We start from the raw sequence: 72,089 nt of genomic DNA, 5'->3' as shown, positions 1-72,089 counted from the left end.
AGCAGGGAACTGCCTGCCTTTCAGGTGTCCTGTTGACCAGACTGTCAAAGTCACAGTCAGCAGGTAGTCCTGGAACATCTGTATGTGTGATTCAAACCACGAAGCAGATTAATGGAAATCCCAAATGAGGCAAAGCAAAGGCAAACATCCATGAATTTATATTCCAGTTCAGCTTTAAAAACTAAAAAAATAGTAATGAAATGAAATAGCAAGTTGATTCTTCATGGTTATAAGAAGAAAACACAAATTTGCTGAAACCTTCTGGCAATTGTTTATCCTCTGCAGAGGTAAGGAGACTTAACGAGATAACTAGTGACCTTAAAATCGTTTTATTGAAATTCTTTGTCCACCAGCTGCTGGTCCACTTTGAAAGCCTCCAAAAAAAGTGATCAATATCTTAATCTCCATCGATGTTGACTGTTATCTTCGGAACTCATTCTCGGATATTGCTTAGTGGACGTCATGAATCAGTGCTTAATGCACTACATAACTGAAATAGAAAGTGCATCATACATACTGTATAAGTTCAATCGAGTGCACCTGTAATGTTGAAAATAATTCCTCATTGCAGGAGAGCACTCAACTACGGCAAAGTAGGATTTGTTAACGTTGAACCAAGGAATCAGTAGTTGGTTACAACGGACCATTTGGCTCATTTTACTGTTCAGCTTCATTTTCTCTTCGAAATAAATTTGGTTTAAATCTGTCTGATCACTCATGATTCTTGCCCGTTCTATACAGCATTGATTACTTTGGTAGAGTAAAAGTTCTGTCATGTGTGGAAATAAAAACAGAAGTGATCAGTAGGCGTGTTTCCATCGCCTTAGAAAAGCTGTATGAAACGGGAAAATTCTGTAAAACGTCCTCGATTGCAAAAACAAAAATGCTTGCTTATGCTTGCTTGAAGTGGGTTTTTTTTTGTTGCCTTTGGCGAAAGAGCCGATGGGCTAAAAGGAATTTAATACATTCTGACATACTGAACATTTAACTCACATGACTGATCAGCTGTTTCCGCTGTTGGCATCGTCTCGGATATGTAGTTATATTTGCTTTGTCTCCTGACAGCATGAAACATGGCCAATACTAGCTGACATGAAAACACAATCAAAAACTTTCTTTAATTACTTTCACTTAAAATTCGCTTGACAATAGAAACTGAAAATCAGAAGCTATATCTCACTCCTTGGATCTGTAATAGCCTTTTTATTGATTAACGCTTGTGTGTGTGTCCGAGCCCTCACGTTCAATCATTTCACCCTCATACCTCTAATTTGATATCCACAAAGCAAATGTAAAAGCAGCGACTCTCAGAGGTCTCCGCTATGGATTATGAACTATTGGATTCTCACCTCATACCACGGGAAATCAGCGCACCTTGGAAACCAACAAGAAGTGACAGAAGACATGCAGACAAATTTGATGTCTAATGGTGAGCATTACAACCTTTGGGTTTTATGGTTTAGGCTTCTTCTTCCTCGAGCTGTTTCATTGTTTTGCAGCAGAACATTAACTTCATAATCAAACACACACATTTAAATAGTAAGCAAGACTGTGTTGAATCTATATTAACTTAAAGCATTGTTGAAGTAGGTATAGAAATCACACCATGTGAGCAAGGATTTATTCTCCTCCACTGTTAAGGGGGTGCTTGACAAATACTTGTTGGTGCAAAACAAATAGTTCGATTTTCATAACTTTATAGGTGCTTTATAAGGAAGTTCTCTTTTTTTTTTGTTCAATAAAATCAGATATGTCACACAGCACATTCAATATAAATTAGGTTTTTTAATTAATTTTCAGCAAAAATAGCTACAAGCCTAATACAAGTGACCACAAGGCACTCGCTGCCGGTATTAATAGATTTGATGCAAAATATTCTCAGGCGTGTATTTTGCATTTTTGTACATATCGTCACATGTAACGTGTAAAGTGTGTCAATAAAACAATACCCATATCAGCAACAAACACATCACGCTATGCTCAGAGCAAGGTAAATAGATAGATAGATAGATAGATAGATAGATAGATAGATAGATAGATAGATAGATAGATAGTAACTTTATTGATCCCATGAGGGGAAATTATTTCGTTACAAGCAGCATTAGGTTACAGAGCAGCAATAGGTCACAGGTATAAAAATCTTAATATTATATATAAAAAAAAGAAAAATACACATGTCATAACAAATACAACTTTCCACGTCTGATAATTGATAATGCATGCTAAAGTACTTCACTGTCTTGTTTGAAACGTGTGCATTGACATATATCAATATATCTGTGACGAACAGGGACGTGTCGCCCAGCTGTTTCTTACAATAGCAACTCGTTAGCACTGTTGTAGCCAGTTGACCACAAGCAGACTCCAACGTGATGTCAGCGTGTGTGTGTGTGTGTGTGTGTGTGTGTGTGTGTGTGTGTGTGTGTGTGTGCCAGGATGAAAGGATTACTCAGTGTGTATTTGCGCGAGTGTGCAAGACGATCGCACACTCGATGAGTTTTCCTCATTTGGAAAGTGTGCGTGTTGTTGTCGGGTGGATGCGGTTGTCTGTTGCCTGGGCAACATGCGTACTACTCACCCATAAGCCCCTTTACAGAATATGCATGTGCTGACAACAGCAGCCAGCACAGAGAGCACACATGACTTTACTCACACTTTCTGGGATTCTGCTGGATTAAATGTTTCCTCGAAAATTCGGGTGACGTGTGTGTGTGTGTGTGTGTGTGTGTGTGTGTGTGTGTGTGTGTGTGTGTGCGGTGTGTGTTTATTTTTAGATTATCAAATGTTCGCACAACGATGAGGAAGAGTTAAATCAGTGTCAGAGGAAGCTACGTCGTCAGGCGGAGCTTCTAGCTTGAGCATCAGTCTTTAGGCAACACATCAACATTCAAGTTCTACTCGACTTTAATTAATTTGGGTGATTCTTTCTTGACAGTGCACTTGGAAAGACATTTGATCAGTCATGGTCAAAAGATACGCTCTTCTCTCAGACTATTTCTGTCTTCATTTCATTCAAAGTTAGCAGCAAATTATGGAAATAAGTGTGTGAAAGACTACAAGATACATATCCTATTGAGTTAATGAACTGCATATTTCGGGGTGTAAAAGGTAACTGGCCTTTGTCCTCTGTTTTCAAATCAATCGATCAAATCTTAGAGAGATTTCAGAACTGGACATTATTAACCATTAAAAGGAAAAACTTTAATTTTGAGTATTCTGTGCCAACTATTCAAATCTGGTCATACATGTCACAGCCTGACTCTGGGAAACACAATAGACAATATGTTGAACTCAAAATCTGCAGTTCAAATCCAGTTGGGGGTGGGGACCTTTTACAGTTCATGCCCTCTTCTCTTATCTCAGTCTTTTCTGAAATATTTCACAATGCTGCTTATCCCAACAGAGTGTACAACTGAAAGTGAGTTTTTTAAAAGCAAGAATCCAGTAAAAGTATAAATGCGCAACCGTATCTGCAAGAGCAGTTTATCAGGTCATCAGGTGCTACAGGGGTTATAACGCACCAATGGCGCCTTTACATTCAAAATTGCTAAAGAAATTGCATTGAGGTTCATGAAGAGGCAGGGTAATGCTTAATGACAACGTTAAAGTTAAAGGTGGGCGTTTTCAATTTAATTTGTAATGTCACAATTTTTTTGCCTCAGAGGGCTTTACAATCTGTAGATAAAGATAGTAGGATAGCAACTGCATGCCTTTATTTCAATCTGGAGAGTCTGGAGTATCCCTTTACACAGTCCTCCCAGCCAGGGCTCTGTGTGGTGAACGGGACACATCAATTATAGATAGGCAGTAATGCACCCTTTGCCTGAGTGCGCTCCCGAGTGGCACCATTAAAGATGAAAATATTCTAGGCTGCGCTCACTGCAGCATCAATTAATTACCGTGGCTTTCCCCATGAATTCTGGATACCCCGCTTCAAAGTTTCACTTTTTTTTTTTTTTAACTAGTATGTTTTTAGGAGGGTTATGAGGAGCGCTGTGAAGAACGCTGCCCAGAATGTGATAGTAGGAGAGCTGAGCTGGATGACTCATCCAATTATTGATTCCTCTGCCGACTTCACACTGAGTGAAGGAGAGATCTGAGGAGAGGGTGAACACCTGCTTGGCTTGCAGCTAATCGGCTCAGTGATCATTCCATTCATGTCCTCCATTCTTATCTCCTTCCTCATGTCTGCTTAAAATGTCTCTCCTTTCCTTCAACCTAGATTTTGTTGCCTTCACACCTTTGCGCCTGTCTTGTAACCAGACGCTGGATTCACACCATACTATTAAAGGGATAGTTCCGATTTTTTACAAACCTAAGGTGATACGAATGGTTTCATATATAAGTACGAATGTGAGTTTTCAGTTTCAAGTCTACCTCCTGGCAGAAAGATTGATCAACCTCTTTAACTGACCTCAATGACAACTCATCAACTCATCGCAGAACTTTATTCTAAATTTCATAATAGTGGATAATCCAAATATTCCAAATACACCATTTTGTGCAGTACTAGTGATGTTGGAATCATGATGTTGATGGTATGTGTACTTGTGTACTACAAAATGTAAAGTATGTTGTTTGTTATTCTGCTCCTGTTAAGCACTTTGTGACTAATGTCTGTGAAAAGTGCTTTTTAAATAAACCTTTCTTACTTACTTAAACCTTGCCAAAAAAAGTGATTCTGATTCAGTATACTTTCTTGACATGGCAGGTTATTTACAAAAACTCAATCTGTGATTGTCACTGTCTTCTCTGTGGAGTTGCCCAAGGCCCTGCTTGTTTTTGTACACTTGGAAACATCTTTAAAGAACTGAAACTTCCAATTTTATGCTGATGACGCCCACATTTATATTGACTTAAATGTTCTCAAACGTGATCATTGTTTAATTACAGTTAGATTTAGGCGTTATGAGCCATATTGGGCCATCTAGAGCAGTGAAAACTGGGAGGGTCAATATATTTTTATGAATTCCAATTTTTTTCATACTTTCACACAGAAAGTGAATATTACGTGGCAATGAAGCCACATTATTTTTTCCGGAAAAACACTATTTTTCTGAGCTTTTACACCACAGATAAAGGGCATCAACCAATCACGTTGTGCAAAACTGAAATATTCAAAACGTACACCAAAGTGTAAAACAGGGAGGCCTTGTAGTGCATACCAAAATGGCAAAGTTTTTTACTCCTTTCAACCTTGACAAAGGCAGCACATGCCAAACCCAATCTTTTTGTGGATACGTTTCACAATAAAAGCTCTAGACACATACACTGTGTAACCGTTCAGAGCAGTTTGCTGAAAGGAAACTGAATAAAATAGCTTACAGTAGCTTAGGCTATACAACAGTTTATCTCAGACAGACTGCCTGTCGCTGCTCTGGTTCATTAGGATCCAGGTAGTTGGTCCTCTGCCTTCGCGACTCTATTCAAATCTTTAATTACATTTTTTAACTCTATTTCATTTAATTGCAAATTCACATAGCTGTCAATATGAATAGATTTGATACAACATATTTGAAGTGCTAGTATTTTGTTATTTGTGTTGTTTATTCATCAGGCCCCCGCTGAATGAAGGCTTTAAGACTGAGTTTAAATAATAAAAAGCCAAAACTGGGAGTCAAAAGAGGCTAAATGCTCTACGCAGCTGAGAAGAGCTGTTTGTGATCACTCTGCACTCCTCTCTTTTTTTTTAATTGTATTTTCCTTCAGAAGCTTTAAAGGAAATAAAAGGAGAAATCTGGATTTATTTCAGCATACTGTAAGTGTAAAAACTGTTTTCTGTCTCACATTCTCTGTTCCATCTTTACAGATCAGTAACAATGGGGCGAGAAAGTGTTTTGTTATTTTGCTCATCAGCTCTACTCCCTCTCCTGCACCTGCTGAGGCACACAATGCTCCTTTCCTCTCCCCCTTCTTTTGGTTTTTCTTCCCGTCATCATCATGTTGTTCTCCCACTGTCATAAATTACTCTGTTAGACATTTTCCCTGTTTCCTCTGTCACGACTCTCATTATATGTCTCCACCTCACCCTTTCATTTTCACTCTCTACCCATTTATCTACAGTTCCTCTGTTTCTTTTTTCACCCTATTTTCCATTCTGGTAAATAGCATTTTCACCCACAGCTTTGATTATGCATTCTCCAAATGAATAACAATTCATAACAATTTGCTTTTTAAATGGACATGACATATTGTGACTCTTTCTGGACGGTACAGACTATGGATGATTTGCTGATGGTGATCTATAATCTGTATCTATTATTTGCATGATATGGCCTCAGGTAGCCTGGAAACACACACACACACACACACACGCACACACACACACACACACACACACACACACACACACACACACATACACGCACACACACACACACACACACACACACACACACACACACACACACACACACACACACACACATAATGGCTTAAAGTCACAGCCTTGCCTCTACTGTATTCAGTGTTGCTGTGCAGAAGCTCATTTTGCCCTTTAGCTGATTGCTATCTGCTCATTTGGTTCATTTAACATGTAATAAAAGGCTTTCTCAGATGAACAGCTTGAAAATACACACTCACTCTCACACACACACACACACACACACACACACACACTGGATAGCGATTGGACAAAAACCAGAGGAGCTCAGTCTTTGCCAGAAGTCAATACTAAGCAGTTTGCTATGACAACCATTCCCAATCCAGGCCCTGGCAACAGTCCCACATGGGCCCTGGTGGCCTTTAGATGTGTTTCTCGTACACAGATGTACATATGACAAAGTTTTATGACCTTTTATCTATCTATGCTCAGTTGTGACAGACATCTCGATACCTCTGGATATTACCTGAGAATAATTCCTTTGCATTTCCCCCAGGAACCTGCGAGGACACCTACCCTTCCACCAGATGAGGCCCAGATTGGAAGTGGATACCAGCAGGGAGACATTTTAATGAATTAATACGCACTGGCCCAATTAGCCTCTGCACTGCAGTAATTATCACACGCGCACACATCTATGCAATGGAAATAGGGACATCCCATTACGCAGTTCTGACAAACCCAAAGGATTGTGGGACTTATTTTTAAGCTGGAGGAGGTCAAATGTTTCCAATTTGTTCTCTCTGCACATTAATTAGCTGGAACTCGCTTGCATGAAGAATGTGATGTGACAGATGAGTGGTCTGATATCAAACCTCCAGGGATGTGGGGGAGGGGACGGCACATTGTTAGAAAGCAAAACACAGTTTGCTTGGAACATGTGATTGTCGTAATCAGCTTATGTTCATGCATCAGGGTGTCAATTATGTTTTTTTTATTTCTTTAAATTGTGCTTTGTTTTCATTATTTGAATAAGCTTGAGGGGTTGGAGTGCAGAGGTGAAGTAGGAGCGCTTCATGCACTATCTAACGTGACTTTTCTGTGGGACTTGAAAAGTAATCCAAACAAATTACCAGGAACTTCTTGGTGCAAACTTATGACACAGGACACACGGTCAATTGTTGCTTATAGTTAGCAAATTCATTGTGTTATAGGCAAAATAATTAGACAATAACATATGTTTACCTGTTAACCATTCTGCAAGGCAAGAGCCTGGATAATGTTAATGTCTGGCATTCGGTCTCTTAAGCCACTTGTTTGTCTTGACATCAACAGACTCAAAATAAAAAGTCCTACAGCGGCGATTGTGGAATACTGGAGGTTTGGCTCTTTCTTTTTTGCGTTATTTCCAAGCAACGTGTGGCGTCACGATGGGTTGTCCCCATCAGGCATTGACTTCCGGCTCTTAAAAGTCGAGCCAGTGCAGAACTGCTTTAACTTAAACCTGCATTCTTTCTAATGGCCATCAGGGGGCGACTCCTCCGGTTGCAATAAGAAGTCTGATTGTATAGAAGTCTATGAGAAAATGACCCTACTTCTCACTTGATTTATTACCTCACTAAACATTACACTCTGAAGTTTATGGTCTCAATCAGTTTCGAGTCTTCTTCAATACAGCATGATATTCATTTAGTAAATTATGTACCAATTTAGTGTAAAATAGACAATACAGATTACATACAGTCTACGGTCCCCATCCATCCCTTTTAATACCCTTTGGAGCCCTCATGAACTCATACCCTCAAGCACTACAGCTACGCACACAGGTGACGTCAATTGAGTTCGTAAGGCTTCAGTGTGTCGGCCTTCTGGTGGAGATTGGCACTGGGCCCGTGAGAGCAGAGAGAGTCACAGAGAAAGTAAACAAAGGGAATGTGCTGCACACATACAGTGCGTACGGGAGGAGGTGGGGATGGAGTGATGGAAGGGAACGGTCTGTGTGAGTCAAAGCAAACATGAGATGACGGAGTCAGGGAGGCAACGACTAGACTGGCTGACTGGCCCTTTGGCATCTCACACGCTTTAATTAAAATAGATTGGAGATGGAGAGAAAGAGAGCGGGGGGGGGGTGGGTGGGTGGGGGGGGGTGGAGCACGGGACTGTTACCGTGGAAACCAAATTTGGGTAGGTTGAGTCATCTTAAAGGGGGAGAAGGATGTACAGTATTTTCTATATACCCTTACTGTTTTACACCACAGAAGTGTAGCTCTTTTTACACTGTCTGATATTGAGACATCTGCTGTGTTTAACTTATTTTGCATGAAATATTCATGAAAGTAAATTTGTTTAATATATATATTTTTTAGTTATACTCAGCATAGAGTTATGTCATGTGAAGATAAGATTGTGTAAAATTTAAGCTTTTCCACTTAATTATACAGACTATATCTGGCAAAAGCATATGAGCTCAATCACTGAGAGGATTATAGGCAGACACGTGTGTGTGTGTGTGTGTGTGTGTGTGTGAGAGTTTGTGTTTTACCTGTCTTGTGGGAACATAAATCTGTTAACACATTCACATCGTGGGGACTGACCTACCTTATGGGGACAAAATGCAGGTCCCCATATCGTGAACCATTTCATTTTTAGGGTGAAGACTTATTGGTTGAAAGTTAGGTTACAAGTTATTTGGTAGCGCTTATGGTTGGGGTCTCCAGGTAATACATGTATTGTCCCCAGCATTGATGAATACGCACCTGTGTATGTGTGTGTGTGTGTGCACATACTCTTACATCTATCTTTGTGGGGACCGCTGAGTGTTCAGAGTGAGGACATTTTGGGCTGTTTTCAAAGGCCTGTTTGAGGGTTCAAACTTGGTTGTAAGGTTCAGTTTAGAATGAGGTTTCGGTTAGGGTAAGTGCTGGCAGTTAGACAGCTAGTTGTGATGGTTAGGGTGAGGTGCTAGGGAATGCATCAGTGAGTGTCCTCGCAAATAAAGAAGGATGTGTGAATGTGTGAGTGCGCGTGTTTACATGCTCACCTACATGAATGTTTCATGTTATTCCGTTCACATATCTGTGGACCCGTGTGTGCGTTTGCGACTGATTGCAGACAATGAGGTGAAGGTCTGTCGATATTGTAACCTGGCAGCTGATACACACCGCTGAGCTTTGGAGGGAGGCTGGGAGCAGTTCATCACTCACACAGAATGGGGGTGATTACTTTGCTACTGTATTCTGGGTCCTGGATCTAAATATAGAAGTTGCGCTGGGGAAGGAGAGGATGGTGATGAAGGCATGTGGTCGTCATTGATTTGTCAGCAGGGGCCAGACAGCGTATTCACATTCACGCAGACAACGCTGTGCTTTACAGTTACACAAGCTGCATACATTAACTCAGCGTTGAACTAGTACAACACACACAGTCACTCAGACGCTCCAGTTAGGTTGAAGTTTGACTTGAACTTTATCCTGCTGCAAGCAAATATGGATTTCATTGTTAGGTCGTTTTCACACCTAAACCGTTTGGTCTGTTTTTATCAAACCTTGGAGGCCTAACCAAACCACTTGATGGGTCTCGGTCCGCTGAAGACGACTCTGGTGTGGTTTGTTTGTGGCGTTAAAGCAAACAAACTAACTACAGGATTTTATTAAAGCAGATTAATTAGAGCAGACTACTAAGAAATCCATTGGATGAAGTCTGTCACTCCTGCCCCTAGAAGAATGAAAGTAAATGCTGGTGGTGAACCTGCACACACTGCCAGCACATCATTTCTAACCTATATTTGAACCTATATTATACAAATTAGAACTAAAAACATTACCTGTGAAGAGATGCACTGCAGTGCTCAGGGCCTTGATAGTAAATGTATGATGATAAAAATAAATGACGCTAGGCAAAGTACTTAATCGAGGTGTTGGTTTATACTGTAAAATCAACTTTGCAAAAGCAACTTAGTATTACGGTATTTCCTTTTATTCCATTCCATTTTAGTCTTAAATAGTGCCGCAGGGATTATGTATTTTTAAAGGTCAACTAAGTAGTTAGCATCACACTGATTCCCTCAACACAAAGCCAGTGGGATTTTTTGGGGGATTTGGATTGTTGTTGCTGAAAATAAGCTCTGTGGCAAAAACAAGTTCATGATACTTTCACGTTTTGTTCAGAAAGACAATATAAATAATCTGGCCATTAGTAATATTAGCATTATAAAAAAAACTAAAATGAAGTGCAAAAATTCTGACCTATTTTGGGATTTTATGATTCATTTCTGCACCACTGTAGGGATATCTCAGTTGGTAATTCCAGGCAAGACTACTCAGAAATGTAGTGATACTTTACATGTTGTAGGATCACAGGGTTGTCATTGTGCTATTGATTGGTTGAAGAAGGCCAAGCAGGTGTCTACCTTTATTTTATATAATCTGAGCCTAAGGGCCGAAGGGAACTCCTTCCTAATACTGCAGAATTAAGTGTACACATGGTCTACTATATCTCAAAGGTTAAACTGTCTATACAATATAATTCACTGCAAACAAGAGTGTTTTGAAGAGTGTGTAACAAACACAGATTTGAAGTACCGACAAAGTACGGTGACATTCTGCTCACTGTGCTCAGATGAAATTGACACCGACTTTTCTTTTCAATAGCTGACAGAACCGCTCCTTCAAACAAGCCATGACGATCGCACAGCAAAACAAACCCTGGTACGCAGTTGAGAGCAGTGCCTCTCTCCGTTTGAAGGGCCATCGAGAGGATCGTTCCTACAGGCAGTGGGATGATGTAAGGTTTCCACCCTGACTTACACCCTGCGTAACTTTATTGGAAGCTTAAATTCCCTCAGAGCATTTTGCTAAAAGGAAACTCAATCCAATAAATAAAAAATGTACTCTAGTAGCTGTTACCTTTTTTGTCCTTCTTGACAATTTACTTACTCACATGAGTACATGTAGCTGAATACATGTAACTTGTTGCTGCCTATCTCTGCTCATAATGTTGTGTTCAGGTGCTAATTAAAGCCCACTCCCACCTTCAACAACTAACCCCTGTTTAACCTGGTCGAGACAATCATCATCATGGGCTAGAAAATTGTTTTGGCTCTCTCTTCCATCTTATATTGACATCATTATGAACTAACATTACACAGTTAATGGGGCCATAATTCACTTACAACACATGAGTAGGTAGGCGTAATATATCAGCGATACTGTGCAGATTCGGTGAGTGTGTACAATTTTTCACTCACACTAAAATAAAGATCGTGCTTACAGGACGACATTAACATATAAATCTACAAATCTTTTTTTATTGTTTTTTTTTACTGAGGCGTATGCACTCCAAAAATTGTTGCATGAGGCAGTCTGTCAGATTTAGTTTTCCTCCTCATGCACACGGGGTTGTAGTAAGAGAGAGATTATTTAAAGGGTTCGGAGGGTTGAACGTAAATGTTAGCATGCCTGACTAACCAAACGCGATAATTATGCCCAGCATATCTATCATGTACCATGTTAGTGGGATGAGGTTACGCTCAAAACAAAGTTTTTAATAAATCACCATTCTGAAAAGTGGTAAAATACCACAAAAAAACCCATCATATTTTAAATTCACAAAGCAGAATTTCCATTAAACTAAATAAGTATAAATTAAGTGTGATATCTTACTTTGTTACAGAATATGAAATACATATTTAATTATTTGTATGTAGGCCTAATGCTTGGAAATAAGAAAGAAAGCATTTAATAGAAATGCCAGGAATATCTCTAAAGTAAATATTTGTTTGATGTACTATAGTATGTACCATAGTGCACCAAAGCAATAAACATGCCAGCAGAGTTAATATCAAAATCAAGACAAATTGAGAGTTTTTATCACTTTGAATGAAACTGGCCCACCCACTCCTCCACTTTAATTTTCTAATGTGAGTCAAAGTTCAGTTAACAAATGCCTCGTCATCTCCTCTCACTAATACAAAATCCGCCCCCCCCCACCCCCCACCCCCCACCCCACCCCCCTCTTCTGGCTACCTCAGCATTGAGATAGGACTGATTCTACGAGCCTGTGCATTGAACTCATCACACATTGAACACGCTGCTGATCGATGTGCTCATGGGCTCTGAGTGCATGCTAGTGATTATTTCAATGTGTGTTCAACCACCCAGGTGGAATGTGCAGCAGGCCAGATTATGGATCCAGGCCAAACACTTCCTGTCAGAGAAGGTGTTCCACAGTAAAGGCTCATGCCACACAACACAGTCTCATGGCAGCGCAGGCCAATTAGTATTGTGGAAGTATTGTGTGTCGGTCTGAGGAACGTTCTTAGGATCAACAAATGACGGCACGTGTGAGCCTCCCTCGAGATGCACCATCACAAGAAGAATACACGAGTTGTATGAAAAGGAGAGGACTACAAAAGAGACGGCGTTACAATGTGCACCAACTGTTGCTCTCACTGGAGACTACTGGACATCGCTGGGTAATCGTAATCACCTTGGAGTTACGGTGCATTATATTGATGAACAGTGGGAGCTGCATTCACATGCTCTGACTAATGAAAACAGAAGACAGACATTTTGATGAAACGTGCGCAAACATTTTATTCATGTTGCACAGCAGTGGAACATTTCAAATAAAGTCAGCACACTGAGCACAAAGAGTGCAAGAAATATAACTGCTACTGTGTAAAGGGAATACTACTGTTAAAAAGAACCTTATTTGTTTAAAGTGTTTGCAAACCAAAAGTTATTGCACTTTTGTTCACTTGTAGCTGTTCTAAAACTGAGTGAAACTTCTATTTTTTTAAATTTGCATAGTACGTCATGTAAGAAAATGCATTCATTTACAAATGCCTGAAAAACAATGGAGTGTCAGTAGGGAGCTGCAGAATGAAAATGAAAACACAGACAGACCATTTCCAGCTCGACAAACACATGCTGCACAGAGACCCCGCTGACCTCAATAACGTAGGGAGTGACTGTGTTTGCGCGTGTGTGTTTACAGCATAGCCGTGCATCTGCTCATTTGCTGTGTGTGTGTGTGTGTGTGTGTGTGTGTGTGTGTGTGTGTGTGTGTGTGTGTGTTGCCATGAGTGTGACAGGCCATCAGTAATGGTTGGATCCCTGTACTGCCAGGTGGCCCTTTGGGAAGAAGAAAAGACGCAATGTGGCAGTGATGGAAGGAGGTGTGCTCGGGATTGTGTGTGAATGCATGTAAATGAATGGCCGTGCATAGCTGGTGGGTTATACTGGTTTGTTGATGTTGGAGTGACAGCTGGCTGATTCATCTGCTTGGTTGGGATAAAAATGTCGCCCAGCTGTACTGACCAGAGGAAGCATACCACCATCAGAGCTTTAGTAATCCACCCTCTCTGCTCTCTTTTTCTCCTCAACTCTTTTTATCTTTGATTCCATCATTATAGCTGTAAACCACCCCTCCTTTCTGGAAATGTGCATTATGTAAATCTTTGTACCCTTCTATGTCCTTCTTCTTATCTGTGTTGTGTTGATATCCAGCTGCTCTGTGACTCATGCCACTAACTGTGTGCTTACGTCTGTCTGTGCGATGTTTTGTTCATTTATCTTTGTGTGGAGAAAAGGTCTTCACAGTAATAGCCTGATGAGAAAAACACTCTACAATACTACTGTATCTTAATACTATACTGTTAAATTAAAGAACATCTTTAGAATGCAACAACATTTAATGTCAACTTATACACAAGTGGAACGCATCAGCAACGTGAGCCCTCAAACAATTATGAATAAACTCCACAGCGGCTGCAGCCATAAACACATGTGTTAAAGCAAAGGAAACCACACCACAACTACGCTATGTTGCTATAGTGGTTGTTCTATAGAGCGAGTTCAGTGAGTTTCTTGTTGTGCTCACCTGTGATGATGTGATTTCCTTACGTTCTCCCTTCTGTGTGAATCATGTGTGCGTCTGAGTGGCCCGTCCTCTCCCATCATTTCATCTGATGAAGAGGAGGTCGTGGGGCTCAGGCTCCGGCTCTTTGGCGACACCTGGAAGTTGCTTCACATCCTCCCGGATCCGTCTTATTCATCACATTCGTCATATCATTTGGTTTTATGGGTTGCCTGTATTGTGATTGTATTATGTTGGTTCCTCTTGTGTCTGTCTGTCCTGGTAGAAGGATGCCTCCTCAGTTTCTCTTCCTGATGTTTCTTCCATGTGTAAACCGTTAAAGGGTTGCTTTTTTCTCAACGTTTTTTACCGTATCCAAAGTGAGGGTCTGAAAGATGTTATGTCAATCAAACCAAACTCAGCCTCTCTGTCCCAGTACAACCAGTCCACCCAGCCTCTCTGTCCCAGTACAACCAGTCCACTCAGCCTCTCTGTCCTAGTACAACCAGTCCACCCAGCCTCTCTGTCCCAGTACAACCAGTCCACTCAGCCTCTCTGTCCCAGTACAACCAGTCCACTCAGTCTCTCTGTCCCAGTACAACCAGTCCACTCAGCCTCTCTGTCCCAGTACAACCAGTCCACCCAGCCTCTCTGTCCCAGTACAACCAGTCCACTCAGCCTCTCTGTCCCAGTACAACCAGTCCACTCAGTCTCTCTGTCCCAGTACAACCAGTCCACTCAGCCTCTCTGTCCCAGTACAACCAGTCCACCCAGCCTCTCTGTCCCAGTACAACCAGTCCACTCAGCCTCTCTGTCCCAGTACAACCAGTCCACTCAGTCTCTCTGTCCCAGTACAACCAGTCCACTCAGCCTCTCTGACCCAGTACAACCAGTCCACTCAGCCTCTCTGTCCCAGTACAACCAGTCCATTCAGCCTCTCTGTCCCAGTACAACCAGCCCACTCAGCCTCTCTGTCCCAGTACAACCAGCCCACTCAGCCTCTCTGTCCCAGTACAACCAGTCCACTCAGCCTCTCTGTCCCAGTAGAACCAGTCCACCCAGCCTCTCTGTCCCAGTACAACCAGTCCACTCAGCCTCTCTGTCCCAGTACAACCAGTCCACTCAACCTCTCTGTCTTGGTATAACCAGTCCATTCAGCCTCTCTGTCCCGGTACAACCAGTCCACTCAGCCTCTCTGTCCCGGTACAACCAGTCCACTCAGCCTCTCTGTCCCGGTACAACCAGTCCACTCAGCCTCTCTGTCCCGGTATAACCAGTCCACTCAGCCTCTCTGTCCCGGTACAACCAGTCCACTCAGCCTCTCTGTCCCGGTATAACCAGTCCACTCAGCCTCTCTGTCCCGGTATAACCAGTCCACTCAGCCTCTCTGTCCTACCTTTGGAAGGCATATCTTTTCAGTCAGCTGAGTGCAGAGCGTCTCCTCTGGAGCTCTGCTGTCCTGCAACCTCAGACACACCAGCAGCGTCCTATCTGGTTTCGCTGATGAATTAACATCTTTTTTTTTTTTAATCAGGACTTTTTTTTGTGACTTTTGTTTTTTTTCTGAATCAAATATGATTTGAAATGTTGCAAACTACTATACTTCTGATAAAAGTTACTCCAGCAAAAGCAAAATCACCAATTTAAAAAAAAACTGTCACAAGAAGACAAGTTGGTTATAGTAACGGGAGTCAATATGAAGCCTGGTCCTCACTTGATGCTTTATTATTTCGAGGCTAGGCATTAGATTTAGTGGTAATGCTCATATTTGCTTTCTTTCTGAGAGTAAAATGAAGGGAGATGACAGTAATTCTAAATTTGAAGCTTGAGCTGGGAGTTTATTAGCTCAGCTTAGCATAAAGACCAGCGCTGATTCCAACTTCAGTTCAGTCGTAACTTCATCCAGCTGCTAGCTCAAGCTGTTGCATTCAGTTCTGTACAAAACTAGGCCTTCACAGAATCAGCTCCGTTTTTATTGGTCAGAGTTTTCCAACTATTTGTGATAGTTTGGCTTTTGCAGTCTTTTATTAAAGGCTTAACCAGGAAGTAATGTGCTGTGTATGGACACAGAAACAGTCCATACTCATAAGTTATATGTCTACTCAGTCGGATGAGAAGCTCCCCAGCTGTCTTACACTTTTTTTTATATCTATATATATATACTATATGTGACTAGATTTGCCTGAAATCATTGGTCCTCACAAGGATAGGGAACACAAATGTGTGTGTTAAGTGTCTGTTATGGTGTGTACATGTGTGCAGAGTGACTGTGTCTTCTTATTGCTCAGACAGGAAATCCATTCTGTCAGTCTCCTCCCTAATTGTCAGACCACACACACACACACACACACACACACACACACACACACACACACACACACACACACACGCTCATAAAACCAGACAAGCGGCCACACACGATCCCCAACACACACGAAAAAATCGGAGACGCATACAATGCTATTGTGTGCACATAATACACAAACACACATATAGATTGCTCTAATCTGTGCACATTAAGGCCATTAGAGGAAACATTATCTCTTTCATCAGTGATTATAGCAGCCATATACCAGAGCAGTGATGCTGCCTTTTGCAAAATCCGGAGTGCTATAGATCATCCGAGGGGAGCTGACCCTTTCCTGTGCCATTAGAGACTAAACTCTACATTTTATTGTCAAGACACAAAGAAATTCACTGCTCTCTAAAACCCACAGCAGATAGCGAGAAGCACTTAAGCCTAATTAGCCCGAGTTGTACGCCAACGTTTCGGCAGACAACACCAGATGGTATATTTCTTTTTTAGTCACAGTTAAGGGAGGTGTTGATTGACTGCACACTACGTTATCCTACTCATGTCTCCAAAAGGATTATCAAACCGTAACACGGACACTTTTCTACACGGCTACACTTTCTGGTATCAACTTCGGTAGAGTCTGATTTTTGTAGCTTGTTATCGTGAGACACTTTTCATATAGAGCAGAGTTAGATTGTACTCTGTGATTTAGAGAAACCCAACATCCCCCCCCCCTTGAGCAAGCGTTTGGAAAGAAACTCCCCTTTAACGGGTAGAAAGCTCGGGCAGAACCGGGCTCTGGGTGAATGGGTTGCTATGTGCCTCGACCGGTTGGGTTGAAGGAAAGAGGGAGAGGAAACAGAATATGTGTTTATGATGAGGCTGAGACAGAGATGCAGATTGTCCGTAAAATGTGAAACGTTAAATAAAATTAGGAACATTTATTTTGACAATTTCAACTCTGCAATCCCAGATTTCAATGATCATAATGAAATTAGAAATACTCCCAAGAGAAGGAGACAAAGGTATATATTACTGCCCAATTTGAATGAACATGCCATAACTTAAGGGACAGTGAATGACCTACACACACACACACACACACACACACACACACACACACACACAAATGTAATTATATAACTATCCACTTGTATATCTTTGTATTTTGATGCTTTTGGGAACATTTTTTTTTACTTTTACACCAATAAAGCCACATTGAATTGAAAAAAAAAAATTAATTGAGAGAGCCGTGGCACACAGGTTTAAAGAAACAACAATTATAACAATAATTTGGTTCTTGAACTCTCCATATTTCCACGTTCTAACACTTTATAATAACACTCAATTATTAACATTTCATTATAACAAAATTCTCTGCATGGAAAACCTCCACATTGTATAACAATGTGACATTTTAACTTGAAGTCAGCCTCCTCAGGGTCAACAGGAGGCTGGAGCCATCGCTGCTGACAGTAACTGCTCTCACCTTCACTAGCCTGTGTCCGTCCGTCTGTCCAATTACTGCAGGACATCATGAGGCGAAGCCAAAAAAACAGCACAGGTAAAGCATCTCAGATCATGTTAAATGCTTGTTGAAAGTATATATATACATTTTTATAATGAGGGAAAAAAAAGTCTGGTGCGTGTGCCTGACGCCACAATATATAATTTCTCTATCAAAAATGTTGAAGATTTAAAAGTTTTCCAACACAGCCACAGCTGATATAAAAAGTCATGCAATGTCTCAAACACAGTAATTAGGAGAGTGGCAGCTGACTATTGTAATCATGCTTAAAGCCAGTGAAGCGAGCACGTTTTGCATCTAGTTTTGTCAGACTCACTCATGTGTGTGTGACTCCAGTGCTTCACATACGAAACATAATTGAAGAAATTACAGTTGTGACACAACGCATGCGGATGGCTGCTCCTTTCTTTGAATGTTTCCCTGCTGTTGCCGGCAGCACCTCTGAGATTCAGCTGCATTCAGGGTAAACACATTAATTAGAGGAAATGTTCTTTTTTTTTTTTTTTAAATGCTGCTAAGCATAATGTGGGATGCACATTTGGGACGTAAAGCAATAATCATTGCACAAATACAAATTATGCTATTTTAATTTCCTCTTTTTAATTGTACCATTTGCATGAGAGAGGAATAATGAATAGCATTAAGTCAATGTGGCTGACAGGATTTGTTTTGATAATTGCATTGTCTCTATTCATTGATGTCATGGTATCCTCTTTGTGGGTGGAGTTGATTAGCTCAGCATAAATTAGAGATTTAAATGAATTATTTAGCAAAATGTTTAATAATTCTATATCAATCATCAATCAATCAAGATTCATTCATTCAAGATTTTAATTCATGTCTCTGCTCGTTATTTTTGTTAATAAATGAAATTTGCTTTTGGGAAATATTTGAATGAATATCTGGAACCTTGAATATGAGTTTTAACCATATTATCTACAGTAGCCCAGATCACAGACCTGTAGGCTTCGCTAAACTCTGCTCATATGAGGAAGAACACCATCCATGTGATGAAGTAAAGCGTCTCTTCCACCCCTCTCCTTTTTCTTCAACTCGCTCTTCTATCGCCTCTATCTCTATAAAGATCTGTAAGTGCTCTCCCTCCCTCGCCTTTTATCTTATTTCTCTCTCTCTTCCCCTCCATGTGTACATTCTCACCATTGTTTTCCTCCTTTTTTTGCTCTCTTTCCACCTTTCAGCATCCCAAATAAGGTAGCCATGGAAACGCAGTTGAAGTGTATTTGGTGATAAAATAGATTTTGTAAAGGCTGTTCCGTGGATTACTACCTTACACACACACACACACACACACACACACACACACACACACACACACACACACACACACACACTTCTGTGTTCCCATCTCTCCTTTTATCTCCCTCAAGGGATAGCCTTAATCTGTTGCCATGGATACCAATATGGGGAGGGGGGTGAGTCCTTCCAGAAGAAAACTTTGTTGCACTTAAAAGACATAAAAAGAGGGCGTTTTAGGGAGATTCTTCTGCTGCAGGTTTGTCTTTCGTCAAGCTGTAGCGAAATACTGCTGCACCGACCCAAAGTTATTTTAAACAACATGCTGTAGATGTTGTGAGGCGGCCTGACTGCTGAACGTGAAAAGGTCAATGCACAATCCCAGCCAGAGGTAACTGCCCTGTAAGTATTTGGAGAACGGTGTTGTTTGGTACCCAGTGGTTTACAATGTTTAAAAAAAAATAAAATGAAAAAGGGACAGGAAGTGCACAGAAGAGAGGGTTTACGGGGTCTTTCTAGAACCAGGTTCAGGTGTTCCCTCAGTTTAACGGTGAGGATTTGATTGAAATATCAGAAATACATTCTGTAGCTCAGGCTAAATGTTTTTGATATTTTGTTCTGAGAGCGATTAAGCCATCAAAGATCCTATTTGTGAAGTGTGGAGCTTTTATGTGTCTCATTTAAAACGTGATGAACAGAAAGTAACCAACTAAGTATTGTGTTTGTCACTGAATCACCACATTACGATTCCCTGCAGCAGTGACATCATTACAGATTAATGACGCTGAACTCAATTGAAACTTAGCTTCTCTTGTTTTGTTTTTTTTAATTCTTCATTGTTTTAGCAGTTTGAGTAAGAGTCAACAGCCAAAGAGACTCTGTGAGGCTGTGCTTTAACCGAGTGGTGCTCACAATTACAACGCCGACATGCCGATACAAAGCATTTATAATGCTTATATTGTATATTTACTATAATAATCTGTACTAAATATCATGGCAATGCATTCAAACCGATGTGGTGGATTGACAGACAACACATCACTATCCTTAGAGCCAATATATACTAAAAATACTGAAAAACATACGCCTATCGTGGAGCTTCTTGTTAACAAACCACAGCTGTTATTGTTTCGTGGATATGAGTTACAGTATCAACTGTTTTCTCACTTGTGAAAGGAGTTGTTATTTTGCTGTCAGGCTCTGACACAAAAAACACACGAAAATATATTAAAAAAAAAAGACAGATAAACACAATAGCTGGTGAGGTCTGTTTGTAGCTGCTTCTCATCCAGGCAATTGCAGGATTCATGAATATTCAATGACAGGCAAACACACACACACACACACACACACACACACACACACACACACATGTTTTGAAGCAGCAGACTATTAGTTGCACCAAGGACAATCCACATGACTAAGCTGGTGAGGACTTTGAACAAATTAGCTTAACATGCACGAGCGAGGTTATTAACTCTGTCTTCCTTTCCATTTAGCCGGACAGAGAGAAGGGCCCTCTGAAAGGTTTTGATGCCTAATTAAACACTTTTGCAGCACTTTTGAGAAGAGTGTCTCTTAAATAAGCTACAGTGCTTCAGCAGACCAAAAAAAAAAAAAAAAAAGGGTTTTGGAACAGATCGAAAACCCTCCGCGGGTGTCTCTCTGCAGAAAGAAAAATTCTTTTCATATCTGTGTCTTTAGAGCAAGTGCTGCTTCTTCCTCGCCATCTGTCTTTCTTTCTTTCTTTTTTTATATTATCCCCGCCCCGGAGGATCATGCGCTCTGTTGTGTCCGTTAGTGATTGTGCACCTCGGTGTCTGTCCAATGCTAATCTTGTATTCTTCTGCAGCAAACTGCATAAAATGTAAGGGTGTCCGGTTGTGATCCAGCGTGTTCATGGTTGCCGTGACTCACCCTTTCCCAAAACACCTTTTAGTGGCTGTTCTATACTGCCATTGACTACCTGCTGACTGCTCAATTACTACTTGTTAACCGCTACAGGCTGCTAGTGCTAGTGCATCACTGACATCTTGGAACACAAAACAAGTCGTTGCAGCCGCGAGTGCACTTTTCTTCTTTGGCTCTATTTTCTCTCATTGTGTTTCTTCGTGGTGTTATTCAACTGTGATTAAGGCCGACTGCAAACCCCCCCAACCCACCCCTTCAGCCTCTCCTCTGTAGGTCACATCTGGCAGTAAGACAGCTTATATCTGAGCTTATGGTCTGTTATGTACAGTAATGTCCCCGTTTCAGTCATCAATTGCAGTCAGTGGAAGGCATCCCTAATCTATAAAATAATTCCCATCTTCACTCTTTTTTGATTTCCTCTCCTTGAACTTGCATGATCGTCCTCCCATCACGATCGTATGATCTCTGCCTGGAAGGGGAGCGCAAGGTATTACACCTGAAATGAAAATACATCCCTCGATCCACAATTCCTTTTTATCTCTTCTTCACTTGAGCACCTTCCAGCATTTATCTACTTTAACTGGCATATCTGTAAGAGGCAGGATGGCGGGTTGTCATGGCCTCAATCAGGCACAGTGAAGCACAGAGCCATCCTCTTACACTATCCTCCATTCCTGATGGTCATTGTCTCTTTATAGATACAGCTGGCACCCTGCGTATGTGTGTCATTAAGAACTGGGGGCTTTGCAGAGTTCGCCAGCTGGCCACATCGTATCTATCTGGCCCTGCTTTCTGCTGTGTGTTGCCAGCAACATCAACCCACTGCTTTGGAGCTTATAAAATCCACATGAATGTCAATCCATCAGCGTTTACCAGCAGAACTTGTCCCCACGGTGTTGTTAGCAGCATGGCTCCAGGTAGACCAGCACTGGATGTTGACGCTTTCAGGGAAGATCCACTTATGCTGGGAATGATTGGGAATATTAACATATTTATCATTGTGACTAAGGGAGGGGAAGTGTGGGTGAGTAATATGATTCTGACGTGACCAAAAAAAAGGAAATACAAATACGTTAATAAGGCATGGAAGAGGAAAAGATGTAATCATTTAAGACAACTTTAATGCGCATGATAATTCAATACCAAGTGAAGATTTTTGAACATTTTTCATCCTAAATAAAAACATGTGAATGGAGAGCGGTTGCTGCAGCTCACGGTCATTTATCATTCCAGTGCTGCCACTCGATGGTAGAGTGAAGGAGTGCACATCAGTGACTCCCAATGCAGAAATGATGCGTTCATCTTGTAAAACAAGAGCTATATTTGACATCTTTATTAGTGTTTCTTGTACATTTTCAAATTTTTATTTTTGTCACAAGTGTCAATAAAGTTGTCATCAACCTGTTGTTGAAACATTGCTTCACCTGCATTGATCTATTCCTGATTGAAAAGTCCAAACTGGCCTGACCGATCCTGCTAAAACTCTGTGTGAAAAACTCAGCGGTCGTTTTAGGGCAAACGTCGGCCAAGAGACACATCTGTTAAATGATGTGTTTCTTCTGTGAGATTAATCTGGTGGATTGCTTGTCACTTTCCTGAGCTTCAAGGTCCTCGGAAGGCTGAGTAGGTGAAATGAAGCGTCGCTAAATTTCCTCAAAGTGGAAGATTTCCAAGGGCTTGCCATCAGTGACAGAGTGTTGTGAAGTGGATTGACATTTTCAAAAGGCCACCGCGGCCATTTTGCCAATGAAAGACAAAAATCAGACGGACGTCACGCTGTGACTGAAACAAGTGTATTGCTTGCCTTTTGACTATTGGTTGTCAGATGAAGTTAAATTGGTTAAACTGTTACATCACTCAATGCCGCCTGAGCAGGGTGTGACTCTGTGCTAGCCTTGATGTACAGGAGAGGGCAGCAAAGTCAAGACAGCTGCTCGTTGAGCGCCTTGCCGGTGATACTTCAGATGGTGAGGAACCTCATCAGCCTGCAGAGAGGATGTAATATCAGCTCTAAGGGTGATTGAAATCAATCGTTTATTTCAGAGGTCTCCTTCCTTGAACTGAGGTGTTGAACTTACATTTTGTACAACTGTGACCTGTGAAGCAACACGAAAAGTCAAGGGACTTGGTTTCATTCTCTTCAGACTATAAATGTCTGTATTAAACTTCATGGCAATCCACCAAGATAACAAGATATTTCCCTCTGGACCACTGGCTACAAATTGTGTCTTCATTGAAACTAAGGCACCAACTGAGACTTACGTCTTTCTATATTTGCTTTGGTTTAACACAATGACACATAATGTAGCCATCTCCGGTAATATACAACACGTTTTTGTGTATAGTTGCAAACAAACAATTTGACATTCTTGTGAAATCACTGACACGCTAACTTATGACTCTTGAGCTACAGTACATAGGCTGGTGTCATCCAGCATTCGTAGCTATACCTACAAAAAAAGAAATGATGTGCCGTGATTTGTAAATATCCCAAGAAATGTATGTAATAATGTAATAATGAACGAGGACGTTTAAAGACAGCTAAATCACACACTGGGCGGGGGGGAGGGGAGGTGGACGGATCCAACAAACAGAGATCTTTCAGCCAGGAGGCCGCTGTCCATTCCACAGGGGAAAAGAGAAGTCAATGTTGATGTTCTTGTCACGTAACTTGTCTACTTCAATAACGGCACTTCCGTGGTTATTTTAACGCAAGCAACAATCTATGCCTAAACCTAACTGAGTTTCCTGTGAAGACGGAATTTACCGCGCGCATGTAACGCTGCGGAAATTCGCACGTGTTGCTGGCTTTGAAAAACGAGGAGAAACCTCTCGTAGGATATCGTGCGAACCGTAGTTTGAGGATACGTTGTCACGATAACCTTTGACCTTATAATATCTCCGCATCGTGCTTATGGCTCATCGATTGCTGACACACAGTGTAGTCTCTGTGTCGGTCACTGAAGAAGTGTCTTCTTTATGAAGACAAGAAGTCGTGGTGAGAGAAATGGCAGATCATCAAGGCAATCAAGCACCTTCGAATTCACCACGTCAAGCAAGATTTGACAAAACACTTGAAATGTAAAGCTGAGGTTATCCTCTACTTGACTTCTACTCCTGACATGGTACTATTAAGCGGACACAGTTTATATCGTTATTAAACAAACTTACAACACAACTGCTTCATCGTGGAAATGATGCATTCCCATATACAATTCAGGACAAGTTCCATACTCTCTGAAACCTCTCAGCTTCTCCTCTTGTGATCTTTCTCCATCCCATCCTCCTCCTCTTGTTCTGTGACTATATTGGCATCTGGTGTCTACTTCCTCACACTGGTGTTCTGTGTCTGGTTATGTTTCTGTGCAATGCCGTAGGGCACGTGGGCAGCGACGGTGCCCATCTCAGCCGCGCCCTCCACGTGGAACATCTGATCGTCAAAGTAGATGTGAGGCCTGATCTTCTCCAGCATGGGGCCCTTGGGTGCCCCCGCGAGGAACAAGGCCTCGTCGATCTCCAAGCCCCAGGCCCTGAGCGTCTTCAGCGCCCGGATGCCAGAGCTGGCTGCGCTACGAGCTGTGACCAGGTATGTTCGGATGGGACAGTCCAGGCGCTGGCCTTTGGCGTAAAACTTTTTCTGGAGCTTCCCCAGTGCTTCCAGGAAGCCCTTCAGGGGACCCTGTCCCGGAGGAAGAAAACGATTGTGATGAAGCGAAGCTGGAGAGATCTCACAGAAGTTTGTGAAATAGTTACGAAATGCAATCTAGTGGTTTTCTGTACAGGGACATAAATTGTCCGTTTTTATTTCGTCTCAACCGGAGCATCTTTTTTTTTGGGGGGGGGGGGGGTTTTGAGGAAAACTTACATTTTAGCAACGAAACCATTTAGTAAAATCATAGCTGGGCTTAAAATAACGACATACGGTTTAATCGATAGCCAACTAAACAAACTTTAGGTTTAGGCAAAAAAACAACACTTAGTTTGGTTTAGGAAAACCTTCATGGCTGTTAGGTTTAGGTAACAAAACCACAACAACGCTTTGGGACGCGTGGCGTCGACTTCCATGGTTGGAAGTTCTGTGGATGCGTTTAATTTGTGTGTCCACCACAAAAAAGCATCCCATACTGACTTTCCATTGGCAGCGTTGTCGTCCAGAGCGACACAAAAAAAGAAAAGAACAATACATGCCCATGTACGAAACCAATAGATTGCATTTTGTAGACTAGCTAATGATCTGCTATGACTCTGGACTGGTTCTCTTGTGTTCTGTTGTTGTGTATTTTAGATATTGCATCATTAGTTACTTTGTCATGCAACCTCCGTATGTGCATGTAGCACAAGCATACTTTTATTGAATTAGCACCAATTTAGCACCATTTTGTTGCACCAGCTGTCTGACTCCCAATACAAACACATGTATCACATCGTGTTTCATAATTTATCCATAAAATGATTAATGAACAGTTAATGAAACAGATTGTATATGGAGAACACAATCATTTATAGGTGATTTGGTCTGCACAGAAATGGCAATTCAAGGCTACGATGGAAATTAGGGTTTACACATTTTTAAATCTTTCCTATGAAATCCAATCTGTACTGATTATATCTATGATTACTGAGCATAAATTAATAAAATATAGGTATGGTGTCAGCACATTATCTACAATGTCCAAACAGACCTCCTGTGAAAACGACTCACATGATCCAATAGCGTGTCCTCGTTGTCCCTCTCATGCTCGAAGAACTTGTCCAGCCCGTGTGCCTTGAAGATGCGCTCCGATTCGTCAGAGAAGAGGACGGCGTCCCCATCAAATGCCACCCTCAGCTGGGACTCCGACACCTCTGTCAGATTCTCTGTCATGAACATGGTGGCTGCTGCGATGCCTGAACATAAACACAGAGAGAGAGAGAGAGAGAGAGAGAGATCAGGAACAACAGATTCAACAATAGATTCATTAAAGGAAGTGGTGGGGTTTACGGTTTACTTCACTCCGATGCACTTCACATGATTTCACTTCACTTAACCTTTGCTTTACTTCACTTTGAATTAAACCTATAAATTCATTGAATCCTGCGGACAATCACATGCTTGATGAGAATCAAGTGAACAGAGACATGACTCGTTAAGATACAGTACAACTAGCCTTCACTGCACTTCATCACTTCATTTGCTGATGGAACAAATCAGGAACAGCTGTAGTGCTTTATGGCCGTCAGCTCACAGAAAGTCTTAACAAATGGCTTCACGGCTAATTAAGACCTTTTAAGGAAAATGTCAAGGACGCTTCCTTTGCTTGAATCATTGTGTGTTTGTGTGTGTGTGTGTGTGTGTGTGTGTGTGTGTGTGTGTGTGTGTGTGTGTGTGTGTGTGTGCCCCCCACAGAGTCACTTGCATTAGTGACATCAAGCGTGTTAGTCACATGAAGAATGTCTCCTTGAGAGGTATGTGGTCCCGCTGGGTTCAATCAGCACTCCAGTTAATTTCCCCTCAGCCCTCATACACACATTACAGTGTGACACAGTAGATACATTATGTTATTTTCTGATTCTCATTACTAGAAAATCTTTTGTAAAACAAGCTCAAACAAATCTTCTTTTCCAATTAGTTAGAAACGGGTTTCATCGTTCATTCTGGATTCGCTTTCCTTTCGGTTTGAATCCCTATTCGCGTCCGCTTGGTCCGCTCTATTTCTGTGTTTGCTCTTTCCTTTTCGACAGCAGTAATAATGCGGCATGAAATGTGCCGCACTGAACAAATATAATCCTTCAGAAGCGGTTGTCACCTCAAGTCCCGCGAATTTCACGTCACCATATTCTGTTTCCAGCGTCTCTCTACGGCGTGTTGCTGTAACATCTTGTGTTTCTTTGGCACACGAGCGGTTCCGCGCTTTCAAATACCGACGCATATTCAGAGCCGCGGCCAGAACAATTGGGAAGTGATGACACGCAGGAATCCATCAAGGAAACACAAAGAGCGGGGAAATCATCACTATAATGGTTTATGGTAATGCCACTGCAGCGTCGGAGTAGATGTCAGTCACTGTAGTGTCGACTACTGCAGCTCGCCGCTTGTGTGTAATTTAATAGCACCATACTTCTTTCCATTTAAAGTTTAAAGGCAGTATTTTCATGCATACAAGGGGTTGAATCTGAGCCAGGTCATTCAACAATGATCAAACAGTAATTATAACCCATTCATGCAAGATTCGTAGAGCCGTGAGATACGTTCAGGTATCAGAATCTGCAGGAAAAGTTGGTATCTGAACATCTCTCGTCGACGGGCAACCACCACAAACCCCAGGAAGCTAGAATAGTCGAGCAAATAACCCTCCATATAACCACAACTTTGTTTTGTAGTATAGATTAAACAAACAACATATAACGTGTTCAGCAGTGAGACTTACAGGGGCTGGTATAGTCTGCTAGTTGTTTCCACCTGTTTCCAGTCTTTATTCTAAGCTACTCTAACTGGAGGATCATCATATTATACAGACACATATCTATCTTCTATAAAAGCACTTCTAAGAAAGTGCTTTTGCACTTTTCCTAAAATACTGAATTATTAAAGACAATTTTCTTTTATTTATGGAGAGGAACAAATAGGAGACTGCCTAAGAAATAGTTTGTATAAACATGTTTACGTACTTGTATATCATGAATTTAAATAACATCAACATAACAACATCACATATTCATTTAGCAGAATAATATATCACTGAGACAGAAGGATATATTTGAAAACAAGTTCAGACATGTAATTAATCATGTAAACTTCATGGTGAAGTACTTTTTTACTCCCAAATTGGCTCTTTGAAGTCTCATAAATATTGCTAAAATCAACATGCATAAATAACTATTCGTTTTCTATATCAATACTATTTCCTGATTGGTGCAATGTGTTAAAAATGTTAATGCCCAAAATTGTTCTACTTTCAGTCATATTATTTTTTAGCTTTGCTCTACTGTAGATCAGCACCTTTTATTAAAAAGTGACAGAAACCATATCAAATCAGACTTCCTCATCTATGTGTGTGTGTGTGTGTGTGTGTGTGTGTGTGCGTGTGTGTGTGTGGGCTCACCCTCAGCCAGCGCCTCCCTGACTTTGTCGGCGTCAGCAGACAGGTAGAGGTTGGTGTGCCAGGCCTTCAGGTAGCCAATAGGACTGCTTCCCCCCGTCATACAAAACCTCTCAATAAACAAGTCTGGAGACAAGAGCAACACACAGCAACACGCTTTTAAGTGTCAGTCCATCATTTAAGAGCCAACATCCAGTTTACATTGGCAGCATTACAGACCTATTAAAATATTGACACATGTATTTATTTGTATTTTTACAAACCATCAGATACAGAAACAAAGTGACGGAAACAAAAACAGAAACGTCCTTATTTCTGCTGGGAGCTGTAGCTTTTAATTGGTCACAATTTCAGCAGTCACAGGGAGAGGGGCAGATAGGGGTGAGAGGATAAACTTACAACCACTTAAAATGTGGAGCGGGTCCAAAGAGGGGGCTGACTAGAAGGAAGGGGTGGGGGGGTGAGAGTGGACCGGACTGGCGGTAGAGTGTCTGCTCGCATTTTGGCTGAGGCAGCCTCTCAATTCGCTGTTGAGGACTGATCCAAACAGCAGCGGAGAGACGATATGTGGAGAACGAGAGCAGACTGATATTGGTGTCATTAGAGCCGTGATTACGGAGCCGTTCAGGTAAAATGAGCTGATATTTCTAATAATAAAGGGCACAGGAGTAAAGTAATAACACTGACGTTGGGATGGGCGATGTGATAGAATGAGAAGAGTTGAAGGTTGTATAGAATGAGGATAGACGACGCCTGTGATAGATGGAGATATAGTCAGAGAGAAGGTTAGCGTGGGTGGGAGATTGATGTGCTGGATATGAAAAGAGAGACGGCAAGGTTGAGGCTTTTTATCTGAAGAGGCACTCGGCAGGAAACTTGTCTCGGACTTATTCCACATTAAAAGGGCTCTCCAGCAATTTAGTTTTGCTCGTCCATAAAGATGAGGGACTTGGTAGAGATATTTTATACAATAATGGTCAGAATTGATGCAGCAGAAACTGAGATATCTAGACTTTTAGTCCTCAGTATGAGTCACACACAACAACAGCTGGATCCTTCCCAAACTGCAACCAATAGGCTATTTTCAATAGACCATCCCTTACATGCTGGGTTTTACTACATACAGGCAAAGAAACTTTATGTTGCTTTTTAGATTATGGTTTACAATGTGCGCTTCCATTGTTGTAGACAGCTGTTTCTTCATGAAGTCGGGGTTTTTAAGCAGGAACTTCCGACTTTGCGGAGTTCCATTGCACTTTTTCCAGAGTTGTCTCGAACACAGAGTAGTACTAATCCAGGCTGGTCTCATCCAGCATTCGTAGCAATGCCTACAGAAATGTAATTATGTGATGTTTTGGTATGTTATCGGCGTAATCGGAACAATGGAACGTGAGATTGGCCGGAGAATCGGAGCAGCTGGGGCGGTATTGCAGTCGCTTTACCGCACCGTTGTGACGAAAAGAGAGCTGAGCCGCAAGGCAAAGCTCTCTATCTACCGGGCAATCTTGGTTCCTACCCTCACCTATGGTCATGTGGACTGGGTCATGACCGAAAGAATTAGATCGCTGGTACAAGTGGCCGAAAATGGGTTTCCTCAGGAGTGTGGCTGGCATCTCCCTTAGAGATAGGGTGAGTAGTTCGGTCATCCGTGAGGGACTCGGAGTAGAGCCGCTGCTCCTTTGCGTGGAAAGGATCCACTTGAGGTGGTTCGGGCATCTGGTGAGGATGCCACCTGGACACCTCCCTAGGGAGGTGTTCCAGGCACGACCAGCTGGGAGGAGACCCCGAGGAAGGCCCAGAACCAGGTGGAGGGATATCTCCTCAGGATCCCCCACTCAGAGCTGCCGGGAAAGGGAAGTTTGGGGGTCCCCTGCTGGAGCTGTTGCCCCCGCGACCCGATCCCGGATAAGCGGTTGAAGATGAGAGATGAGATGAGATCGGCGTAATCATGTACGAGGAAGCATAAAGACCACTGAAGCGCAGACAGGGTGGAGGTGGATGGGTCCAAACAACCGGGGATCTGCTGTTTCTCCCCCATGTGAAACGAGAAGTCAACGAAGAGATTTCTGTTACGTAACTTTTGAACTTTTGAATTATATCGTACTGAGGATACGTTGACTGATCATGGCTAATAAAATCTTTTTATGTATGACCATTTTAACTGTGAATAGAGCTGATTAAGTCATTAAGCTGTACCTGCTGACAACTTTAGGCAACTATCATGGATCTGTGATGTGAGCGGCGTATCTGTGCAGCAGTGTGGGAATTGCTGTTTGCATGAGTTAACGGGTAGAATTAACCACTCCGGACCAGATGTTGGTTTGTGAAGCACAGCTTTGTAGTTTCCAACTGACAGAGGATTGAGACAAAGAGGTGTGGCGGCGTGTGGGTGGAGGTCTTTATGGAAATGCTAATGTGGACAACAACAAAGGATGTTCTGTTGGTATAAATAAATGCTGCCTGCCCAAATTAAATTTTGAAGTCAGGCCGGAAACTGGTGGGAAATGGTCTTTTTATGATGAATCAAATGTAAAGTATTCATCTTGTCATAGTTCAAGGAGTTTTTTAGTATGAAAGTCCTCTCCTCTTGTGTCTCGTTTTGTTTTACTTCCTGTCTTTGTGATAGTCTGCCCTGATTTGTTCCACCTGTGTCTAATCAACCTGTCCCCCTTGTGTACACTTAGTCTGTGTGATTTCCCTCTGCAGTGTCGGCGTTTGTTTCTTGTGTTCCTCGTGTCCTACCGGTTAGTCCTCAGTGGGTTTTCTTTGTATTGCTGCAGCCTTCACCCTCGGCGTTTGTTTCCTGTCTCTTTTGAGTTTTGCTACCAGCTTATTGTTGCTTAAGCTCGCCTTTTGCTCATTTTCATCCATAAAAATGTCTGGTTTGACTGGTTTTTTTTTTTTTACAAATAGACATTATACTAAAGTGATTGAGCTTGGCTGGCTTTGCACACTAGGTGTATGGTTCCTTTTTGAGAAACTTTGAGAATGCATACACAGCAAAGTGCAATTCACTAAAAGCTCTAATATTCAAAATGTTTTGCTATTTTGCCTTCATCAGAGTGGTAACAGTTTCCCCCACTGCCATTTAATTTAATCACATACTATAAAATCGTTGTGGGTTGTACCATTAGCCATCGACTCTGTCTAGACGAATGCCCAAGACTCTTCTATCCTGATGGATTCCGTGTTTCTGATGTCAAAACTCTATTAGCAGAAAAGCAAAGTTATGTAGTGCAGTTTTAAAAGAACTAAGACTTGTGGATACAAAGACAGGCAGCTACAACATGACTCATGAACAGGCTGAGGGGAGATGGAGATGGAGACTAAAAAAAACCCCGGGAGAAACAGAGTTCAAAGAACCGACTGTCCTCTACATATTTTTTTTGAATGGTTTATTTAGCTTTGTAGTCTGACCATGGTGAGTTTGGCCCCTACATTTCGCTGCACCGCATCACTTCAAACCTCCCAAGCGTCCTCCTGCCTACAAGACTGGCGTGGGAGCGTGGGAGTCCCTCAATGGAAAAAACAAAAATCCTCACCATTGATGTCTTTGTGTCTTTTTTTTTCTTTCTTTTTTTTCCCCCTTTGCAAAACTGTCTTCATATCATCTATCTTTGTATGATTTATTTGCTTGTTCAGTAGATCTGAAACATGGTAATAGGAAAGCAGGAAATCGGCAGGGCTTCACATCAAAGAATGAGCAGCTTCGTTGCGCAGTTTTAACACTTTACAATCACAGCAGTTTAGCTGCATGTCCTTGTGGGATGTTATGCATATAGTAGCCATGTATGAGGTGAATGTCGTGACTCTAATTTTTGATTTCCACAGGGAACGATCATATCGCCTCGTGACATCTCAATTACAGCACCTGCTAGTCATCTTGGCCCATGGGTCCTCCTATGTTGCATTCATGCAAATCAGATGAATAAAATAACTTATCACCGTCACAAGACAAAGCGCTCAAAAGCAGCAGACTCACTAGATCTGCTTCAAGAGGTGATTGGGTCATTTCACATAGGTCAAGCTCTTTTGGCAAATCTACATTCTCTGTGAAGGCAGCTCACTCGTGGAATGCTCTGCCACCACATATACGCACACAAAACATGTACACAACATTCAAACACAGCCTTAAGGAATGGCTTGTTGCCAATCAGGTGTGCAAGCATTGATGTACTCTCTGTCCTGCCTGCTTGTTTTGCCTATATGTGCATTTGTCTTGTTCAGTGTTGCTATCTTCCATGTTTGATGTGTGTTCTGTGTCTCAGTGTTATATATGTGCTTGTACTGTGGGTGGGTTTGTTCTGCTCTGCTCTAGTGTCGTACACTTTTCTTTTGCTTACATGTTTATTGGTTTTGTCTATACGTTACTGTCTATCTATGAATTCTAATTCCATTTTATTTGAAATTTTGTAATTTTTAGGCTGCCTTCGAACATCTGGCCGGGGACAGCAGATGAAAACCGGCCTCTCTGGCTAACTCTGGCTCACCTAGTGACAGTTTCACTGTCGATTGGTGTGCATTGTCCCTGCAAAATAAATAAACAAATAAATAAAAAAATAAATAAAGAGAGCGTTCCCACCTGCTTCAAGACCCTCACCGTTGCCCCTTAATCTAAAAAGTCTGTTGTGTTAGTCTAAATGACTACAACTGTGTGTGTGTGTGTGTGTGTGTGTGTGTGTGTGTGTGTGTGTTTGTGTGTGTGTGTGTTTGTGTGTGTGTGTGTGTGTGTGTGAAGTGGGTGAAGTGATTTGAGAAACTGTTGCTCCTGCACATCAAAAGCAACATTTGAGTCATCCTGGACCCTCAGCAGTTTGCATACTGAGCCAGCAGATAAACAGAACATGCTGTTTCCACTGCTCTCCACTCAGCTTTTTATACATCTCCATAACAGCAGCTACATCCGAATGTTGTTTGTTGGTTTCAGCTTAGCATTGGATACGATCTCCCCCCATGAAACTGATCGTCAAATGTATCGCTGCTCCGGGCTTCACTCTGTACTTCAGATTGGCAGCCAAACCTCCTCCACTCTGGTGTTGAACACCGGAGACCCCCACAGGGTCCCCCACAGGCCCCCTCCTGTTCAAGCTGTACACCCACGACTGCTGCCCCCCCCCCCCCCCCCCCGACATGAAGCGCACTCTGCTGTGTTAAGTTTGCAGACGACACCACCGTCATCGGCCGGATTACAGTGGTGCTTAGACAACGACGTACTGCTCAACGTCAGCAGAACCAAGGAGGGCTCTACTGCCAGTGGTTAAAACTGCCCAGAACATTACAGTTACCCAGACACTGAGCGTCAGTGGTATTGGTGACAAGAGGTGCCTGTGCAGAGGCACCTCACAGAGTCTGTGCTCTCGCTGCAGGTGATAGTTAGGGCAACTATTAGGGCTTTTTTAAGACTTCATGCAGCTGGCAGCTTGCTTCTCTCCGGCTGACCCGACATTCTCCTGCTGCTGCAGCTTCGCTTCTCTCCTGTTACTTTTGTTGCTTTCATTTTTTTTTTGTGTTTTTTTTTTTTTTTTACACACACACACACACACACACACACACACACACACACACACACACACACACACACACACACACACACACACATTCTCCACTCATGAATCACACACACCACTGATTTCCTTACTCCATGCGTTAAACATTTTAATTTGGTTTCATTTGTGGGAATAAAGCTAGTTTTGTTAAATGTTCATATTGGTGAATCTCCCTTTTTTTGTTATGGCCTGCAGGCACTAATGCTTGTCATTTACAGCCATACCGTAACTATATAGTTGTCCTCAGTCGTCAAAATGCAAGGAGAGAAACTTTATACCTCATCCTGCAACTGTTAAAAATAGGAAGCAGGTGATGACAGATAAATTAGTTTTTGAATGTTTGTCTGACGTGCCCCCATTCAGTTTCAAAAGGTGAAAGGCTAAGGAGCAAGTACATGTTTCTCTCTTCATCATTTTTATGATTCGTGTCACATGTCGAGACACTTGGTTGACACAACATGTTTAACAAACTTTTCATCCCTGAGACATCAGAGCCCATGTTTTCCTGTCGCGCTGTAGGAAAGGTTGGTAAAATTGGTAAGGCCCCTCACGCAGAGAGCCACCAGCGAGATCTAACATGGAAGCATCTGGGAGGCAGCGTGCAGCTTTGGTGGCTCCACTTGGGCCTGTTTTTGTTTGGGGCCTCTTGGATTAGTTTTACAATCCCGAAGGACATAAACTCACCCCGGCCTGAACAGGAAGTGGTCTGTGAGGAAGATGGGTCTGAGGGTCTGAGATTTCCCTGGGAAGGAGCCTTTCAGTCAGCTGTTCACACACTTTTGTTTTTTGTATCAGCTCCAGAATCCTGTCTCATTATGTCGATGTCTTAACATCTTAAGGCTTTCAGACACAGGGGGCGTTTTTTTTCATGAGATTAATTCAGACGTCAGTATTTTTTTTTAAACTGTTGTTTTTGTCATGAATACAAATTTTACGCAGTAAAAAAGCAACTTGTTTTTTTTAGGGGGAGGTCAATGTTTCTGATTCAACCAATCACATTGTTCGGAACGGACATATTCAAAAGGTGCGCTATAGTGTTCAACAATATGGAGGCTCAGTAGTCCGAACCAAGATGTCAAACTTTATTACTTCTTTCAACCTTCACAAAGACAGCGCTGAGCAGACACACTCATTTTCTTCTGACCTTTCACAATAAAAGCGCCAGACTAAAACACTGCGTAGCTGTTTACCAGAGTGAACTTAAGTTCACTCAAAGCATTTCACTAAACATAAACTCACTAAAATGGCTCACAGTACTTTATGCTTACCTCAGACAGGCTGTGAAATCTTTTCAATCTCTTATTGAAAAAGTGCTGCAATTGTCGCATTTTGGTGTAGTTATTTTTTCACAGTGTGTAAATCAGTTTTTTTTTACATTTTCTCTCACATATTGTCCCATTTACATGTGCAGTTCCATAGGGAGTGAGATAATGATCTGATATCTTACTGACCTATCAATGGGCTGTTACCCCACAACAGGAAGCTATTTAAAGCCACTGCTCTGCCTGCCACGTCGTATCATTCGATAGCGAGTGAGGGCCACATCTTTATGATCTTCTCTCTGTGCGACTTACTGTGATGGTTGATGGTGTTGATGAGCCGGATTCCTACGTGGGCATGGTTATACGTCACCAAAACGATGTCAAACAGCTCTTCACTTTGTGGGTACAGCTCCCGCAGACGAGCGTTCACCGTCTCCAGAGCCTGTCAGCATACGGCAACAGTCAGCTAAGAAGCTGGACAGCACAACATTTAAATACTCAAGTCTGCAGATTAATCTCTGCGCTGCACGTGTTACGCCCGCGAGCGCATGTCTGTGTGACGTTAACCTTGACGAAGGGGAAGGCGGGTCCAGGGGCGAAGGGTTCGTTCTCGTGTTCGATTTGGTATCTCAGATACTCCTCCACCCCTTTCTGCTCGAACACCTTCTGCTCCCGCTCGGTCCGGAACAAGACCCGGGACGAAACCGCAACGGTCACGGCGTTCACGGGCTTTGGCTAAAAAAAATCCAAAAAAAAATCAGAAGAAGATAGATAATGGTATGATAAAGGATGAGCGAGCAGTAATGACACATTGAGACGATGACGGGAAAACACAGTGGGAAGAGAGGTGACAAAGGCCTGCGGGGCAAATTTGACCCTGAAACTAATCTCCTTTTTACAACTACATGTGTAAATAGTCGCTGTTACGAGAGGCCTCGTGTCATTAAAACTTTATTTGGATGCAGTTAAAGGAATTATTCGAGCTCTTTGCATCACAATACGTGCTAAAAACCATGTGATCCATTTCACTTTCTGTCACGCCTGTTATCTGTCCTAATGCCGTTACTTTACAACGTCAACAAACTGTATGAACGGAGATCTATGGTGAGTGGAGTGGTGTCGTCTCTAATCATGGGGTTAAGAAGTACTTTGTATGTTTGGCTCAACATGTTCTCACTCCCAACTCCTCAAATAACACGGCTTGGTCAGTTCCCCTTGGCGTCTGACACCTATGCATGTAGTTAAATTGTTTGTTTTACTTAGTTTGTGGACTTATTTCAAGCCCTATCATGATGGTTTTTCCTCAATCTAAAAAAGGTGGTTTTGTTGCAATTCTCAATGTTGAACTACGACCATAGTTTGACACGCTGGGCTAGAAGTGCGTTAGAAAGTGACGAGTGTGTCCATGAACTCTAATGAACATTACAGTCGCCTCATGTTGCCTACAGAGTTAACGCTCGGGTGCCAGTTCCCAAAAGGGGGGGGGGGGGGGGGGGGGGGCTGCATTCTTCTGGGGGCAGCGGGCATTAATGGCCACAGTTGGCAGCTGAACTTAGATGATGCCTGGTTGTTGGGTAGAGCATTGAGGGGGCAGAGGGGGCTGACTTAAAGGACAATAATGTGCTTGTGAAAGTCTGCGTGTGAGGCCTCTACCAAGTGCACACAAGTTTGCCTAAATGTGTGTTTGAATGTGCTGTACAGTGTGTCACATATGAGTTCAAGTATCTTTTGTTTGGCTCTAAATCAAGCACGTTGCCTGTAGTAATGAAATGATAAGATATATCTAATAATAGAAACAATGTAGACTTAATTTCATTGCTGGGTAATACTTTACTGGAAAAAATAAGAAATGAGTGCAGTGCAAAAAAAGGCAAAAGCACATAACAGATGATTCCTGATTTTGAGTCAATATGTGTCTACGTCCAGTTTGTGTGTGTGTGTGTGTGTGTGTGTGTGTGTTTGTGCAGTGGGGCAGAAATCTGTGTAATAAAACACATGCATGTTTGTGTCCATGCCCCGATGGCTGCGTGCCGGTAAATAGGCCACATGCTGGACAGGGGGAATTATTCACTGTCCCTCTATTGGGCATTATCACAACACCGCTGCCTGCTGACAAGTCACCTACTTACCTGCTAACACACACACACACACAGGATTAATCATGACGCACATCTAAATCAGATTAAAAGTAAAATTTGATGGGATGATAACGCTCATATACATGCTTACTGTAAACAGTTGGAGCGTCGTCTTATGTCATACATTCTTTCGCGTTTGCAGTTGGCTGTGAGGCACACATTTGTTTTGAATATCCACAGTAGACTCAATCAATTTGATTATGGAGCAACATATATGACACTAAGCTTTTGCCACACAAAGACGCACATCGCCCTCCTGCAGGCTTTGCCTTCATGTGACAATCTATCCAAACACAGGCGTATGTAAAAGAATAATGTACAAATAGTACTTCATGTAGTCAGAAAAAACTGCTTTATACGTGGGAATCATTGATAACAATACAAACAACTGGGTTCACTTTCTGAAATGAGGCTAGTTAGCATAGTTAGCAAACACAAAATAAGTGTGTTAACAATGGCTCCTCCCAGATGCCTTAAAATGCAAACGGTACATAACCAATGCTATGTGAGCTAGAGACTAGCGAGGCAGCATCTCTGTAGCCTCTGAACATGGCTCAGGCTGAGTTAGCAGCTAACAGTTCTAACAGCTCTAACAGAGCTAACAGAGCTAACATAGCTAACATAGCTAACTTGCTTGAAGGGGAACCTGAGGGTGGTTGCTAGCTTTCGCGATGATGCCGTGAGTTAGTCAGCTATAACCAGTGTGCGAAATACAAGGGGGGAGGGGGTCCGAGATCCCTTGATTGACAATTGAGACCCCCTGAAAGCCTCAATAGCAAAATTGCGGGGGTCTCTAAAATGCCTTTTAAAAGTTTAATGCCCAGCAGTTTTCATTATTATAAGGGCATACAATGTATTCATGAATATGAATAGTGAGTGTGAGAGACGATTTTCCGCCGTAAATGACACAGACACTCAGAGATGCAACAGGTTGCGCGAAGCGAGCCTGTCTTCTCGGCTTTTTGTGGACCTAAATGGACCCCCATTGGACAAATTTGATCCAGTGCCTTTCGTGAGAACCTGGAATCAAAGCCGGACATCGTCTCTCCTCTTTGTGGACACCAGGACGGCACTGAGAAGAAGCCGAGCCAAGGTCCGTGTCGGAGTTGGTGTTGGACGACGCGTCCCCCAGAATGCCACTGGTTATTTCGCACACTGGCTGTAACCGTCGAATGAGAGCAGTGCGTGCATTACACAAAAGTTTGGAGAATTCTTTTTTTTAAATGTCTTTATTTTCAGTATAATATGTTAACTAATATATAATTTATTTTTTTTAAAAACAGTAGCATGAGAACACAAATCAACGAGTCGTATCGCTCCGTGGCTGAAGTGATGAGAACACAGCTCTCTGGTGCATTAGCTCAGTCCAGCCTGTTACCATCCAGTACAATATGAATCAACATGACAGCACACGTGACGATGCATCGGGTCAGGTGGTTGGTTAGTAGGGTGGGTGTGTCCGTGATCATGCAGGCACATTGACATCCATCACAGAGGAGGTTAAGAGAAGGGGAGAAAGGCAGCGGTGACGGTCATTAGGTAACCTCACGGTGATGGGACATACTTACAAAAAACACGCCTCCCTCCACCTTCCGGGCTCGTCTCCCTGTCACCTTAGCAGAATGACAGTTTGTTTTTATTTATTCAGAGAACACTTATTTACAACTAAGCTTCATTGACAATCCCTCCAATCCCATAACCACTCAAATATACAGTATCTGAATTATTGACCTGTATAGAATCTTTTATTTTTACATAACTGACCTGTATGAAGACAGACAGTTGACATAGAACACATAATGTGCCGTGTAGTTTTCAGCGTATAAAGTGCTGAATTCAAAATTCTGAGCATATTTACGTGTTGGAGCCATTTTCATTATGTGTCTGTATATGAAGTAATGTGTGTTCACTTGTTGTAATTCCTCTTTTTTTGCACAGTAGGTGGTACGTGGAGTATATGGTTAAATATAAATAGGTGAATCAGTAATCACAGAGCAGGTGTGTTGTTTACCGCAAGACGTTTTTTAACCGTCATCTGCAGCCGTGGTGCGTATCGTAAGTCGTGTGTTTTGCTTGCATATGCACGTTTTTATTGATATAAGTTCACAGAGAAACTTGGATAACAACAGAGAGGGAGTGTGACTTCACTCTCTGCTCAGTTTAGACATTACTCCACTATATCTCACATAGTTGTTTGCTGCTATTATCAATGCACCTTCAAGTCTCTTTAATTAAGAGTACTGCTCACGCACAGTACTGCAGATGGACGAGACCTTTGATGCAGCTTTTCCCTTAGAGTCGGTTTACTCTACTCTATGAATAACGTGTCACACAGTCCGGGTGTGATCCCAGAGGCCAGTTCTTTGCTGTGATCTGATACTGGTAGTGTTAACAGCCTGCCCTCTCGGTTAGTCTCTTACCAACTGGGAATGCATCGATCACAAGGCTCCTCTGCAAGGGGAACCCGCAGTTATCATAATCATCTCCTACGTATTGATTATACAAGTAGATCTAATTAAACCCGACTGGGAATGAAGACTAACCTTGTTAGTTTATTTTATGTTGGACCTGTGAAGTACAGCAACATAAAGCTGAAAAATAAGGACATATGTGGTTGAACCTTCCCCTTCTTCTCTTCACCACCCTGGATATTAATCTTGTCAGAGCTCTGCCAGATCAGCAGGTCTGGTGTTTGTGCATAACCCAGATCCATGAGTCATCTGTGTAAGCATTGTACATCTGAGGCTGTGAGACATCCCTGCCATCCATCTGAGATTCTAAAAGACGAAAGTGCTCTCTTATGTTTCAGATAACAGACTGAAACATAAAAGAGGGGGAAGCAGTGGAGAAAATAAACAGGTTAAAGTGTGAGCAGAGAGTGACGGGGGGGGTAGCGGTGGGGGGGTGGGGGGGCTGATATTTATAGATAAGTAAAAGGCCAGTGATGATGCAGTCTATTCAGGCCTTGGCAGATATGGGTACACAGGAGGGTGACTGTGACTCTGCCAGTAACAGCAATGCTAATGTGTCTTATAGAGAAAACCTGAATAGAGCGTGTTTTATAAGATTCAATAGATATTTGTCAATACAACTCCTTCATTAGTGTCAACATGTTTTTATCCTCATATTTCTGAAGGAAGCCTTTTAAAATGTCCATAATAGTACTTGTGATACCATGAAGGAAGATGGAACTGTTGTCAAGACAAAGTAAAGCTAAATAACAATAAAGTTAAAGCTTCTCTATATGAAAATCAGAGCATTAATGTAGCAGCAGTGAAGATATAGCGGAGTAACGTCGACCTGAGCAGAGAATGAAGTCGTTCTCCCTCTTTGTGTGTTGTAATACGAGCGTCTCTGTGCTTTGTTGATGTAGCCACGTCGGCCAATGCGCGCTATTTTGGAGCATGATAGTGCATGTGAGCAGCTCATGGCCGCCAGTCTGCACCGCGCTGTTGCAGCCCGATAAGCTCTGTCAGCACTGTTACCGTTGTCAGCACTGCTAGCTGCGAGACCCCGCCGGCTCTATGGCCCAATGCAGAAGATCGGCAGAAGATCTGGGTAACTTTATACGTGGAAGTCAAACTTTTTTTTTTTGCTTCATGCGCCACAGAGCAACGTCATAGGAATGAATTTGGCCCCGCCTCCAACACTGTATCCAGTTCTCTTTATAAATCCATGATATAAACACTTTACATTTTTGCGCTTGTGTGTTTGTTTTTTGAAAAGAAAAAAAAAGCAACATTCTTTTCTTTCCACTCATTCTATTAATTACTTTGTTGTTGACCTACAGAGTACTTTCCCCTTCATGGACCTCACTTTTAATGTAGGTTAGACAAAAGGTGGCTAATTTAATTAGACTTAATTAAATTAAATATGAATGCTACTTAATTACATTGACCTGGCTGCTCAATGTTAATTAAAATTATGAAAATGAAAATACAGAAGTAGTGAATTAATGTCTTTCTTTTTTAATTAATGAAGCCTTTGAGTTGTTGAGTAAAAACTCCCTTTACTAAATCAACGTAACAGCTTCCATTTTTATCCCATATTATCCATGAACATGAAAAGAAAAATGCTTCATGAGGTGAATTTCATCAATCAAACTTTCCAAAATGATGAGTGAATGAATAATACGTAACGACTAAATGTGTCTTTGCTCGAATAGAAATACTAAGCCAAAGTGTGTTGTTCCATTTAATTAGTGTATATCAGCCTACAATTAAACATATGTGCAGACTTTAGAAAAAAACTGGAGATTTAATGTAAAAAAAACAAAAGCTTGGAAAGTATCATTTTTTTTTTTAAATACAGTATGCATCAAGCTAAAAAACATCAGGCTTAACGTGGTGATATTAATGGGACTTTGGACTAACATGAACATCATCTCTGCCTTCATTATGCTCAGTTACAACCGTCATATTGCCATGTAATTCTACATGCAGTGGCTGTCTGCACCGTCCATTAGGCCGTATCTTTTTTACAGTCGTGTCCAGCAGTAATATTTGGATGGATAGTTGAGCAGTATAACTGTCATGCAATGGATGTTTACCACTGTCGCCGCACTAATCCTCAAGCAGCAGAGATTACTCATATTTTAACGACTTTCAGCTTCAGTGCCTTGTCCTCACTTTGCTCAGCACTTTGCTCACTCTTTGTTGTTTTTCTATTTTTACTTTTCTCTCACACTTTGTCACTCATCTGTTTAGTTTTATGAACATAGTTGCAATAAATCTGCTCAGCATGCTGTCCCCTGAATCCCTGGAAACGCTGGTGTGTCCTGTACAGTATGTTGACGTCCTGCAATGCGATAAACAACACTGAATGTCAGCTGGGATTCATATTAACCTTTGCAAACTGGACTTCCACTTCTCAGAAGTAAATCTGCCAGAAAACCATGGACCCACCGGTGGCTTAAAAACTCAATTTAGCTAAACGGAAAGTAGTGAAATTGTTCACATTATAAATTACAGTAAGCTAAATTAGATTTAAAGTCAATTTCACTGAAAAACATCTGACGAGTCAGTTAAAAAAACCGTAAGATCCAGTCCTATAGAACACTGCACAGAACAGCATTCAGTCATTTACATGCAAAATATAGAATTTATATATTTGTATTAATCTGCTATGAGTTTAGTGTCATACTCTTATTTCGAAATACAGACTGAATTCATTACTTTTATGACGAATATTGTAATTAATAAAAAAAAATTAAGGATACAAAATGTAGGTTAGCTTGTTAGCCGAGCCTCTAAAATCATGAATTTCATGTTCTTTAATGTGCTCTGAAGAAAGTGAATGATCACAAAAAACTTAATTTCTGTGGCTCCTCTGCTCATGCATCTCTTAGTTTCTTTCTTTTTTTTTTTACTTTTAGATTCCATACGGTATGTGTCTGCCATTCCATTCATAATTTAGAAGAGATGTTCCACACGAACCCCTCTGTCCTCAAAGAACTCAAAACACTCAACTTATCTGACCCGCCTAGCCCCATTTATGAGCTACACTGTAAGCTGCACGTGGGCGACGTAAACATCTGACTTTAAAATGACTAGCTAGGGACTAGCTAGGGCATGAAGTACAATGATAGAAGAGTGAAGGACAGAAGTCTCTTGGAAAGGAATTTGTTTTCCAGTAAAGAGAGCTGGACATTCCAGACAGAGACACAGGTGGAAGGACATTTACGACTGGTCAGTGAGACTTACTGGTTTTGTCGTGGTGGTGAGGCCCAAGTGGTCCTGACCAAACTCTTCTTTCACCTCCCATGATCCTCTGCTGTCCCCGTTGGACGAAGGGGAAACTGTGAGCTCCTTGACCTGTCCGCTCATCACCTGCACAGGGTCCAGACTCATCGTCACCATAGAGAATCACCCTCTCTCTGGTCCCAAGGGCGCCCCTCCAACCTCTCCTGACTCCTCGACCTTTGATGAAGACACGATCTTCTCCTCCTGCAAAGTCAACGAGCAAAATGTCCCGCTGCAGTCCCTGGCATTTATCGAGATAGTCCCATTGATGACGGCCTCGCTACAGTAGTTTGCTGAAGTGTGAAGCGTTCACTCTTCTGTCTCCTCTTCACTTGCCTTTATTCTTTTTTTTTTTCGCCCCCTCAAGAGGATTATTGCTCACTGCGTCCAGAGGACATGCAAGAGGTTTGCTGCTCCACCGTCACTCATTCATAAGCACTGTCCTACACACACTGTCACACGTGCAGTCTGTCCTATATGGAAGGCTGTGCAGCAGTCCATCTGCTGCTCTCTCTGAATGTCTCTCTCTCTTTCCCCGCTCAGTGACCCCCCCCCCCCCACACACACACACACACACACACACTACCCTCCCTCCCTCCCCTCCCTTCCCTCTCTGTCACACTCTCTCTGCTCCCTGGCTTCGCTCATTGCCCCTCTGTCCTCCCACTGGCCAATGACAGCCCTGCTTCCTTATTCAGCATGGCTCCGCCCCCCCCCCCACACACACACACACACACACACACACACACACACACACACACACACACACACACACACACACACACCCTCGCTGTCCCTTGTTGATGGTGCAATTTGCCCAAGAGGCTCACGGGACACATAAGTACTCAGCAAAAAATAGCCTTCGTGATGAGGCAGTTAATCTCTTTTTTTTTTAAAAAGTGAGATGATTATGAATGAAGGGGGGAATCAAGTGATGCTTTCTTTTTTATTTAATTTTTTAACCTGATATTTTTACATGATTTTAATTGACATCTTTTGTTCTTACACTCACTCGTATCTGAACGGTGAAGTATACACATGAGGTTTTTAGTCATTTATAGTGGTTGGAATGTAACAAAAAGGAAATAATTAAAAGGCATAGGAAAGTTAAAGCTAGTATCAGTTAGTAGGTTGAGAGAATGAGGGTGAGTACGGGAAGGGTGGATCGGGGAATGGGGGGTTGAATTAGCCTAAAGGTAGCAGATAATGGACGTAACCTTCATATAAAACAAAGGTTGTACACCGAGTTCAACACAGGGCCATTAGTGTCCTCACTCATGCATGTTGAACACAGCACAGCGCTAACAACAGCCACATGTCTTTCTGCTTCGTTGATATACTTTTTATACAAATGTAGCTTTCAAAGCTCATTTATCTTTAAACCACAAGTTAGTTTGACTAACTAGTTAGTATGTGAAAAATAACTAGTATGACCAGATTTTTGACAAAAACGGAAGAGAAAGTTAACTGTTCCCAAATATTGGCTTCACCTCATTTCTTACCAGAGTCGCGAAGTAGTCATTTCTGAATTGAGTCATCGCCTTTGCAGCACATTTTGAAAATGAAGACTAGTGGAGCTTCTATCATTTTAATTTGATTGGTTTAATTATTCCATGCATGTTACTGTATTTATTGTATTATTTTCCACTAGTACTATTACTAGTAGTAGTAGTAGTAGTATTAACAACAATACAAGTATTGTAATAATAATAATAATATTAATAATGAACCCTTATAATAGGTCAAGGTCACTTCCTTTTACCAATACTTTACAAGCAAAGAGGAACACATTCAAATTAGCTTCAGCTGAACTTTGCGTTTGGTTGAAATTAGCAAATACTAGCATGCTAAACTGAGCACGGTTATTGTTATCGTGTCAGCATGTGGATGTCATGCTGTGTTCCATTTGAACTTGGAAACTGGAAAATCAGTTTCTGATATCTTGACTATAACTATCACCTTTAATTAAGTTATTTTAATTAAAGAGAGTTTTGTGACATAAAACAGATGCTCATATCAGGAAGGTGCACCAAGGCTATATAAGTCATGGCTCACCTCATCATGTGACTCAGGTTGCTGAAAGGAGGTATAACTTTTATAGTCTATACTTCGCTGGATGAATTTAAGTTGAGATTTGCCAGTTGTAGGTGAGAAATTCCCATAACTTAACTTTCCCCCAAAAATGTATTCCCACTGTCATATGGAAGATTTGTTTGACGCGTAGCTCACCAAACCAGTGGTGCTCCGGTCCCCAAATATAGATAGAAATTCGAAGAAACACATTAACCGCTATGAAGCGATCTCCATTAAGAGGCTGTTGTCTGGGCAGAGATAGGCCATAGTGTGTTTGTAACCTTGTTTGGTTTTGTTTAGGTTTAACTGTACTTTTACAGTGCTATTGTGTATTTTGCAGACCATCAAGTCCCGTTCAGTGTTGTGTAAAATAACTGTTGTGCTTGTTTTTGCAGTGATGCAGTGTTGTACTGTAAACTGTGCTTTAAAGGTCCAAAAGCCATTGTGGAGTATTTCATGACATGATTACTCATCTGAATACGTTTGCCTTCTTGGCGGGACGTATTCACCAATAAGGGACCAATAACCAATCAGGGATTGGTTATTGGTCCCTGATCCCAGGGTGTTGCCTCGTTATTTTGAATATGTTAATAATCCTATTGATATTAATACTTGTATTGATATCAATGATTTAGTTTTCATACTTGCTAATAACCAAACACGCTCCTGCCAGATTCCAACAAATGGAAGAAGATGAAAACATAATCTACCTGCATATTAGCTCCCAATCACTGTCTATCAGTGCAGATGAATTTCTAGTAGTAGTAATAGTGGTAGTAGTAGTAGTCAAAATGTCATTTATATAATCATTAGCATTATTCAGTACTAGTATTTTTTAATATATATATATATATATATATATATATATATATATATATATATATATATATATTAGAACATGCTTTGTATGAGTAATTACTTTCTTAATTACCACAATTTAAAGGAGCATTGCATTCAGGTGTGTATTATGGGACAAAAAAAACTTTTTTTTGATAACAAATAATTGTTAAGTGTGAAAATACTGATACGAGTAAAAGTCCTGCATTTAAAATCTTACTCAATTAAAAGCACAAAAGTATAAAACATACTTAAATTACATAAAGTAAAAGTACTAATTTTGCAGAATGACCTATTTCAGAATAATGTATTATATTACCAGATATCATTACTGATGCATTAATGTGTACATCACTTACATCACTTACATCACTTTAATGTTCATATGTGTGGCAATGACTCATTGTGGGTAAATGTGTTGTTTTGCAGTTGAATGCGAATGTCTGTCATCCTCTTTTCCCCAAACAGTAATCTAAGATTTCTCCATGCATGTCTCACCTTGGCGCTTTCACTTTTGTGTTTCATTTGGCACAATAACGTTGTAATGAAGTTAACGACTGACAAGTGCACGGCCTCTCTTTGCATGTGGCAGGATGTCGGGGACGTTAGCGCTGAGTGTTGCTGAGCTTACAGCCCCATCCGATGGCCGCTCTTGCACACTGCACCTCTTCAGCGTGACCTCTATTGCTGCAGTGGGATTCACTGTTTCTCCGCCGCTCTGCCTTTGTGGGCACATTTGTGATGTTTGGTTTTCCACTGAGCTGAAGCCTGATACAGCAAGGCTCAGAATAGATTCATATCGATCCGTGATGGCTGGCTGGAGAAGGGGCAATGGAAAGCAACGGCTTAGCCAAATGGCCATTTAAACTGAATGGAATTAACTGAACCCTGAAAGATCCTGAAAGATCTAAAATTGTAAAAAAAACAACTGTGAAATGTAAAATATTGATGAATTAATACAAGCTTTAACCTTTAAGCAACTTATATTTCATTATAAGGAAGTGCTGTCAGTGTTCAGTGTTTCTGGGGTCTCCTATTAGACTGTTATAACAACACACATAACTCAAATCATAGCTTGAATTGAGTGGCGTTATCCTTTAACAAAGCAACAGGAAGGGTGTCATTTTGATTTAGAAGAAAAAAGTCTCTGTCGGTGTTTCCGTCTCTCATGGGTAGTTAACGGCCATATTGAGTCACAAAGGCAAACCCTAATCTTCATGAGTCACTTCATTGAGTTCAATTATTTCTCTATTGATCTCCAGCTGAGTAAATGAGCGTCCACAGATACCAGAGGCAAAATTAATTTCCGCAGTCATTAAGTTTCACTATAAATCCTGTGTGTGTGTGTGTGTGTGTGTGTGTGTGTGTGTGTGTGTGTGTGTGTGTGTGTGTGTGTGTGTGTGTGTGCGTTTCTGTCTTAAAACGTGTAGCAATGCAGGCGTGAGAGTGTGTTCATGTGCTCGTCCCCCTGCCTTGCGGTTACCATGAGAACAGCATTACTGGTGACATCACTGCAGCAGTGTGACATCATTGCTGGATGGTGACTCATACTCTTGGCTCACTGTCGTGTGTGTGGGTGGGGGTGTGTGTGTGTGTGTGTGTGTGTGTGTGTGTGTGTGTGTGTGTGTGTGTTTAAATGCGTGAAGATGCGATCAGAGGAAGCACTCGGGCCAAGAAGAGACGACAACAACTCTCGACATCCATTGTGTTTTATTCTATGTAACAAAAATAATTACATTGTCTTTGTTCTAGGAGCCTAACAATATTGAAAAAAAAAAAAAAAAAAAAAAAGAGAACAAAAGCAAAATCATCAGACTGGACAAATAGACATTTACATGAACATCATAGAGAAATGTTGAAGAATAGATTTATATTGCACAACCGAGCACATATGACCCCCCCCCTTGTCAAAATAAAAGTAAAATATCCATATTCATGTGTCATAACAGCTCTGAGTACTAATGCACTGCATCACTGCATGTTTAACTCCACCTCACACAACCACAGCGATCCTATTTCAGTTCAATCCCATCTTTGGCACATAAAATCTAAGGAATAAATATTTAATTTAGTCTAAGTAGTTCTGAATTGGATATTGCATGAAAAAAAAACACAACAACAACAGCAGATGCGAAAGCAATCAAAACAACAAAACAAAAGTACTTTTTGTGTGCGCAATCCTGGAGAGGAAAGGCAAAGTGTCTCTCTCGCTCTGAACCAGTGCTAATGAGGACGGACAGAAGCTAATCAGCGGAGGAGATCATCACATGGCGAAGCCACTTTGTGAGCCAATCTGTCCTAATCAAACAACGTGAAATAGTCTGATGAGCCACGTCTATGGCGATAACATCGTGAGTCAAAACACTATGCTCTATGGGTGACAGTTGTACACTGCAAACAATTTGCAAGACCTTCATTCTGGCTGTGTCAGCCTTTAGTTTGTGTCTTTGTTATTCTGAAGTGAGACGCTCTTCACTAAAAGCGCCACGTTTTTCAACCTGTTCTCAGGCGACAAATATCGCTGCTCGGTCAGCGTTCCTCAGCGCCTCACAGCGGCGCTCTTTTACCGTATACGTACGTATGCAACACGCCCATAGAGAGGCGAAGCCCCGCCCCCCCTTTCGGTTGAACAACGTGGGACCTTATTTCGGAAAAAATAAATATGTACGGAAGTCAACGGCGAGGGACAAATCATCCCGTTTGAATGGTGCCATGTATTTACACATATGACGTTTGTCAATTTAAAAGATAATTTTGTCAAGTCTGATAAAGAGGACACACCCAAAACGTCTCCTACCAGGATGGTCTCACACCAACGACGGGTCCTGCTCGTTCTTTCACACGACAAAAACACATCAGGTAAGAAAAGTGAACATTTGCGCGTGGAATGACAAATATTTTACCTTTTAAATTTTTTTTAAAAATGAATTAAAATCTCACACAAACTTGAAACACAAGACTGAAAGGACTAATGAGGTTGTTTGCATCACATAATAACGTTGTCAGTTTTTGATCTCGAGGCTCTCTATTATAAACAAAGGGGAGCTGAACAGTAGTTAAGTTGTTGTGAGGCGTGACGTTCCACCTCCATCCACTGGGTGACACTGTGACACCCTCCCCCCCGTCCCCCCGTCCCCCCCGTCCCCCCGTCCCCACCGCCTGTCAACTCTGTCATCTGGTGAACATCTATAGAACAACAGCAGGCTACAGCAAACGAAGCGACGCATATACCATAGACGCCGAATACCAGCGGACCACAAAAAGCAAGTGTAGACGTGGGTAATAATACTCAGTGCTTCGGTGTGACACACACACATACACACACACACACACACACACACACACACACACACACACACACACACTTTGTACAAAGTTAAACTAAACTGAGGCATCTCTTGTTACACAAATGATACAAATACAAAACACATGGCCGTAAAAGTGTCCCGACATACAGCACACACTGAGCTTTAACAAGCACTCACAGTTATTACTCAGACTCACTCTCTCTCTCTCTCTCTCTCACACACACACACACACACACACACACACACACACACACACACACAGCTGTGTCAATCGTATGAAATTAGATCTAAGCTAGTGGTACATTTACATTTTATATTTGTTTATATTCATAAATACGATTACACTCGTATCGTCACTGTACAGAGAGTTTCATCATTACATTATCGTGCAGAGGAGGCTGGTTCTTTAGCTTCAGGGAGGGGGCGTGTTCATTGGCTGGGTGGGAAGGAGGAGATGAATCTGATTGGCTGAGGAGGGAAGTCAAATGCTTTTGCTGCAATGCAGAGATGTCATGAAAGTTTGACATTTTTGACTGATCCTCACAGAAAAAAAAAATGCAACCGTCTGACCCAATGAGTCAGAACTATTAATACAAGACTCAGTAACAAAGTTGTGGGGTTCCTCACTGAGGTGACTGACCTGGAAGTTAATAGTAACTAATACTAACTAGCTGGTCAATTCTTCACAAAAGGAAACCTGTTTTACTGTAACTTCTATCTGATTCTCTTAGCGCTGATTATCTTTTGTTTAACTTATTATTTCAATGACCTAATAATGTCGATCATCACCATTTCTAAGGAAAGTTGGTCTCTCCTACGCCCTGCAAACTGAAAAACTGCAGCCAATACTGAATGTATTTACTTCTGTAAATATAGTTAGCTTTCAAGATTGACATAACAGCAACAATAACCAATAGTGATAACAATAGTTTGAAAATGAATAAGGAATATGCTTAATTGTACCCTAAATAGGAAGCGTTCACGCTTTAAAAATCATAAAAGTGATGTTCATTTGTGAAGATTATCTTGCTGAAGTATCATAAATTTGTGTTTAGCGCACATATTTTCTGCAATAATCCCAAATTTTTGTTGAGGGAACCAGTGCGATGCTAATTTCTGGGGTTTGTCCTAGAAAACAAACATCATCCCTGCAACTTAAACAAAAGATAATTTATCTGTTCAGAATAATCTTGTGGCAAAGGAGTCATTTTCAGATATTGTAAGATGATCCAGTGGATTATTATTAGTAGTAGTTTGTAATAACTATTTTCAATTTAATGTACAGCTAGCATTTCACTGCTCTAGTTATCTGCCATCATTTACATTCACAAACAGGTGAGTACACACACACACACACACACACACACACACACACACACACACAGAGCACCTAGGCTTCCTCTTCAACCTTTTGCTCTTTTTCAAATTGATTTTTTTCAGATCTGAGCTGAGTTCAGCAAAGTTGCTTTCCCTCCACCTATTATCAAAGCGCTTCCTCTCTGACATTTAGGGAGGAAGAAGACAAAAAGGGGGGGGGGGCAGAACAGAGAGGAAGAGGCGAGACGTCCGTATCAGCTTTTCATGTGAAACAATATGAATCGCGGAGGCAGGTTTGGCCTTTCCGAGAACTACCGTCTCTGTTGCTGTCCTGGTTATCCCCGCTCCACGTTGTTCTAGCGGCTCCTTCGGTTGCTCAAATCGCTGGTCTTACAGAAGCGAGATCAGCTTTAACATTATTCTTTACGGTTTCCCTATTTCTGGTTCTGCTTAAATGTCAGAGTTGACCGAATCCCCAGAGTTAGTTCAGTTTTGTTGCCCAACAGAAAAAAAAAGTTTTCTGGTGCAGACAGTTAAAAAGTGCCAAATGCATGTATACCAAAGTTCTGTAATAATGTAGCAATGTAATAACTCACTAGGGGTCTTATTCCTAATTAAACATGTTCATTAAATAATAACCAAAACTAATACTAACTTATTTTTTTCTTTCTTTTTTTCTATTTGTTTTATTAATAAGCTGTGATCTATAACAGCTAATGAATTTAATCCAAAGGTGACACAACTCAAAAGAACAAGTTATGGCATTGTTATAATAATTGGTTATTTCAACAGAGACATTGCTGTTTTCACGGTGCTTTTCTACAGATTTGAATCGCATCACAATGGTTTACCTCGACAATATTCCAATAGGATTTAACCATTGGATTTTGGATCATTGCAGAAAATTAGCTGTGTGGCAAACAATTATTTGCGATACTGTCACGCTTTTACTCAGCAAGATGATCTTCACAAATGAACACCACTTTTATGATTAGTGAAGGGTAAATGTAAAAGTAAAAACCTAGCGTTAGCCACTTGTTAGCAACCGCCTTGTTGAAGACGCTTCACAAAATTCACAAGAGACGGTAATTACTGACGTATTTTATGTCGTAGAACAAAAACCATAAAATCTCTTAAGCTTGCGTTAACCACAGACCTTATTTCAAGCATCTAACCAAAAAAAAACATTAAAAAACCCACTGACTTTGAGAACTGGAAGTCAAAAAATGCTGATTCACTTCCTGGTTTTAGTCTTCATTCCTAAAAAGCTTTATATGGTGACAGTTTTTGGGTTGTTTTCTTCAAATCTGATAAAACCACATCCACACCGTCCTGATGAAGCAGGTTAGCTAAGAATTTGGATGTTGAACTCTTAATAAATAAGAACTAAGGATGTTATTTTCCAAACTTGAACCTTGATTTTAGCCGATTTAGTCGTAAAAAGTATATGATATAAAGAAACGCTTAAGATGAAGTTATACGGGGCTTTAAAGCTGCACTGTGTAATGTTTACAAAATTTTTGGTTGTTGTAATAAGTAAGTGTTATAATTGGGGATAGAAATTCACTTCACGGAAAACAACACATCAGTCAGTTTTAATTTTTTTTTTACTGCAAGCAAAAACTAATGGCTGCAGAAAAATGTGAAGATAATCACGTTAAAATCTACACTCAGGCTTTAATTACGACAAGCTGATGCAGTGATTTCATGTAATTCTTCTTCTAAAATAAGCACTTATTATATACTATTAGTAATGTGAAGTTAAATGTCAAATGTTCATTTCCTGTTGAACTGGCATTCAAATAAAGCTAATCCCAAAGAGAGACATAAAGAGAACATTAAGTGAAGGACGAGGCTTTACTCTAACCTAATTACATGGCCTTTGTATAAAAAAAAAAGTCATCATTTTGATAAGATATTGATTTAGGCGCAGCCAGAAGCCACTGAGTAGCACATCAGTATGCCTCACCATGCTGCTGGAGGCAGCCGTCTGAGACATTCGTCACCTGCCCGCCTCGTGTGGACGGACGCCGTGCTGTAATCTATCGGAAATGCTTTTCTTTAGGCGCCACACAACTTGGTTGTGGATTTGGCTGTTGATGGAACGAGTGAACGCAGACACAAGCAGAGGGGCCAGTTTGATCTGGGTTCACAAAGTGTATTTTCCACACATACATTCTCACATACTCGCAAACATGTGGGCACCGTAACACACACACACACACACACACACACACACACATAAAGCCGATGGTATTGTTAATTTACATAATTCTCTCTCTACCAACAAACCATTTGTGACTCTACCTGGACCATGTGGACCAAACAACAGGCCCTTTGTTGGTTTAATGCCATTCCTTTTTTTTTTTAAACTATCCCATGGTGCACTGCATCCAAACACCGGCTGTGTTTCCACATTAGCATCCGGGTGCCAGAAATTACACTCGAGTGAGACATTAAACGAATTGTTCAACATTTTGGAAAATATGTTTATTTGCCAAGCGTTTGATGAGTAGGTCGATATCACTCTCATATCGTTACAGTAAATATGAAGCTGAAGCCAGGAGACAATTTAGCTTAGCATAGCATAACGACTGGAAACGGGGGGGAAAAAGTTAGCCAAGCTCCAAAGTGTTAAAACGACCAGTTGTAGTTACACCAGGGGTTATAAGACAAACTTCCTGGCGGGGAGCACTGACTCCACAAAGCCCCATTGTAAAACTGCAATTTATGGTTTTCACACTTCATGTATCACATGTTAATAAGTGAGTTGTAGAGGTGCTGCTGCCGCTTTCAGTCTTAATGCTAAGGCAAGCTAAGCTAACCTTCTCCTGGCTGTAGCTTAACATTTAACATATGATAGTGGTATCAATCGTATCATCTAACTTCCATAAAGAAAGCTAATGAGCACAACAAAACGTTTTTTGACCATTGGAATCTATGGTAACTTGCAATTACATCTTTTTAAGCTCTTGGCCAACCATTCGGAAGTAAGGAAGTAGGGAGAAATAAGATGAACGTGTGTGTGTTCTAAAACGACGGCTAACCTTTGCACCTGCAGTATATTGTAACACAGTGTGAAAATCCTACGAGGAGGAAAAACGAATAAGGAGCTGGGGGAATGTCCTCTTTTCACAGATCATCGGATTGGATTAGTTAAGACACCCAGCTAGGCCGAAGCAGAGGTGCTGCACGAGTGTACTGCGCGGCGGGACGGCCTATAGGAAAAGAATGGCATCAATCAGAGGTCCACTGCGTCACAACTGCTGTCATCACTGCTTCATAAAAGAAAAGAAAAATAAAGCTTCCCTACCTCCTCCTCCTCCTCCCAAAACTGCAACCCTCCCTTTCCTCCCGAGCCCCCTCTGTTCTCTCATCCTCCCTCCTTCCCTTGTTTCAGTTCAACTCTTCCCTCCCCTCCCTCCCTCTGTTTCTCCACCCATCCCTCTCTCTACTTCTGCATGTCACACTGCAGCAGTAGGACGATGGAGGGGTCGGACTTGGCGGCCTCTTTGAACTCTTCCAGGGAGATCTCATCGTTGTGGTCCTTGTCCATCTTGGAGAAGATCTTGTCCACGCGCTGCTGCGGGGTCAGCCCGTCCTCGTTCATACGCATCATGATCACAGTGCCGACCATCTTGTAGATGGCCTGCAGAGGGGGGAGGGGAAAAGAGAGCGAGACATTGTCTTCAAATGCATGAATAATAGAGAGGATTTCAGATAAGAACCAGTAAAACCTCGCAAGCACGTACCTCGATGATCTCCAGCATCTCCATGCGTGTGATCTTTCCATCCCCGTCCAGATCATACATGTTGAAGGCCCAGTTGAGTTTCTGCTCGAAGCTGCCCCTGGAGGTGATGGACAAGGCGCAGATGAACTCCCTGAAGTCGATCGTGCCGTCGCCGTTCTTGTCAAACGTCCGAAATGCGTGCTGGGCGAACTTTGAGGCATCACCGTATGGGAAAAACTGAAGAGTAAAGAAAAATAGAAAAGAAAAATAAGGTGACAGTTACATTGTGCTTCATGAAAGATGCTATTGAAATGCATTATGGCCAGGGTTTATCGTTTTTTTTTTTTCAGGCCTTAAAAGAGTCGCTCTCTCTGACCCAAAACAACATAACCTTTCTATGTAACATCCCAACGATGCGCTGAGTCATTTCAAAGGTAACTTTTTTTCATTTTATATAACTATGGAAAGAATTAGAACAATTTTCACTGCAGGCAATAACACAGTGTTACCCTGCACTGTGTAAAGACCTCCGCCCTACTTGTTGCTTCATGCCTCTTTTCATGCCTCTCTTCTGCCCTCACCTTAACATAGAGCTGCTGAAACTCCTCCAGGTTGAGGATGCCAGAGGGACAGTCTTTGAGGAAGCCTTTGTACCACTGCTTCAGCTCCGCCTCGTTGAATTCGGTGCTCTTGGTCAGGTCGTCCAGAACCTCCGGAGCCAGCTTGCTGTTGTGTTTCCCCATGATGCTTCACCTCTCTGGGGTGAGGGGGACACAGGGAGAGAGAGAGAGAGAGAGAGAGAGAGAGAGAGAGAGAGAGAGAGAGAGAGAGAGAGAGAGAGAGAGAGAGGGAGAGAGAGACGCAGGTGAGGATGTGCTACAAACCACAGCAACAGCAGTAATGCCTGTGTGTTGTTGCTACAGCACAGGTCTCTGAGGAGGGATGCAGACAAGGAATTACCTGCAGAGTAACACATGCAGAGCAGAGCTATATTTTCTTCATGTGGCTTTAAGTGTTAAAATAAACATTTTAAAACATTCACACATATATACACTATAGTGCATTTTCTTAGCAAGCCATTTAATCCTATTTTCAAAAATGTATTCCACTGAAAATAATAGTGAACGTGATATTTTGCTTGTAAGATTAGCTATTTGTTTGTAATGTCTTAAGTCAAAGGCAGATAAGGGTGGTTTGGTTGGGGCAGTGCTCTTAGGCCTTTTGTCAAACATGACATTTTAGTCGCTAAGCTTTCTGCTTTAGATATCTCGCTAGATATCGTGAGGATTGCTTTTTCTGACCCTGAAGGATAATATCCGTGTGCCCCAAGGTTCCATATTAGGCCCTTCCCTGTTTGGTGTCCATACAAACGACATGCATTTAGTTTTTACTGAAGTTCAAACACAAACGTATGCAGATGATGCAGTTTTCTATAATCATGGAACTAGGAAACCCAGAAGTGGCTCATGACTCTTATCACTCTAACCTCCATAATCACCTTGTGGAAGTAAAGCCTCTGATAGCATCACCGATATTTTGGCCATAAAATGGCCCATTACCCCGGCTCCTCGCCGCACACATATTCACATGGCTGAAGACCACTGCAGTGCCTTCATGACGCCATCCCTGACTCATAGCCCTGTCTGACAGCTTTTAGCACTTTGACACCAGGACGCAGCCGAGCCAGGCGGCCACAAATCCTCCTCTAAATTGCAAAGAGAGTGGACAGGGGACAGTTTAGAGGCTGAAATATCATCCTGTCATGCTTTATGTCGAGTGAGTCATGCAGAGAGGGGCAACAGAACCCCAAGACACTCCAAAACTGTACAAATATTTTGGACTGTATTCCTGTGACAAGTGCGAGTCACTGTAGGAGAGCCAAGCGCTTAGAGGAATAAAGGACATTAGTGGGACACAGGACATTCCAGCATTACATTATTTTGAAAAGGTCACCTGTAAATCACAAAATAAAAATCTTTCTCTCTTCTCAGAAACTCATCTTACAGTTGTTTGAGAAGAGAAAAGAGTAAGTGCTGTTCATTCAGGCAATGATAAATATTAAAGGAGTTCCAATCACCGAATGGGTCGGCAGGGTGTGCATCTGTTCACCACAGTCCTGTCCAATCCAGACGTCTCTGACTTTGTTATTGCCAGAAAATAGCTTCTATTATATATTAACCCAGCATGTGTCAAGCATAAAAGAGCAAACGTTAAGTGTTCCATTTCCACAAAGGACTTTTGAAATTGTGCAGTGACACAAATGGATCCCTTCAGAGATGACTCAAGATTTTTTAAGGTTTGGACTTCTTTTTTTTTTCAAGCCATTTGTGTGATGAGCAAGCGCTCGTGTTCGCTTCGACACGTGCACACACAGTTTCACAAGGTTAACTGCTCATGTTTTTGCAGCATCGCCTGTAGTAACATTTTCCACTGATGGCAGGAGGTCACTTTGGAGGGACTATAGTTAAACTAGACGTGTTCCACTTCACACGCTCACTTAAAGTCCAAATGAAACCGAAGACAGAGTGTCTTTAGCGTCTGAACAGTGACATATTTCACAATGAAACAGAATAATTGAGCAGTTTTGGTACACTTTGGAGGACGGAGAAGGAGAAATATGACGGAAACTTGACAGATTTTCTGCGGGCAGAACATGCAGATGAACGTCGGTAGAACTCATTCATCCGTTCTGTGCTCACCGAAAAAGTTTGCCTGCACTACAATGACAAAGAACCGGTTGTAAAAACGTTTACATTGAATTCATTTTTTACCTTAGCCATCATTATTTTGCAAACGTTTCAAACCGTTTAACAAAAGAGAAATTTACATTAATAGAGATTTTAATGTGTGACAATGTAATGACTCTCTGCCTCAAGCAGTAGATATTTCAGCTTGTTGCACCAACAATGACTACACTACACTTTAATTACACTTTAAATCACAAACTTCTGCGATATTACATGTAAACCTCTTTTTAAACTTCAGTTCAGGTTTAATTAGAATTAATTTATTTTTTCGTTACTGTGCTGTTGTCCATATTGCTCTAGTAATTGATTCACGTAATTGCATTTTTCTCTAAGGAGGAGAAATTAGAGCTTACCATCATGATTGACAGCATACTTAATAGACACACAAATGTATTTATAGCAGTCTATATTATATCATATTACCTATATATTATCTCCCTTTTGATTTAACTCTAATTTTGTTTTAAATTTGATTTACTAAACCGAGATTCATTTTAAATTGTGCAACAACGCTCTCGCTCAAAACCTGGTTTTGTTAAACTAGAACTAATCTTGATGAAATGATGAAACGAATCGTTGTTGGTGTAATCCAGCCTTAGACCGGACGTTTAACTGTCCCCAGATCACGAGTAGCTCTGTAAATCACTGACTGCATCAACAAAGACACACACATCACAAGTATACAAACTTGTGACACAAGCTGTGGGTTTATTTTGGCTGGTACCCTGCTGGACACACACACACACACACACACACACACACACACAAACACTCTCCACAGAGTTGCAACGTTGTGTCTGACTGAGGCAGATGAGATTTTATCCCTCTGTTAGGGAAGCAAATGAAGCAGATAATGGAGTTTCCAGTGGGTGCCAGTGAGAGGTGTGACTAGTCAGGCGAGCAAACACGTTGGAAGCTGAAATAATCAAAATAAACACCGTTCACGCCAGCAAAACAGGCAACCCGCAGGTTCATTCTAACCGCTCCCGGGTCTGATGCCGCCTAGCTCCAGTCGGTTGCTCGGGTCTCTGCCAGCTCATCTGCCTCAGGCAGACATCCATTGTGGGAGACTATTGAGGTGTTGGAGTTTATCTGGAAGTAACTCTGTCTGTTCCTTTGAGCGAATAAGTCAAATCCCCGTGGAATCAATGAGATGCATTCAGATTAAGTGCCTTATTTGCCATTTTCTCCAAATAACAGCCATTTTGCCTTCCACAAAGAGTGTGATGCTTCTCTAAGTGCAGTAAAAAAAAATCTTTTACGTGTTGCCATGTAAGTCAAATTAGAGTGTGCAGTGTGTTGAAATAACAATTTCCTTGTTGTTGTTAAGAATAACAAAGAATGGAGAGACTGTGTGATGCATACAATATGGACTTTTGATGTTTACGTTTTTGTCGGCAGGTTTCAGACCTCTGAATTGCTGCTCAAATTTACAATTTCTTCCAAGATTTAAAAAGTCCTGGTGTTCTGCTCTTTGCTAGCTGTCAGCTGAAACGAGCTGTAAAACAACCGGCCAATCAGAGCTTTGTGGGCGGGGTTAAAAATAGGGACTTGAACTTTCTATGCCTGAGCCAGAAGAATGGCTGTAAAAAGCAATAGAAAAATTGCTACAAAAATGGAAGGTCATTGTAAGTTGACTTAAAACAGACAGTAACTGGTGAACATAGTGGAGCATTTAGCAGCTTAAGAGTCAGATATTTGTTTCAGGAGTTGGTGGAGACCAAAGCAGAGACAAAATAGCAGTGAAAATTGGACTCACGTTTGTTGAGTAGACACAAACATCACTCCAAATGACAACTAATGTTGCTTTGTGTCTGCTGGATGCGTAATATTATATGATAATATGTCAGGGTTGTGTTTATAGTTTGTTCGGCTGCCTCCAAGTGGCCATAAAAAAGTAATGCTGCTTTAAACTGCTGTACATTTCTTCAATCATCATGAAACTACTCCTGGCAACCACCGCTAATTGGTTAGGGCGTAACAAAACCATACAACCACCCTCCCAACCAGTAATTGGTTAAACATGAACACTATGTGAGGCTGGATAAATTAAGTAATACAAATTGGCAACTCAGCCTGATTATTTGTTTACCTCATTCTGCAAATCTCAGGAACAATTCTGTTGCACCCAGGAAGTGAGTTAGGATCGAATAGCCTGATATCAGCTTCAGTACAAAATCACTAAATCCAGTTTTAGCTTTGATAATCCCAGAACAGCCTGCGAAGAGTCAAATCCCGGGGCCCGAACTATTTCTGCTCTCTCCCTCTGGTGCAAAAAATTAAATATGCCTTATTCCCCAAATGCTGCAATTCCCCAAAAATATACTAAATCAGCCCCGAACGCCTGCTCTGCACATCCCACCAAAGGGATCAATCGGCCTGGCAACATGCTGTTGTCGTGCACGGTGACGTCTTTAAAGGTCTGTTCACGTCAAGACGTGGTGGAGGCCCAAGCACACACACACACACACACACACACACACACACACACACACACACACACACAAATATACGCCAGCTTCAACCAGGGACGACCAGGACATATTACTTCCATCACAAAGAGGCAATACACTAACATATAACGATATAGGAGGAGAGGACAAAGGGAGAAAAGATGAAGAGGTTGTGTGGAAAAATAAAAAAAATAGGGGATGACTCAATCTGGATTCACACGTCTGAGGGAGAAAACAAATAGACGTAGAGAGGGAAACGGGGAGCGAACAAGGCGAGGAAGATGGAGGGGCGGTGAAAGACGAGGCGACTGGCCGATAAGAAGAGCTCGTAGAAAATTGTCCCAACAGGCGTTCAATAGAGAAAGACATGTATCTTATTCAGTCTGAAGGGGCATTAACGCATGTTCATTCCAGCCGTCAGACTGAGAGCAAACACAAAGTCTAATCTGAGTTGTAAATGCGTGGGAGACTGTGTGCGTGTGTGTGTGTGTGTGTGTGTGTGTGTGTGTGTGTGTGTGTGTGTGTGTGTGTTACTGTGTGTATGTGTTTGTCAGCCCAGCTTGATGGCAATCCAGCTGATTGGATAAGCTTCAGTTAAAGATGATTGCGTGCCAGAGTCAGTAGTAATGAAGCTCACATTTTGATGGCAGTTTTCTTAAACTCAAGGCTCTTGTCACGGTTAGCAGGGGAATTTACTCTGGTCTGAAGGAGATCAAATTACACATAAACATCTCAAGAAGACAATTCAGTTACACAGTGCTATCAACAGACACACAAACACTACTTACAACAATCACAGGTGTACAGGTGTACTCCAGGACCCTGTGATGTCACAAGGTCTTCCCCAGTTCTTAACCGGTGAGAGTAACTTTTAAAGGCAACCTATGCTGTGATCGGGTGTCATGGTGAAGGTTTGTGCTCTGGTGATTTGAAATGTACCAGAAGATATGGAGAAATCTGTCCCAGAACGATAAGATAAGAACATAAATAAATCAGATTTGACTAATGTGATAAGAAAAACTATCAAACAATCTAATGGTGTGAAACGGTAAGTGGGTATTCAGGCAACTTGTCCTCCAACAACGGTTCTTATTGATATCTTACAAAAAGTCAGTCCTTATTTCTTGTGTGTTTGCCTATGAATGCGCAGCAACAACGTCAATTTCTTGTCACATGCATAGAAATAAACTTCTGTTTTCACAGGAAACAACTTAGTTAGGTTCAGGCAACACGAGTGCATAGTTAGGCTCAGGAAAAGATGGTAGTTTTGGTTAAAATGACTACAGAAGTGGCGTTACCTAAGCAGGTAAATTACGTGACAAATGTATCAATGTTGGGACACGAACAGCGGTCTCCTGGACAAAAGTCCAGTGTTTTATCCACTCTGTCCTCCTCCTTATGCAGCGCTTGTCCTTGTTTGTAATTACGTAGAAAAAGTATGAATATGAACTTTGTGGGATATATACAAATTAGAATGCATTACCATTCATAGGTACAGCTACGAATGGTAAATGACAACAGCCTAATTCAGGATTTGACCACAACTCAAATCACGCTAGAATTATTCCGCTTTTTTATCAAGAAATGCAAGTTTCCTTTATACTGACAGAACGAGGCGACACGAAGCAAGAATGCAAAGCAGCGGGATTACACTGTCATTACTGTGAGGCCCAGGCACTCTATCTCCAACTCAGCGTAGCCCAGAGGGGGAAAATGTGTTGGTGTCCCTGGGAGTGAAAATGATTAGCCGGGAAAAGCTGTAATTGAGTTGGAAAGGGAGCAAAAATGGGAAGCTATAGGCCTCCGCTGCAATAGTCATTTCCTGTGTGTGTGTGTGTGTGTGTGTGTGTGTGTGTGTGTGTGTGTGTGTGTGTGTGTGTGTGTGGTTGTGTGTTTGCAATGCCAATAACCTTTGTGAGAGTGGAAAAAGTGCAATGGACTGTAGCAGCAATAGGAGAACAATCAATAGGATACCAGTCCAATACCAGCCCTGGCCATACACCGTGAAGCATGTGTGCGTGAGAGGTGGACGGACAGCGTATTGACATGTGGACGATTCACCACACCCTCAATGGTCTTCCTGGCAGCTCGCCAAGCCATCAAAAGTGAAATAGAACAATTTGTTGTCTTGACAACAGTTGCCCCGGCTGGCTGCCAAACAGCCGCCCGGCATGCGGACGGAGCTTTCGGCCAATCAAAACAGTCCATCTGGCAACCTGAGCAACTGGCTGACTGATACATGGGTCTGATGTAAAGGGGGGGGGGGGGGGTTATTGAAAACCTAAATATAGGCCAGTGTTCCACATCCAACTTGATGCTCTGTGTTTGATTAGACAATACAGTCAGACTTAAGTTACAAAAATGAGGACTTGACTAATTTACGTGTGAGTTGACATCTAAAAGTCTAAAGTACTTAGAAACGTTGTCTAGTTGTATTAAGCTGAAGATCAATGAGCAGCTTCAAAGCAGTTTCTGATTTACAGGATTGTTTGCGTCAATGTGGCAACGCACCAAGTATTCAATTAACTGTATCAACCAGAAACTGGTTCGTTTCATTCATAAAATGTTAATTAAATGATCAGGAAATGTACAAATTCTCACACACACATATATATATATATATATATGTAGATCTTTAGCACAATCTAAAAGTCCATATCCTGTAATAGAGGATTTTATCACTCCTATTTGCTGTTTCGTGAAATATAATAACATTGTGAAGCTACCTAAAAGTGTTCTTAATATCCTGATGTTTATTTCTACTATATTGACAAGCCCTAAGTAGTATCAGTTAACAGCCTAGTATGTGTAGAAGTACTATAAATATCCGTAGTAGTTATAGTGATCGTGTTATCACGCTTTACATTTTTGAAAAGTACCAGTGATCGATGCTCTTTACAGAGACCTCGTTGGTGCTGAGGCGTTGCTTCCGATCGGTATGATCCACAAATTATTCTAATCTACATACGTCTCTCAGGTGATTGGCGCAGGAAGGATGCATCGCTATAGAAACGCAGCTCACCTCAGTGCGGTTCAAACTCTAATTTAAGACCAGGCAGCATGTCGAGCCTGGGGAAGAAACACGGGGGACAAAACGGCTGTGTGCCCTGATGAGTCAGCCTCTCTCATAACCTTTATCTCCCATATACATCAAAAAAACATCATCCATTCACTTCAGTATTTATTTAGCGCGCATTTACCGAAGTCCGGGTGACTCATGTCTGAGTGCTGCTGTAATTGTCACCTATTGTTTCTGTCTGCGCCCTGTCAAACCTGCAGTTTTGTACAATGTGGCTAATAATATTCCGGCGACACATTTCAACTCAGAAGTGGAAAGATGCCAGCACGCACGCACACACGCACACACACACACACACACACACACACACACACACACACACACACACACAAAAACACAAAAACACACTTTCATGTATTGCATTTGCCGTGGTGGACAGTTGTTTGGTTGTAAGGCTCAGGTGTGAGAGCGCGAGGCACAAACAAGCTCTAGAACAAATGTCCCGTTTGCACGCACGCGCACACACACACACACACACACACACACACACACACACACACACACACACACACACACACACACAGAAACACACACATGCAGTAGCAGTGCATTTATTGTGTGGTGTGTTGAAAGCATTCTCAGAGAACAGCATGGGACAAACGCCTGCAGCAGTGCTGAACACCGTCCTCTGTTGACATGAACTTTTAATGTGTGCTTCTGATACAGACGCTGGTGCCAGGGGGCCGGTCGACATCTGACAACATACAGAACGACGTCAGAACTCTGTGCTCGAAGCTGCTTTGTGTGTCGTTTGTTTTTATTTGTTTCTAATCCTGCTCTTTAAGTTATGTTTTCTTTTCTTTTGTGTCATTTCAATATTTCCTTTTCTATTTTGTGTGACTTTCCATTCCTGCATGAAGACAAACTTCCCGGTTCTGAAAAGCGAAGCCAATGTGGAAGTGTTTTAAATCGTGCATTCTGTCTACTGACCAGCAGGGGGCGACTCCTCTGGTTGCAAAAAGAAGTCTGGTTGTATAGAAGTCTATGAGAAAATGACTCTACTTCTCTCTTGATTTATTACAGTAAACATTGTAAACATGAGTTTATGGTCTCAATCTCTAGTTTCGAGTGTTTTTCAATAAAGCATGATGTTCATTTAGTAAATTATGGTCCATTTTGAGTCAAACCAAAAGCTTTAGGGCGGGGCTACTGTGATTAACAGGTCGCTGCCACTACAAGAGCCGTACGGCATCTCTACGTCGCTCCTCCTCATTCCAAGGTAACTTCCGTTCATTGGCTGCAAAAATAACAACAAAGCGACAGCCGGAATCCGGGAAATCGCCGAACTTGAGGCTTGAAAACGGCAGTCCACAAACCAATGGGTGACGTCACGATGACGACACCCACTTATTAAATACAGTCTATTCTTTCTTCCCATTTCAGAGTCTTCCCTTCCTGCCTTTGTGTGTTTTCCCGCCTTTGTGATTGTCTGCACCGCCCTGATTGGATCCACCTGTGTCTAATCACCTGCACCTGCCCAGAGTATTTAACCCGCGTTCCCTTCTGTGCCTTCGTCTTATTTCCTTGCGTTCGTGTTCCTGGTTTTTGTGATCTCTGCCTGCTTTTTCCTGACCTCGTTTTTTTGCCTGACCTCGTTTCTGCCTCACGGATCTCCTTTGTACCAAACTGTTTAGAAAACCAACAACTGTTTCTGCACCTTCTTCTGCTCTCTGGGTCGTGCATTTAAGTCCAGTTTTTTTTTTTTCCCCTGTGGTTCCACCAGTCGTAACAAGTTAAACTTAGAAATGAATCACTCCTGCATTTCAGGTGTTGACAGTCACCATATCTTCTCAGCACTCTCTGTATCACATGCAAAATATTCACCAGTCAAGTCCAGCCAAACAGAGACCAAGTCATGACGAGGAGGTAGCTGGTTGTCCAATAACAACTCAACAACAAGACTCCTCCAGTCCTCGTGTCGAGGTGTCCTTGGGGCGAGATACCGGAGCCCACACTGGTCCTGAACGCTGTGCCATCGGTGTGTGTGTGAGAATGATTCGTTAAGATCCTGGTGAGCAGGTGGCACCGCCATCGGTGAATGAATAGGCTCGTTCGACATGAGCTGCGCCTCGCCTGGAAAGTGGGCGAGAGCAGGCGGCGGCAGCAGGCGTTGGGGAAAAAAAACAAAAACGCTGTCAAGTCGGACAGTTTTCAGCCGCCGTCAAAGAATAAACGGGAAGTGCGTCTATCTGTATTGTATGCTATCCTTTGTTCTTTTTATGTCTGCCTGTGTCGCTTTGATATGTGTTGTATAAATAAGCTTTATTATTATATCAATCACACAAGATATGTTTTTAGATTAAACCGTCAGTGCACAACAGGAGACTAATAGTCGACCGTTAAATATTACAATGATACAGAAAAATAGGATGTTCTACAAAAAACGTGGCGTTTGTTGTCAAATCTAAAAGCGAATCAGCCCTTTGACATCCGTCGACAGCCAGGCGTTTCCCATCATGCATTGGGTCATGCAGTCGGCGGAGAGCTACACTGCGGCGCCTGGCTCTAAAAACTGCGGCCGCCTCGGTCTCGCGAGCTCATCGTCGACCACGTGTGCGTGACTCCAGAGCGAGTCGGGATCAAGTCGCTCACAAATCTAACCGGCATGCATTGCGCGGCGAGATCGGCGGTGATCGATCCTGCAGGACTGGGTCACCTCGAACGAGTCCTGACAATACAGAGTCCTCTTTGTCTGACAACCGAGGCACGACTGAGGAACAACGCAGTCGATTCCGAGATGAGACCTTCAAAAAGAGATTGATCTTGAGTAGTACTAAGGATTTGTTTTTTACAATCTACTGGAACATATTTACCACAACGGGTTGAATGCTGAATGACGTGTAGCACATAACTCAACTGTGGTTTCAGGGTTTTTTTTTTTCTTGTCATTGCAAACTAATTAATCATTTTCATATTTAGAGTCTACAACCTGAGATGGACTGTTTCGCTAATGTCGCCAGCGTCTCTGATTGTTTCGGTTTTGGCACCGGCTCTTTGGACTCGACAAACTTTGGCCCATTGACTTATTTTGAATGTATTTTTGACATTTTGCTACCTCAGATCTGATAAACAAGAGAAGTGAGCAGTGAGCAGATCATGATCTATTGAATTACATATTGCAGGTGTAATAGTCCTCGCTCCATTTGTTCTGACTGAATATCTGCGTAACCGACTATGTGGAGGCATTTTATTGTCCAGTCATCCGGCGATTCTTTTAAACCAGGGTAGACTGGAGTATATCCCAGCATGCATTGGGCCTGAGGCAGGCTTTACTCTGACAGGATGTCAGTCTATCGCAAGGCTGACTCATACAGTATAGACTGGACTAGACGCATTCGCACCCACATTCACACCTCGGGGGCAATTTCTGTGTCACTTCACTTCAGACTGTTGGAGGAAACCGGAGCACTCAGACACAGATTTGAACCGGTGACCTGTAAGAAAACCAACCACTGAAGCCCTGGTATTTTATTACAACCCTGTCTCCTACTGAATTAAGTTCCACCACAACTGAACTGCATTCTCATATTGTTTCGAGAGAAGAGTATTTTGTTCTGGATCACGGTCGCAGTGTTTTGTAAATTGAAAAAAAACTTTTCTTTTGGCAAAAAAACTACTTTTGTTACGTTTAGTAAAGCTTGGCTTGGTTGTAAACAAAATAAGTCAATGTTGACTTTTGGGTTTTACGGGAAAAAACGATTCCATTGGTACGTAATTGACTATATTTCTGTTGTATGGGAACGTAATTCAAAGGAGACCAGGCTGTTTATTGTGCAGCCAATCAGGGTTGGCCAAACGTTTGTATTGAGTATTGAGAAAATGAGTCTGTATCTGCTGTTTTTTAAATTAAATTTCAATTAATTAACCTTAAAACTTTGTGGTCTACTAAGATATTATGATGTTATACGTGCATCTGTTAATAAATAAAGTTAAAACAGACACACATATTGGTTTCTATTGAGGACCGAAAGGACCGAGTTAAAAGATTACGACGCAAATGTAATTCTATTAGTCTAATATCAAGATGTAACAAAGATAATTTCACTAACAGCTATAGTGTTTAAACTAACTCACTTACATGCAGTGCAATTTATACATGCTCAAGCCATACTGTAGTTTATTTTTTTTAATGAGCAATGGGCTGATTCAGCTTAATATGCTTGTCCATCCAATCTTATAAATGTCACAGGCTCAAAGTCAAAATGTAACTTATGAATACCAACTAAATGTATTTAATAAATAAATAAATTTAGAATTCGTATTAAATGAAATAAATGATCTCTGTCTTCGCTGTACGATCCTCACTCTCTGGTGTTCGTCACCTCATCCATTACTCTCTTGTGTCTGTTAAGCCGCTGGAGAACTCTCCACCAATGGTGTCCACTGATAACTGTGGTGTTCATTAGTTATCAGCCGGCTACGCCAAAATCCTTCACTCATCATTCCTTTGTTGTTGCTCAACCACTATCAGCTGGTCCATGAGTGTGTGTCTCACACACACACACACACACACACACACACACACACACACACACACACACACACACACACACACACACACACACACACACACACTCACACACACACACACATCCTCATATTCCAACATCTGTCTCCCTGGGTAATAAAGCATGTGATGGGAATGGATGAATCAATCAGTCAAGGGACACACACATGCAGCAGCCACCTTCTACACACACACACACACACACACACACACACACACACACACACACACACAATGAGTCGGCCACAGGCTTACGACAAAATGGAAGTGATACAAATACAAAGGGAGGGAAAGAAAGAGATACAAAAAAGTGTGTGTGTGTGTGTGTGTGTGTGTGTGTGTGTGTGTGTGGTTGGCCATGGGTGTCGCAGCATCATTCATCTGCTGCTGAATGAAGACAACGGAAAAACAAACGGCACACACATGCACGGACGCAGGCAGGAAATTGTAGTGCAACGTGTTGCTCTGAGCTGACGTTACTGTGCTCCACAAACGGGGGATCAATAGGTATTTCCAGAGTATAGAGGAAGTCGCTCATGTGATCCCCCCATCCAGGGATCTATCAATGAGCTGTTATGTGTAACCGTAGCTTCTTTCCACCTCCTGTGGTAAATGGCAGGGAGCTATGACTGTGACTATCCTGCAGAGACCCAAACAATCCACTTACTGCATCTTTAGGTAAAAAGCCTGTTGCTCATAGACACCCAAAATGATGGCGGCGGATCACATGGAGGCTCTAAAGCGAAACAATATACACGGCTGAGTAGCACTTCTGTAAATCCTGGAAGGACTTACAGTAACAATGCACCGTTTTGAGATACCATAAATGAGAAAAAGCGACGGGTATGTTTCTAAACGGTCTTAAAGGCGTTTAGTAGTGAAAGCTTGGTGTTCTTTATTTTGGATTATCACTCAACAGAGTGTACTTAGAGTTTCAGTACACTCTTAAGTTAAGTACTGCAGCTATACGATCAGGATCCTGCAGTCTGTGCTCTCGACAGTTAGAAGTACAGTCCTTGATGGAAAGACCAACATCTAAAGAACACACAAATTTGACAATGATATCACTCCTAAAGGGATTTATTGTTGCTAGTCCATGTATTAAAAGTTCAGTCCAAGTTATTCATGTTTTTGATGCCAAGTCTGAAGAGCGTTAAAGCTGCATTCTCTCTAATGGCCATCAGGGGGCGACTCCTCTGGTTGCATAGACGTCTATGAGAAAATTACTCTACTTCTCTCTTGATTTATTCCCTCAGTAAACATTGTAAACATGAGTTTATGGTCTCAGTCTCTAGTTTCAAGTCTTCTTCAACACAGCATGATGTTCATTTAGTACATGATGGTGGACATTTTAATAGTTTGTACAGTTGTACCTACTAAAGCGCCCACTGAGTGTTTATTTAATATATCATGTAAAAACTCTCTGTGAACAATCCTGCAGTTGTTGTGCAGAAAGCAGTGATTGATTGGTCATTTCGAGGCACATAGAGGCTCTTTAAACAGCAGAACAGATTAGAATGATGATGGTTGTGAAAACTCCCTGGTGGGACGTTCAGCACCACTCCAGACAGCCTGACTCCTAAACTATGCACCGTCTTCTGAGAGTGTAAACGTGGGTTGCAGTAAGTAAAGCAGAAGAGGTCCAACTCTGTTTTTCGGCTTAATTAACAGCCAAGACGAAACAATCATACTGCTGCAAAACCACATTATATCTGCATTGATACATTCATGCATCACCTAGAGCTAACACATAATGTGACAGAGTTGCAAAAATGTGCCTCCTTCACGGGCAACGACACCCGTCGTGCACTAAAGATCCGCCATCATGTAGATGCGCCCATCGCTGGTGCATTTGTGTCATCGAATCGTGTATATATATATGAAAGCGATCGATGCATAGATCCAGCGAGGCGCGTAAATACGCAGACGCAACCTGCGGGTCAGTCGCTGTGATGCAATAACTCCTCTGGTGTGACCCTCTTGATGCACAGCCCAGTGCCTGAAGGGCCACCGGTGATGTGGACCAGCCCGCACACGGCACACATCGGCAGCCGGTCCCTATTGATGGTGCGGGACCGGGAGTCATTCACATAGAGGACTGGTTCACGCGGATAGAACTGAACCGCTCCTTCCCCCTGCTGCGATCTGCTGCGTTTCTCTCCGACTTTACTCGTGCGAACCACTTTAAAATGACTTTGAAGGCCAAACGGTGAGACTTGAAGCTCCACCAACTCTTTGTGCACAGAGGAGTTGCTGCAACTACCAGCCACTCAGAAGGCACCCACACCCTGCAGCAGCATTGCTCAAGCACAGACAAATAAACACATATGATTCAACATTATCAATGCACTACATGTGCAGAGCAGAGAGCCCAGACGCCGCGGAGCGACACGCAGGTTAAAGAGCCTTATTATGTTCATCATCGATTGCTCCGGGAGCATGAAGGACATTCTGGCACCGACTTCCCCGGCACAACACGAGCACTATCATGTTTGCCGCCTCCAACGGCAGATAGGGTCAACAGAGAGATCCCTTTTCTTGAAAACAAGGGGGGGGTCGCATGTTGGGTTGCCTCTTCAGCCCCGAGCGCCCTTAAGCAAGACACTGAACCCCCCCCCCCCCTCAATAAGGCAGTCCAGTATAATTGCAACCTTGACTTGAGTGATTTGTAGTAATAAGTGTAACACTCGGGTTGATGGTTCAGTTCCTCCTGAAGACACCTGACACACCTTTTGATTATACACAGATTCGTAAAGCCCTCTGAGGCACATTTGTGATTGCCTCATCACCTATTGTTTCTCTCAGTATAGGAATCAAAACCAGTTAAAAGGAACACGTGACACATTTTGACCAACACTTATACACACATTGATAACATGATGGCACAAAGACATCAAATGTCCTCCACTTACCCTGTAATGTTAGGAAGAAGAAGAAGCTCCTCGCAGCTTTAAAACAGATGCCGCTTCTAATATCACCGCACTGTTTTGGTCCAAAGCAGTTCCTCCCTCATGCAAAATAACCTTCGCGTCTAACTCACCTCTCTCTCTCTCTCTCTCTCTCTCTCTCTCTCTCTCTCTCTCTGTGGAAGAAGATGAATGAACCGCTGCGTCTCCCTTGCCAACACATTTGCATTAGGGGTCGCCTCCCCCCCCGCGCCACGATTGGCTGGGACGCCGTTTAAAGGTGGATCCTCTTCGTCTGATTCGACGGAGCGGCTTGTCAATAGGAAGCTCGCGTGTGGCAGCACCAGAGAGAGAGAGAGAGAGAGAGAGAGAGAGAGAGAGAGAGAGAGAGAGAGAGAGAGAGAGAGAGAGAGAGAGAGAGAGAGAGAGAGAGAGAGAGAGAGAGAGAGAGAGAGAGAGAGAGAGAGAGAGAGAGAGAGAGAGGCAATATTGTAAAAAGCTATAAAGGACAATCAAACAAAAGTCTAACCAGAAGAAAAAAAAACACATGATAAAATACACATGATAACTAATATATTAGTATATTATTTATTAATTCATTATTATAATAATAATAGAGGCAAATTAACCGAATTTATGCAGAAGATTGATTTGACATTTATTGACATAATTTGTGTCCCTGTGAAGTTACTTGTCCCCCTGATATAGGAAGATTTGCCACAGGGACCCACTACCAGACAGGTCCTCAAAATGAAGTGATGAAGAAGGACGTCTGTCGTTAAAGTCCCCCTCGTTCCTCCACATGGTGTTTGAGCTTCACTGAATGATGCCAGTCGTGCAGAGTTTAATGCAGAAAGGGGAAAGACGAAGAGCAACGTGAGCAACAGTGGATCAAGAATAGAAGAACTCACAAGTCACTGCTGATAGACACTGGAGGCGTAGCATCCAAATGTTTGCCGATTCAACAGATTCCTGTTTCAGTGTCAAGTGCGCAGTATTGCCTGTAACAAGCAGGGATTTACCCGTGAACTAGGGTAAGCACTAACGGAATATCGGCTGAACTGTGGACTGACAAACCTATTCAATCTAACAACTCGGCAGAATGCAGAGGGTCCAAAGAAAAACAGGTTTCCAAAAAACAGTTAGAGCTCAATTACAGTAACAATCGACGGTCACTTCCGCTGTTGTGGACTGGAAAACAAATTCAAAATCGAAGGTGTTTGAATTTCTCTTCTTTTGGGGCCAAAGTGTAAATACACTAATATAACGAGTGATTTTGAATGGCAGTTTATACACTGAGACGTCCACTGCAAGTCATACCGATACAGACTCACAAGAACGGAGTCAAGGAACATTCCCATATTGCATCTATTGAGTGTGGGAGAAAAGCTCCAGGTGTCACTCTGGGAGATGAAGAACTTTTGTCTCTGAATAGCACAAAAGTCATTTTAAGGGAGCAGTGACAGAGAATCGTTTCGTACCTTTTTTTTTGTCTCGTCCCCATGAGGACAGAGCCTCCGATATTGCCCGACATGGTTATGTAATGATTTCATTGAATCATTGCGTGTATTGATTTCTTTTGTGCTGACACGGTTTTTCACTCTGTCGTTTTTTATTCGCATAATCCATCGATCGCAGCGTCCATTACATGCATACGTAGCCTTGTTCAGAGACAAATATTTGTGTCGATCACATTGGAAATGTGCCATGTATTTTCTATTTAAACCTTTTGTGTATACAAGGTACATATTATAAGAATAAAGCACATTTAATAAACAAGAGATCTTGACTTATTGATCGTATCTTTCTCTGCAGCAGTCAGACAGAAGAATGTGTCGGTGTGTGTTTGTGTCGGGGGGGGAGTGGAGAAATAGTGATGAGACTGAGTTATAACAGAAGGGAAGGAAAATACATTACAGTATAATTAGCCAAGGTCAGGCGGAGCCCCTCGTTGGGAGTGAGATAATCTCCCGCACAAGGTAGACGTCCATCACGCTTGCAGGACCGCCGCAACACACACTTATTGTACGCCGTGCGTCGCGTCCTTCAATCCAAGGTAAGCATGAATCACTCTGAAACAGACTCGGATAAATCACACAAAAAAAACAACAACAAGCGAGTTCAGCCTGAAAGTATGAAACGATGCGGCTATGCAAGCAGGATGCACCGAGCAGGAGTGATTCCATGATTTTAAAGC

At 42.0% G+C, this 72,089-nt stretch overlaps 2 protein-coding genes across 3 annotated transcripts; both read right to left on the bottom strand.

The window, feature by feature from the left end:
* Nucleotides 1–22,486: 22,486 nt before the first annotated feature.
* Nucleotides 22,487–43,463, bottom strand: nt5c1aa (5'-nucleotidase, cytosolic IAa). 2 transcript variants are annotated; one of them, XM_068731269.1, is made up of 7 exons: nucleotides 42,896–43,463; nucleotides 38,762–38,806; nucleotides 35,623–35,790; nucleotides 35,368–35,497; nucleotides 28,251–28,373; nucleotides 25,871–26,055; nucleotides 22,487–24,847 (listed from the first exon to the last, which is right to left on the bottom strand). In XM_068731269.1, the coding sequence occupies exons 1-7, from the start codon at nucleotides 43,049–43,051 to the stop codon at nucleotides 24,491–24,493; spliced, it is 1,164 nt and encodes a 387-aa protein (XP_068587370.1). In that variant the 5' UTR covers nucleotides 43,052–43,463; the 3' UTR covers nucleotides 22,487–24,490. The 2 variants fall into 2 exon arrangements, with proteins under 2 accessions (XP_068587370.1, XP_068587371.1); XM_068731270.1 differs by lacking the exon at nucleotides 38,762–38,806.
* Nucleotides 43,464–53,906: 10,443 nt separating this feature from the next.
* hpcal4 (hippocalcin like 4) lies at nucleotides 53,907–70,064 on the bottom strand. Its single transcript, XM_068731256.1, has 4 exons — nucleotides 69,899–70,064; nucleotides 54,782–54,957; nucleotides 54,222–54,437; nucleotides 53,907–54,118 (listed from the first exon to the last, which is right to left on the bottom strand). The coding sequence occupies exons 2-4, from the start codon at nucleotides 54,941–54,943 to the stop codon at nucleotides 53,921–53,923; spliced, it is 576 nt and encodes a 191-aa protein (XP_068587357.1). The 5' UTR covers nucleotides 54,944–54,957; nucleotides 69,899–70,064; the 3' UTR covers nucleotides 53,907–53,920.
* Between the last annotated feature and the right edge of the window lie 2,025 nt (nucleotides 70,065–72,089).

The sequence above is a fragment of the Cebidichthys violaceus genome, unplaced genomic scaffold (assembly GCF_023349555.1).
Source record: "Cebidichthys violaceus isolate CVI_PGR_0920_01 unplaced genomic scaffold, fCebVio1.0.p SCAF_50, whole genome shotgun sequence".
Taxonomy (NCBI): Eukaryota; Metazoa; Chordata; class Actinopteri; order Perciformes; family Stichaeidae; genus Cebidichthys; species Cebidichthys violaceus.
Note: the sequence above shows the minus strand (reverse complement) of the source record. Positions and strands in the feature narration are given on the sequence as shown.

Bases quoted from the DNA above. Each gene is read 5' to 3' on its own strand.
- hpcal4 (XM_068731256.1), bottom strand. From the start codon at position 54,943: ATGGGGAAACACAACAGCAAGCTGGCTCCGGAGGTTCTGGACGACCTG. The intron at 54,438-54,781 runs GTGAGGGCAGAA...TTTACTCTTCAG, and splicing joins TTCAGCAGCTCTATGTTAAG to TTTTTCCCATACGGTGATGC. The intron at 54,119-54,221 runs GTACGTGCTTGC...CCCCCTCTGCAG, and splicing joins AGATGCTGGAGATCATCGAG to GCCATCTACAAGATGGTCGG.
- nt5c1aa (XM_068731269.1), bottom strand. From the start codon at position 43,051: ATGGTGACGATGAGTCTGGACCCTGTGCAGGTGATGAGCGGACAGGTC. The intron at 35,791-38,761 runs GTAAGTATGTCC...GATTTTTTTTAG, and splicing joins TGGAGGGAGGCGTGTTTTTT to CCAAAGCCCGTGAACGCCGT. The intron at 35,498-35,622 runs GTTAACGTCACA...GTATGCTGACAG, and splicing joins CCGCCTTCCCCTTCGTCAAG to GCTCTGGAGACGGTGAACGC.